Source organism: Hevea brasiliensis, chromosome 4, assembly GCF_030052815.1.
Source record: "Hevea brasiliensis isolate MT/VB/25A 57/8 chromosome 4, ASM3005281v1, whole genome shotgun sequence".
Classification (NCBI taxonomy): Eukaryota; Viridiplantae; Streptophyta; class Magnoliopsida; order Malpighiales; family Euphorbiaceae; genus Hevea; species Hevea brasiliensis.
The window spans coordinates 102,314,966-102,387,054 of record NC_079496.1 but is presented as its reverse complement, the minus strand read 5'-3'; the positions used below and the strand labels follow the sequence as shown (position 1 = coordinate 102,387,054).

Sequence of the window (72,089 nt, the reverse complement as noted above, 5' to 3'; positions counted from 1 at the left end):
TCTTCTATAAGTATAAGAAGCATGCTAAACTAAGTATAAAATTCATGAAAATCAAAAGAAAAACTTGAGAAAAGGGAGACATGAATTTTAGCAGCCATGGAACCTTGAGGTTTGATGATTTTAAATGATGAAAATGAGTTCCATGAGAATTTTTGACAAGTTGATATGTTTGGGAGTTTGATTGTGTAGTGTTTGTGCAAATTGGAACTTTGAAACTAGGGTTTGTGTACATGATTTGAGAACTTTATGTAAATGCTTGAAATTGACCTATTGAGTTGAGATTGTTGCTTATAGAAGTCTTATGCATGCCAATTGAAGTAAGGAAGATGGAGGAGATTGAATTTTGGGAGTGTCATTTTTTTGCAGGTTGGGACTTAATGAGTCCAGTGTGTTTGTTGAACCATAACTAATTGTGTGCGACTCCAATTGGTATGAGGCCAATTGGAGTTGAAACTAGACCCAAAATAACCCATTTTCCATGAAGAAACTATGCCTAAATTCTGTCCAAATCTTGACCTAAACACTGCCCAAATCCGGATGACCCTGCACAAAATCAGAAAATGACCAAATGAACAGTACATATTCATTTGATCATAACTCCCTCTATACTGGTCCAAATGACCTGAATTTGATACCATTGGAAATATTAGATATAGGGCTACAATTTTTATGAAGACCATTGAACCCAGAAATGCTAAAAACCAAACCAAATTGCTATCCCAAGTTGGGTCACAAACTGCCCAGAATTAGGTTGTCCAGAACTGCTGGACATAAACTCACCAGACCAGTTTAGGCAAAATGGCCATAACTTGGTCTACAAGAATTCAAATGTAGTGAAACTAGTGGAAAAATGTCCACAAGACATAGGTCTGTAAAATTGGTATTTTGACCAAAACCCAGAAATTAAGAGAACTAGGTCAAATAGTTAGGACAATTCACTGCATCAAAACCTAGAATCTGACCAAACTTCACTTGACCCCAGAACAGTCTTTTAGTCATAACTCCCACTAGAAAAATCCAATTGAGAAGAGCCATACCTTTCAAGAAACTTGAGAAATAGGGATACAACTTTGTTTTAGGAACCTTCCTCAAATTATGAATTTAAGAACCTCAAAAAGTGACCAGCAATCACTGTCCTGAACTGAACCCCTGTTGGCACAGGGTATATGAGCTCAGGTCAATTAATTGGCCATAATTAATTCCACAAAACTTGAAAAATTGTGGTTCAAATTTTTTAATGATCATAAGACACAGGACAACAATTTCTATGAAGATCACCCTGCCTAAAAGTGACTGCAACATGTTTCATTAATTAGGTAAACTTTAAGTTCAAAGGCTGCCTAGTTAAGGAACCATAAAATGGAAATGAGTCAGTTATGGTTATCTGACCATAACTTGAGTTCTAAAAATCAAATTGACATGATTCAAAAGGGAAAATAAAGATAAGACATAGAGGAGCAACTTCCATGAAGGAAGTGTGGCCAAACAGTGGCTACAGACTAATTATATGGATAGGCAAAAATAAGACTCAAAAATTGAAAACCAAATAAGGGTCCATGAGATAAATTATCTTATGGTAGGAAATTTAACCCTAACAAGCTATTAAACACTAAATCACATGAAAGAGGTATGTGGGACCTATTTTCCACTATAAAGTGATATGAACATTCAAATAAATATGTAAGAATATGTAATTGCCCATAGTATACCTAGACTTATTTATTTAGTTTGGATCGATTGGTATACTAATTATGGACTACAGATAGCAGTACTGCCTATCGAGAAAATCATGAACTGATAATATATGTCTGGTATGATTGTTTTATAGGCTATATGCCTACTTGCTAGCCATTGTGCCTAACTTTATTTCTGGCTTTACAAGCCTGACAGCTGGCCTCGTGCCTGACAACTGGCCTCGTGCCTGACAGATGTATACAAGGTGGATATATGGCTATCTAACCCGTATACTCCCGTGTATCCAACTTTTATAGTCTATTATAGGTTTCTTGGGCACTGATAATAATTAATTAAGACTGAATATACAATAAGTAAATAGAAAAAATTCCAACAATTTAAATTATTTCCAAAGTGAAATGAAAATGTAAAATACCTAGAAATTAGGAAATTTGCCATGTATGGAATTATTATTTAAATTGTTTAGTTATTGTTATTATAAATTATGCACCACTAAGCGTTATGCTTAACGCGTTGGTTTTCCATCGCGTAGGTATTCGAGATCAGCAGCCACTATAGCAGCAGCCACCACAGTATTGTTCTGACAGAGCTCTGACCAGATCTGCCAACTTCCAGAGCCACCTCACCAGTCTTTTGTATTTTGGTAGGGTCCATGTATAGATTAGTATTTTAGTTCATTATGTCTAATCATGATGTAATTACTAGTTTATGATGAATTTCACTTTGGACTTGTAATTAAACTTTGAGATTGTAATGAAAACTTATAATTTATTATCTATGAATTTCTATATAAATGAAATAGATGATACTTTTGAAATCTCATAAATAATTATGAATGATATAATAAAGGAGAATATAATATGGAAATGTGTGAAATGAATATGAACATGTGAACAGATGATTAGTGAAACTCGCCAGATGCTAATAAAACAGAGGAGGCTCTGTCCGGGTCTCTACAGAAATAAGTTATATATAAAAAAAATTTCTACACATGGATTACCATTTTTAAATGATATTAAAAATTCACAATGGATATGATAAGACAAGATAGGGTGCTCCGGCATCAAATATGGCACTTCTTGCTCGGCTATACAGTTGATGGGTAAGGGGCGTCACATATCAAAGAAAACCCAATAGTTAAAAGAAAAATACCATCAACTTCAAAGCTTAAAATGTTCAACAAATCAACAATGATAATAATAATAATAAATAAATAAATAACTACAAATGACTTTTACCCAAATCTATTGGAGCACAAATATGAATGAATATTCATTCCAAAAGAAATTCAGCTCTCAAGGTTGTTGAAAGGAGATGTATTGGCACTGTGAATTGAAAGAGCAAGGGATAGCGAGAAAAAGTAGAATAGGTTTATTTGCTGGGTAAATGGGTCTACATGTTGACCGAATCTATTGGTTTCAATGAAACACGCTATGATGACAGCAAGACTTGAGGAGAAGCTGGGTTTTAGGTGCAAGTCTTTCTCCAAAGAAGAGAAGAACGATGTCGGTGGTATGAAATGACTCGCGCAAAACAAGAAGGTGAATAGGTAATGGCTCTGCTATGTCATTTTGAGAACAATTAAAATTATGTTTTCATTTTTTTTTTCTTCCTTTTTTTTATATTGCACCCCCACCCCTCCCCTTTGAATAGAGAAAAAGTGGTATTTATAAAGAAGTAAAACCCTAAAAGAAAGGGTCAAGATTTAAGATGCCAAAAGAAGAGTTGAGATTTAAAAGTACCAAAATTAGTTTTTATTTATTTTTTATTATTATTTCTTTACCCTAAATCTAATGGACAAAAATTAAAGAGATAAAAAATCAAAGGTTTAAATTAGATTAGGACTATTTTATTTTTGTTTATTTTGATCCAAGGATCAAGAATTCTTCCTTACAAACTAGATCAATGGTTGAAATTAAATTGTACAAAATTTGTCTTTTCTTTTACTTTAACTAATTCTTGATCTAATAGTATAAATTAAATCTCTCAAAAAAACAAGGGCTAGGATTTAATGGTTCTAGAATTTGTCTTTATTTCTTTAACAAACTACTAATCTAATGGTCCAAAATTAACTCCTAAGAAAAATGAATGGCTAAAATCACTTTGTACGATTTTGTTATTTTCACTTTTAATCCTAAGGTCTCAATTAATTCTTACAAATATTAAGGGTCAAGATTAAAAGGTGTAAAATGTTTTAACTAATTTTTAATCTAAGGGTAGAAATTAAATCCCAAGAAAATCATATGTTAGGGTTGAAAATCAAATTTGGAATCAAAGATATGGATTAAAAGCAAGAATTTTATTCCACTTTCTTCAATCTTCTAAAAATTCTAAATCTAATGTTTGAAATTAAATTTTCATAAAATTGATGGTAAAGATTAAAATTGGTACAAAATGATTTTTTTTTTCTTTTTCTTTTTTTTATTTAAGTTAAATTAAGATAAAAAAAACAAATAAATAAACAATCTAATTAAAAATTAGAAATAGAAAGAAAATAAAATTCAAATTCAAATCTGATTTGGCTCAAAAGAAAATTAAAATTAAAGGTGGATTAAATTTTATAATTGGAATTAAAACTTCTTTTAAAATTAACAATTGAATTGCCATATCAAAAGAATCAAAAATTAATTATTATTGTTATTTTTATCATTTTTATTAAAATGTCTGGACAAAATATAGTGTTTACAGCTACCCCTCTTTACATGTTTTCAGTTGCAAGAAATGAGAAAAGGAATTTCGAGTTTCCTACAAACATGAAACATGTAAAGACATAGACTTATATTTTGGACAGGTGAAACTAAATCAAATCTCAAAACCTTCGAAATGCCAAAGTTTGCATTTTAGAGTTTAAAAAGGGAAAAACCATTTTAATGTATAAGCTTGAAAAGTTGATAAACACAGAAATAAATTATCTCGATACATAGACAGTTTTAGAATTTTAAAATCAACATGGACTTTAAGTCTAGAGGTGAAAATAAGAAATTAAGATTAACATGGGCCTAGAGTCTAGAGGTTAAAAAACATTAAAATTAAAATCAACGTGGACCTAGAGTCTAGAAACAGAAATTAAAATCAACATGGACCTAGAGTCTAGAGGTTAATAACAAGAAAATAAAATTCTAAAATTGAAATTAACATTGACCTTGAGTCCAAAGGTTAAATTCTGAAATTAAAATTAACATGGACTTTGAGTCTAGAAGTTAATAACGAGGAAATAAAATTCTAAAATTAAAATGAACATGAACCTTAAGTCTAGGTTAACAACAAGAAAATAAAATTTTGAAATTAAAATTAGCATGGACCTTGAGTTTAGAGGTGAATGATAAGAAAATTAAACTCCAAAATTAAAATTAACATGGACCTAGAGTCCAGAGGTTAATAACAAGGAAATAAAATTATGAAATTAAAATTAACATAAACCTTGACTCCATAGCTTAAACTCTGAAATTAAAATTAACATGGACTTTGAGTCCAGAGGTTAATAACAAGAAAATAAAATTTTAAAATTAAAATTAACATGGACCTTGAGTCCAGAGGTTAATAACAAGAAAATAAAATTCTGAAATTAAAATTAACATGGACCTTGAGTCTAAAGGTTAATGACAAGAAAATTAAACTCTAGAAAAAAAATTAACATGGACCTGGAGCCTCGACGTTAATAACAAGGAAATAAAATTTTGAAATTAAAATTAAAATGGACCTTGAGTCCAGAGGTTAAACTTTGAAATTAAAATGAACATGGACCTTAACTCCAAAGGTTAATAACAAGAAAATAAAATTTTGAAATTAAAATTAACATGAACCTTGAGTCTAGAGGTTAATGACAAGAAAATTAAACTCTAAAATTAAAATTAACATAGACATAGGGTCCAGAGGTTAATAACAAAGAAATAAAATTCTAAAATTAAAATTAACAGGGACCTTGAGTTAAGAGGTTAAACTTTGAAATTAAAATTAACATGGGCCTTAAGTCCAGAGGTTAATAATAAGAAAATAAAATTCTAAAATTAAAATTAATATTGTAACACCCCTTACCCGATTAACAGTGTAGTTGAGTAAGGAATGCTACATTCTGTGCCATAGCACCTCATCTTATCTTGCTTTATTCATTATTAATTTCAATTCTATTATTAATTAATTCATAATATTTAAATGGAGAAATTAACAGAATTTTCTCTGTTTTATTAACATATGACCTGTTAAAATAATCACTTGTTTAAAAATAATTTCATATCAAATCTCATATTTCCATCATCATCTCATAATTTCAAACTATAATCTCATTTCTCATCCATATCCATTTCCATAATAATTCATTTCATGAAAAATTCATTTAATTTACATTCAAGATGTACATACTTGATTTCATAAATGTACAAAGTTACTATACAAATTTATAATTTACATTATAAACTTAATAATTAATTTACAATATACAAAAGATACACTAGTATGGCTCGGTGGACCATACTAAAATGCACTGCTGAGAGGAGGTGACACAACACAACACTACTGCAGATCTAGTCTCCAAATCCCAGTCTGATGTTTATTGGGCTTTATCTTCAGTACCTATGCGAGGGAAAAATCCATCGCGCTAAGCATAATACTTAGTGGTGCAATAATAAAATAAAAATAAAATTGAACTAAACAATAAAATAATTAATTTAGGTTGAAGTCTCATGAGAGATGCATTTTCGATTAATTATGATATCTTTTCACATTTCATAAATCTTTAATATCAATTTGTTTAATTGGGATATTTTCCATTCATTTATTTAATATCGAACATCTTAACTCTTTTCGATGCCCAAATAACCTGTAACAAATTGACTAGCCTGGATATGCGAGTTTTACTAGCACTGGACACATCTGTGCCTTGAGTCATCATACCATGGGACACATAATGTCAACCAGGTATGCAACATAATGGCTAAAAAGCCATAATAGCAACAAAATGGCTAATTGACTAGTTTGGATATGCGGGTTTTATTAGCACTAGACACATCTGTGCCTCGAGTCGTCATACCATGGGACATATAATGTCAACCAGGTATGCAACAGAATGCCTAAAAAGTCATAATAGTAACAGAATGGTTAAAACCATAACCGGGCATAAAGCCATATATAACAGAATGCAACAGAATGGCTAGAAGCCATAATCATTAGAATGGCTTAAAGGCCATATGCAGTACTACTAAACTCATCCCTTCTTGGCATGCCAATCTATCCAACCCATACATAATGTTTAGGCATACATGGGCAACTAGTATCATTAAGTACTCACAATTCTCATTATTTCACTTCATGTACTTTTTATTGTTCATAGCTTTGTTATTCCATTTATGATGGGAACATAAGTCCCAATTACATATTCATATGATTTATGTGTTCATCAATCCATTTATGTTGAGTACAAGTCACATTCCAAGTCATTTTATGAAGATTTCATGAATTCCAGAATTTATGCTTTAATTTCTCCTAGTAATTTGGCCAAGATAAAGAATCCTTTTAGCCATACTTCCTTCATGGAAGTTGTTCCTTATTGTCTTAACTTTAATTTCCTTTTTGAATCAGTCAATTTGAAGTTTTGTAGCTCTAGTTATGGTCAAATTACTAAGTGCTGTTCCAGAGTACTAAACCCTGCTTTTTCCTTGTTTTCCAGAATTTCACCCAAATTTTGCAACTAATATTCGAGTACTTTAGGCTCAGAATTGGCTTTAGGTCCCTAAAATAAAGTTTTAGGCCTTTATCGTAGGTTTCCTAATCTTTTTTATTCACTTCAATTAGAGTTTTGTAGAGAACATTATGGCCTGATAACCATTCAGTGGTCATAAGGCAAAATGCTTCGGGTGTAGGAATTTCAGGTTTGGCATTATTGAATTACCCTAACAATTCTCCTACTTTGCCTAGAGAACTGGGTTCAGGTCCAAACATCAAAATTGTAGTTCTATGTCTTATGAGGATTTTGGCTTTAGAATTACTACATTTACAATTTTGTAGCTTGAGTTATGGTAATTTTGTCAAAACTAATCGAATACCTAAATGTTTAGGATTTCAGGTTTAGTCTAGAACCAGGATAGGTTTTTTGGACCAAATTTATCTAGCAATTTAGTTGAGTTAGGGTCATAATTTGGCTTTAAGTTCTCTATATAAATTATTTTTCTATGTCTCAGAATTCCATAGGTTCAAGAATCACCTAAATTGGAGTTTCCTAGAGTGAGTTATGACTAATTTACTAAGCACTATTTATTTGGTCAGTTTCCTGGATTCTAGAATTTCACTTCCAGATTCCATCCCCAATTCCAACCCCTTCCAGCCATTTCTAAGTCAAGTACCCTACATGAAAATTGTAGTATTATGTCTGTAACACCCATATTGGTATAGCCTGGTACATTTTACTGTTCCGTTGACCGGTGTCAGTCCGGACAATAAAGAGAATTAGAACCACATCTAAGACACTTAGATAAGCCCTGAACACAAATAATTAGTAATTGCCAAATAGTTAAGTATAAAGAAGAGAAACAAAGTATAAAAAGTTAAATGAGCTGGGAGTCACAGCGATGGGTAACCTTCTCGGGAAATGACTACGAGGTTAGTCTAAACTTAAATTTCGAATCGTAAAATGTGATGCCGTGGTCCTTAGGACTATTGCGAACACAGTGGAAAAGAGAAATCATAGAAAAGAGTTGTTAAGCAGGTCAAATAATTAGGTCAGGGATCCGGAAGAAATATCGAATAACTTGCAAACCGAATTGAACCAGCGAGGGGCAATTTGATCAATTCAACTCTAGAGCTGACTCCTGACCTAACTGTCCAATAAAATTAGAGAAAAGAAAATTTTGGGATCAAGAATTAAATTAAAGAACTAGTGGAAAAATAAATGCAAAAGAAAAAAAAAAGTAAGGAAAATAAAATTATTACATCATGTGATGACATCAATTATGATGTCAAAATTAATTTAATTTTTTTCTACAAATTTGGACTAAGTCAAATAGCTAATTAAAGACATAAATGATATAAAATTAAAAAGAAAATCATTTCTCTTGTAATACCCCTCACCCGTCTACAGTGTAACCGAGCGAGGTGTGCTACATTCGGTGCCGGAGCACCCTATCTTATCTTACTTTATTATTTTAGTAATTTTGAATTTGATTAATTTAATATCAATTATTTTTCTATGGAGAAACCAGCAGAGTTTCCCCTATTTTATTAAATATTGACGTGATTCACTATTCACTTGTTTGAAAATTCAACAATAATTTCACAATAAAAATATCATTCATGTTATCATATTCATCTCACATTCAATTCTTGTAATTCACATCCTCCTTTGTATATCTCAATTTCATATTTATTTCCATGCATTTCCATTCATGCACAATTTATATATATAAATTCTCAAGTTTCATTAATTTACATGATTTACAGACTGATTACATAAATTCATAATTTGCATGATCTATAAATTAATTACAGTTTCATAATCTATATTTCGACATACAATTCATAGTTTACATTATAGATAATAACTAATTATAATGTATAAAATACATAATATAATCTATATGGGTCCTATCTACATGCATTGCTGAGGAGGTGACAACCTTTGACACTTTGCAGATCTGGACTCCAAAATCTCTATTTAGTATTCGCTGGGCTTTAACTTCAGTACCTGCGCGAGGAAACAAATCCATCGCGCTAAGCATTGCTGCTTAGTGGAGCAATAATATAACAAGAAATAATGTATACAAATAAAAATAATTAGAGCATATTTTCTATATTCAAGAATTTTACTGGGTTCATATGAAATTTGCCATACAATATATCTTTCGTCATTTATGTTGCTCTCTAGAATTACTTCTTTCATAAGTTTACAATAATCATTTATATAATGTATAAATAAATCTAAAATTTAAACTTATACTTATATTCTTATGAAACTCACATTTGTAATATTATTTAAGTTATAATTCTTCTACTAGTCTTTTTATCACTTTCTTGATACTTTCTAAGTTGTTTACAATCATTTCATAATATTTAAAATTTTTAGAACTAATTTAAATTATTTCAAATCATTCTAAGGAACAAATTTTTGGAGCTAATCTAATTTATTTCAAAACTTCTTCTCATTTATTTACTTTCTAACATTTTTAATTACTAATATTCGTAACTTATTTTAATAAATTAAACTGCCCAAGTAACCTACGATAGGTCAAGCTAACCGATAACGGTCGCTACATCGACACCGCGGTGCCTCGGGCCATCATACCATGGGACGCAGAACATCAACCACGTATGCAATCAGTATGGCTAAAAAGCCATGATAACACATAATCGGGCATAAAGCCATAAATACGGGCATAAAGCCATGAGTACGGGCATAAAGCCATGAATATAGGCATAAAGCCTTTCGCAATACTGCTATAACAATACCCTATTGGCATACCAAACTATCCAATCTGACACACATGTCTAGGCAATACAATGGCACATAATATCATTAAAAATTAATATATTGTGTTTTATGACTTTATTATTTCATGATAAATTTCAATTATAATTTATACATTCATTTGATCATTTATATGATCACAATTCACATCAATTATCCTTTTATACCATTGTACTCAAAGTACTTTTCCTTCCTACAATAATGAGAACTAATGTCTCATTCATACATTAATATGGTTCATTTATTCATTCATTATGTTATTCATATTGATCATAATTTAAAACAATGGTTCACATGTACTATTGTATTCAAAATATTTTTTGTTTCTCATTTATACATTTTATGAATTCTATTTGTGATGGGCATATAAGTCCTAATTGCCTATTCACATCAATTAGGTGACTTACTTTTCATATTTCAAGCAATCCATGAACATTTCATGGATTTCAAATTTATGGCCTTAATTTCCCTTTAACAATATAGTTCTTACACTTTGTGTCTTTGTACTACTATTTATATTACTATTCACTCAAATTGTTGACTTTTTAATACATAATAAATTTATTGAACCCAAGTTCTCCAAGATACCACATTTTGCATTTTATTTTTGTTGGTATTGATTTCCAATACCATTTCAAAGCTTATCTTATGTTATTCAAAATTTTCAGATTTCATACCCTAGGTTTACTATTCCATTGGTCATTTGTACAGTAGGAATTTGACAAAATTGTCTTCATAAAAGTTGTTCCTTATTGTGTCTAGTTACATTTCTTTTTTTGAATCATTCCATTTGGAGCTTTGTAACTCAAGTTATGATCATTTTACCATAACTGGCCGGATTGACTTGTACCCAAAATTTCTGGGTAATTTGGTTCTGCCAGATTTGGTGACCTAAGTTTGGTTGGCAATTTGACTAGGTTATGTTTATAATTTGGATTTGTGTTCTTCATGAAAGTTGTAGGGCTATGTCTCAGCTTTCTGCTGGTAAAATTTTAGATCAATTGAACTTTTCTACACTGAGTTATGACCATTTGAACTAATACTATTCATTTGGTCATTTTCCAGGAACAGCATGTTGGTCACCCGGATTAGGGTAATTTTTAGGTCAACTTGGTTTGGTTTTCTGGGCAGGGTTCCTTCATCAAAGTTGTGCCATTATGTCTTATCAAACTTTTTCCATTAGTTTCATTGCATTTGGATTTTTATAGACCAAGTTACGGCCATTTTTCCAAAACTGGTCGGGTGAGCTTTAGTCCAGGAAATTCTGGGCAGAATGGTTTTGGTCAGTTTGCTAACCTCACTTGGGCCAGCAAGTTCATTTGGTTAGAGGCATTTCTGAGCTTGGTGTTCTTAATGAAAGTTGTAGCCCTATGTCTAATCTTTCCAATGACATAAAAATCAAGTCATTTGGACCTGTCTAGAAGGAGTTATGGCTAAATGAACATGTACTATTCATTTGGTCAATTTTCTGGGTTCAGTGTTTGGATTTCTAGATTGAGATAGTAAATTGGTCAAGATTTAAACAGAATTTTGGCATGTTTTGTTCATAAAAAATGGGGTATTTTGTCATAGATTTCATCTTCAATTGGCCACACACCAATTGGAGCAACACAACTCCAGTTATAGCTCAAATAATACATTGGACTCAAAGGTCCGAATTTCCTGTATAAGAATCAACACTCCCAAATTCAATTCTCCCAATTCCACAAACTTCATTTGACGTATTTAGCACTTCTAATGGTCATTAAATCATCTCAACATCATCAAATTCTAAGCAATAATACAAAAACTAAGTTAGGTCAAAACCCTAACTTATAATTTCAATCTCAATCATACATCCATGCAATTTGATTTCTAATGCCTTAAACTTCATTAATCAACTTCACTAACTAAAACAAAATCATCAAAACCATCAAATTAATTTACTCCCTAAGGCTGACACAAATTGAAACTTCAACATATTCCAAGCTTTCTTTTTTTTTTCATGCCATTTCAACTAAATCAAGCATGCTTTTCATGCTTATGAAAGAAAAAGGGCATAATTAGTGCACTAACCTCTTTAACCACTCTCTTGGCTTGTTGAAACTTAGAATTTTTTTCACTTTCTTCAAATTTCTTGGCAGCCAAACACTTCTCCTTGGTGTGGGTGTAATTTTTAGTGAAGGTGGTTAGGGCTTTTAGGGTGAGAAAGGGTGGGAATTCAAGCTTGAAAGCTTGAAAAATGGAAGAGGAATTCTTCCATGGTGGTGCGGCTAGTTTGAGGGAGAAGAAGCAGAATTGTTTTTTCAATTTTTGGTCTCATTTATCCTCTTTTATTACTTAATTAAGTGGTGCTTAATTGTGATTGGTGGATAGGTTTTTAATGACATCATATGATGTTATAATTAGGTATTTTCTTTCATTTTCTTTTCTTCTTTTCTCTACTCATTTTCAATTCAATTTTTAACAATATTTATTCATATTTTAGATCATAATAATTATTTACTTAACTGGACAAGTCGGCCAAAAATCATCTCTAAAGACAAAATGACCCAAATGCCCTCTGTTTGGCTTAACAGACTAAAATTGTCTGTACCAATTGAAAAAATTTTCTAAATCTTTTCTTTGCATTCTAATGCCATAGAAACCTCAATGACTCTTTTATGGAGTCCCAATAATTATTTCATGAATTTTCTCCTGAGTCTGAGGTTGGTAACTGTCTTTACTAATACTTCCCCGTACGGTCACCCATCGCTAGGGCACCAGCTCATTTAACTTGGTTGTATTTTATTTCTAAAATTTTTCTTCAATTTTTCTTATTATTGTTTGAGTTAATTATGGTTCCTCACTTTAGTTTAAATATTTTTCCAGACGTTCTAACTGTCCGGACCGACACCGGTCACTGGAACAGTAGAATATTTTAGTCTACTCGAGTTGGTCCATTGTGCGAGGATTACCCGAAGTGTTGTCTCCACTTCTACCTCTGCCCCTACTAACTATTAATGAGCCTCTAAAATTAGAATCTTGAACTGATTCCTCTAGTGTAGTATGTGGCATAAATCATCGTGTGCTAGTACAATCTCGAGCGAAATGTTCAATTCCACCACAATTAAAGCAGGCTCCAGTGACCCTATGGCAAATACCCCCATGAAATTTTCCATAAATGTCACAGATACGGATAGGGTAGGAACTTCTGGTTCTTTGACGAATGGTTCTTGATTGCTTCCGCCCTGAAGATCCGCCTCTGTCATACTTAGGAGCTTGGGGTCCCTCAAAATCTTTTCTCTTTCCCAAATTACTACTCAAACTTTGACCGATGGGTTTCCCACTTTTCTCTTTTTCATGCTGCTCTTGAGGGGGTTGGGTTTGTACTTGGGCCTAGGCTGACAGATTATTAGCCATTTGGTGAAAGAACATGGCCATTTGCTGGGCCGTTTGTGCAGTAATTTGTATAAGAGGGACTGGTGCAGTTGGACCTCCAACGCGCTGTGAAACTGGGGCCTCTCCTTGTACATTAGTTGTATCAGACTGCTCTACCATTTTATCCCCCTTGTCCATATCTATTCACAAGATTTTTTTTTCTATTTCCTGTACAACCAACATAAGGAGATTTCTCCCCGTTAGTTCATATTTATTATGTAAATGTACTATATGTATGAAACATTCGAGCAGTTGTACTTATCGAAAAATATTTCAAATTCACAGTTCAAAATTTACTTTAAAACCTTTGCTCTGATACCACTAAAACATGTCACACCCTACTCCCCGTAAGATGTAACATGCTCCCGTAGTACACCTAATGAATTACCGTAGTTCACCTACCGGTAACCCATTAAATATACTACAAGGGATTTTTAAACAATTTTCGTTCATTTTTAAATTGGAGGGTAAAATTTTTTTCTTTTTTTTTTCAGATTTTAAAAATCTTTATTTAAAGTCTAAACATAAATTAAATTTTTAGATATTTAAAATCTCCACAATTTTTATAAAAATTTCAGCAGAGTGCCATCTGTATTTTGATAAAACAGTTCTTCAAAACCTGAAAATAAAGACACTCCCAATATTTTTCTTAATCACAACTCCATTATTCAATCTCATTTCACAAATCAACACAAGCAACTCAATACGCAGTTTAAATTAAATCAAATATTGAAATATCTCATTAAGATAACAAAATGAATATTTACATTCATGGGAGTATTAAAAATTTAGTAGTGCAAACTTTATAAATACATAAAATCTCAAGATAACCATATAATAATTTGTATTTCATTACAATCCAAAAATATATTACAAAAAAGTTGGTACAACTGCTCAAAAGTAAATTTCATACATATAATTACAGAATTATATCAAAATCTAAAATACAAGGGTATATCTAAGATATACCCGAAGATAGTCTCACTATGCCTTTCTGTAATCTTGCTCAGCTGCTTTATATTTTCTTTCACCTATGACAGCATACAAAGTTACCGCTGAGTGGTGAACTCAATGGTGCACAAACTAATAATTTAAATCTTAATACAAGTTATGCTTGACAATTCATAAGAAATAAAAATTTAAAATTTCTAAATTCTTCAAAATTCATAACATTCAGTAATCAATATTTTTATTCGTGCAAATTATTCATTTGAATAACATTTTGATCAAATAGTAACAATTTATCCACATTTCTTTTAAATCCTGAAACAATACAAAAATATTTTGAATCACTGACAAATTATTTATTTCAACCACAATTTATCAAACTATATATAATTTAAAGGGCGTTGCCAACAATTCACACAGTTGAACCCATGACCCAAAATTCAAATAGATTGTTGTGTTGTACACCACGACATTTTACACTCTCCCAATAACCGAGGCTAAAAGGGAGGAACAAAGACTAGCTAGTACATATGAGTACTCATTCAAACTCTTCCCCAACTGGCAAGCCAGAGAGGAAGGAACTCGCCCCATCTAGTGGAGAAGATATCTCACTAGACAAGCTAATGAGAATTCACAACATATTTTTCCATGTCAACTGTGGTTTCAAATCATATTCAAAAAAATTTCTATTTACAAAGTGTTTTTAAATCATTAACATATTTAATCATCATAAATTCATGCTCAAGGTTGGCAATACATCAAACTTAAAATTTACAATCCTCAAAACCATACAATAAATCCTTAAATGCATAAGAAAATTTACATTTAATTTATACAATTTCATTCAACAAATTAAAATCCTCAATACAACAAAATTATAAATCATAAAATAAACTTGTTCAAATCAATTTAGAAGTGAAAAGTAACAAAATAGTTAGTTGTGCACAAACCTTATACAAGTCGCCTCTTGGCCTTGACTCGATGTCTCGGGTTCTTTCCCGGTATTCTTTTCCACTAAAACACACATTTTTACAGTGTTTCAGTATTATCATTTATCATAACTCCAAAAATAAATTCAAATCTACTTATGCCCAGCTTTAATATGCTAAACTTGACATTCTTTAAAATTTATATTTCGGGATTACTATTCAAGTCAATTTGTTGACTTTCTAATGCTTAATAGGTATGGGAATTCCAACTTCACCCACATACCACATTTTGGTTACTAAATTTGTTAGTTTTGGTTGTTTTCTCAAATTCTAAGTCTTTTAGGCAGATTTGCAAATTTTCAATTTTAATGTCTTATGTTACACTATTCCATTGGTCATTTTTCTGTTAGAATTTGGTAAAACGTTCTTCATAGAAAATATTCCCTATTGTTTTAACTTTATTCTCTTTTTGAATCACTCCATTTGGAGTTTTGTAGCTCAAGTTATAGCCATTTGAATCATGGCTGCCAGATTGGACTTAACCCAGATTTCTGGGCACCAAACTGATTCTGTCAGTTTTAAGTCACCAAATTTGGGTAGCCAAATGACTTGGTTAAGGGCATAATTTGGGTTTGTGTTCTTCATGAAAGTTTTAGGTCTATATCTCAGCTATCCACTGGTAAAATTTTAGGTCATTTAGACCTGCTTAGCCCAAGTTATGGGCAAATGAACAAATACTATTTATTTAGTCATTTTTGTACAAGTCAGACTGCATAAATCCGGATTTGGTTAATTTGTTCACTAGGTTTTGGTCACTTTTTGGGCATGATTCCTGAATGAAAAATGTGTCATTTTGTGTCTATTTTCATTCTCAATTGGCCTCACACCAATTGGACTTGTAAATTTTCAGTTTTTGTCCCTTAAAGAGAGCTTGGTCCTGCTGCCTGCAGCATAACCATTTTCAATCCGAATTTAAACTCACCTCTAACACTTCCAACACATCTCAATTGGTCACAAATGACCATTTTTCATCTCAAACAAGGTCAAACACACCATTTGACTAATTCTCACATTTTTTCCTCCTAAAACCCAAGGTCCAAACCCTAACTTTCATATCTAACTCATTTGTTGAATTCTAAATGCATATTTAGTACTCATACCCTCACTTACACTTAACCACTTCATTATTTACATCAAAATTACCCATTTCAACATTAGTTTGCTGCTGGCCAAAATTCCTAAGGTTCTAGATAGGCATGATTTTGCATGTTTTCATGTATTTCTAACCACTCTCATCTTACTTCTATACTTATAATTCAATCAAAATTAAGGAAGAGAGCTTACCTCAAATGGAGCTTTCCAAATTCTTGATTCTTCAAGCTTTCTTCAATTTTTTTCTTTCCAATCTTCTTAACAAGACTCAACTACAAGTTTTAACTAAGAAACTTATAAATTTTATGGCTCAAATCTTGGGTTTAAGAAGCTTTTTAGTGAGCTTCAATAGAGGAGGTTAAGAAAATGAGAGAGATGAGAGAGGAGAGGTGGACGGCAAAGGAAGATAAGTTTTCTCTTTTTGTTTTTTATTTTTTTATTTTCCATTAGTTCTTTAAATTAATTCTCGATTCTGAAATTTTCTTTTCTCCGATTTTATTTGACAGTTAGGTCAGGAGTTAGCTCTTGGGGTCAATTGACCAAATTGCCCCTCGCCGGTTCAACCCGGTTTGCAAATAATTTAATATTTCTTCTGGCTCCCTGACCTAACTATTTGACTGGCTTAACAATTCTTTTTCGTGATTTTCTCTTTTCCACTGTGTTCGCAATAGTCCTAAGGACCGCGACGTCACATTTTACGGTTTAAAATTTGAGTTTAAATCGACTTGGCAATCCTTCCCGAAAAGGTCACCCATCGCTGTGACTCTCGGCTCATTTAACTTCTTATGTTCTGTTTTTCTTATTTATACTTAACTAATTGACAATTACTAATTATTTGTATTCAGGGCTTATCTAGTTGTCTTAAGTGTGGTTCTAATCCCCTCAGTTATCCGGACCGACACAGGTCACCGGAATAGTAAAATATACCAGGCTATGCAAATAGGGGTGTTACAAATATTGTTCTAAATGGCATGATATAACTGTGTGTTTTTATGAAATCTGTTTTGAGACTGTTTTGACTAAAATTGTAAAATTGTGTTTTGTATCTATTTTTCATGCTCAGTTCAATATTTGAATAAATGTGATTTGAATTATGCATAAATTGTTATTTTAGTATGTTGTGCACCACTGAGTCATAGTACTCAGTGATGGCTATTATTACTGTCGCAGATATCGAGACTAGAGGAGGAGCAGAGTGAGCTACTGAGGATCTTGGAGCTATATCCTTAAGGTTTTGTTGGGTATAATTTTATACCATGTTTGTAATGTTTATATTTGTGTATGTAACCGTTTGTACATGTATAAACTGGTCATGAGCAGTTGTATAGAGTTTGTAATAATATTATTTTGGGAATTGCTAATGTAAAGTTTGGTTGATGAATGTAAATTGATTTTACTTTAATGAAATATGAATGAAATTATTTAGTATTATTTTTGAAAATAATTGAATTGAAATATTGATTTGAATTTTGGAGTTTGGGAAAAATTGTGTTGATTGTGTTGTAGTAGTGATGGATTTTGATGAAAAGAATTATAGGAAGTGTTTTTACAGGTTTTTGAAGAACTGTTTTCTTAAAATACAGATGGTACTCTGCCAAAATTTTTTCAAAAATTTGCGGATAAATAAAAATGGACAAAAATTTTAACTAGCTTTTAAACTTCTATTAAATGAAAGAAAATGCTCACCACTTCCAAAAAGTAAGTAAATGGTTTTAAAATCCCTTGTAGGGTACTTAATGAGTTATCGGTAGGTGAAGTTCAGTAGTTCATTAAGTATTCTATGGGATCATGTTATGCCTTACAGAGGGGTAAGGTGTGACAATGTCTTAGGTTTATTTTGCATTTGGTTTCACCTCGATTGAATTTACCTAGCTCAAGTTATAAGCAAATCAAGCTACTAGACTCAGGCTATCCATATTTTGTCTCAATGCCTTGTTTGGTCATCTTATCAATACATATCAATTATTGTGTGCCAAATTGACTAAATTTAGGCATAATTACATCAATTAGGTCATAATAATTAAAATCCCCATTTTCAGCAAACCCTAAATCAACTTGCATAAACTTTAAATTCCAAGAGAATTTTTAGCACTAACCTTATTCCTTAGCTTCAATCAAGCGCAAATCACCCTTCAATTAGCTCAAACTTCACTTCCCTTTGTTGAACCACTTCTTGGCTGAATTTCCTTGCTTTCTAAACTCTCAAATTTTTATGATTTTTTAGAAGTTTTCTTCAATTCAAGGTTGAATTTGGCGGTTTTTATTGATTCCCTAAAGAAATCATGTGAAAAACCTAGGGTTTTAAGCTTAATTTTGGGTGTTAATGGAGGAAAATGTAACAAAGAGAGAGAGAAAGAGCAATGGACGGGAATTGATGAAGATGAAGGCTGAAATTTTAGCTCAATAATTGATGGGTGTCGAATCCACCAAAAATTAAATTAACTGAAATCACCAAATATGAAATATTTTCTGCAGTATGTGGTGAATCCAGGTCGAACCCTAGAGACTGAATTATTAAATTTCGTGTGCTTGTGTAATGGAAAAGAAACAAAGGTTGTGGGGGGGGGGGTTAATTCACAATCTAAAGAAGAAATCAAAAAATCCAAAATTAAGATTAAAAATAAGAGACTCTCCAATTAAACAAACTTCAGTCCAAGGTAATTTGCATTCCAATGCATTGATTTAATCATAGAAAACAGAAATACAATTATATCTTATTGAATACTTAACTTAGATTTACCAAACAATGAGATAAACCCTTGACTTCCCTATACACATCAATTCGAGCCCAGCACCCTTATTGACTCTAATTATTAACTGAGTTGGTATTAAGCAATCCTCATCAAATTAACAACTGCTTTAAGAAAAGGAAGTAGTTAAGCTGAACAACAATTTATGAAGCATAAATCATTTAATCCACCCTATTGTTCCTTAGGTTATTATCAAAAACTTGGATCATTATCAATAAAACCTAATTGCTACTCATGTTCAATCTTACACAACAATTACGGATTATGAAGATGAACTAGCAATTGATCAAATCAAACAATTAACTAATAGGCATTTTTAGCAAATCATTCAATAGATCAAAAACAATTAAATCAGAAAACAATAGATATTAAAAAAGACATAAATTAAATTAAGAACCTAGTTTCACAAATCATACATAAGAACTTGAATCCCTTGAACTGAATTAAAAACTTAGCCACTCATGTTCATGGCTTACATAAAAAATAAAGAAAGATAAAGAAGAAATCTAAAAAGAAAGAATAGAGAACGAAGGTGTTCTATGGAGAACGAAGGTCTGAATTGGGATACTCTTAGCTGCTGCCCAAAGACGTATTTATAGTCAAAAACCTAACCCAAAGATAGGAACCAAACTAGGAAAAGTTTTGAAATTCAAAATACAACCACGTCTTTGGAATCAAGGCCAATTTTCAGTGACTTTCTTTCCAAATCTGCCTCTGCCCTCTTCAGGAAAGTTGTAGCCCTATTTCTTAGCTTTCCAACGGGTACTAATTCGCCCAAATCCGAGATCTACAGCCCAGGTTATGGCCTAAAAACCGGGACTGGTTCAGATAGATAGTCCAGCCTATAGTGACAAATTCATTGCCATTTTTCATAATTAAGATGGCATCATCTCGTGTCCAGCCCTCCATAGAAGTTGTAGAAGTGGCTCTTAAGGTTCAATTGGGCTTAGGCTTGCTTCATTTGGAATTTTGAAACTCTAGATACAAAATAAATACTAAAATTGGTCGTGACAAATTAAATCTGGGCTTTTGCAATAGATTCATAGCTTAATTTGTCAACTTTGGAGACTGATTTGGGCTTTGGTCCCTCTTTATCATTTGAAGTGCTCTATCTTAGCTTTTCACTGGATAAAACATCACTCAATTTGGGGATCCACAACTTTAGAAACACCTGAAAAATTCAGCAAAGGTTAAACGCTAAAAATTTCTCCATTTAACACAATTATTCCACAACTATCTAAAAATAATCCTAAATAATAAATATATTTTAACCAACTGAATTAAACATAAAACCATACTAAAAAAACTAAATGTGATGGGAGTAAAATTAATAAATTATGCACTTATCAAATTCCCCCACACTTATTCCATGCTTGTCCTTAAGCATGACTTCAACTCTCAATCAACTCTACTTAGAAGTTTCTTAACTTCACCCTATCACAACATTCTCTAACAAAAGATTAAAAATTTGAAAGAAGAGGCAAGTAAGGTAATAACCATCACAATAAATTCTATCAACACCATACCAATATATCAACAATTTTCCAACACAAAATAAAAGGCTTGTTTTTCTTTGCTCTTCCGTTGTCATCCACAGCATAGCTAATCTCAATCTGTCTGGCTCGATCAACCACCACATCAAAAGACTGATCAAACATCATGGCCAGGTTTGCATACCTCCTGTCAAGCCCCTTTAAGAACCTCTTCACCCTCATAGTTTCTGTAGCTACTGCTGTAGGGGCATACCTGCTCAATTCCAGAAATTCTGTAGCATATTCATCTACAGACCTGCCATTCTGTCTTAAGGCCCCAAAGGCCCACTGCTTTTGATCTCTGAAACTTTATGGTACAAACCGGTTGATGAACAGTTCCATAAACTGAGTCCACGACAAACCCTCTATCCGAGGTAATATGTAGTCATTCATCCATTGTCTAGGCATAGGCCCCATGACATGCTGCATACACTCTATAAGTCTTCTATCAGTCAACTGCAACTCTGTTCCTGCCTGTCTATAGAAATCCAAAAATTGATATGCATCGTCTGACACATCATAAGTACCAGGCACCAACTTTTTAAAATTGATGATCTGTTTGTAAGGTTCCCCTCTTGGTGCGGTGGACTGCTGCTGCTGTGGAGGGTGGACCATATACTGCGCCATCATATCGATGGTTCTCTGCAACCCGGCTAGAGTAGCTGCCATGGGGTCCATGGGACCCTGTGCCATAAAAGACTGATCCTGAACTGGTGATAGCTGCTCTTCTACTTGAGCAGCTCTAGGCCTCCTACCCCACCTCCTCAGGGCAGGTGCCTCATCTGGTTCTGGTGCAGTGGCAGCTCTCCTGCTTCTACGCATTTTCCTGAAATTCAGCAGCATTAGCCCACAAAATTCAAAACTGCACATTACACAGCTCTATAGACTCATATTTACACACAATATATGAAGCAGAGATTAGAAGCAAAGATGACAATGCAAGACAAATGTGGACCCTATTTTACGCATGTGACTCCTAGTAGACTCTTCCCAACACTTTAGACAATTATTTCCCATGAATCTGGAGCCTAAGCTCTGATACCATATTTGTCATGACCCAATCTATGGGCCTGACTGGCACTAGGACCTGAGCTGCCTAAAGCCCCCGAGACCCGTAGTAAGTCTAACTATTTCTCAACCCAACTCAAAGGCCCATTGGGCCCAATTTTAATAAATCAACCAGACAGAGTCCGGCTATAATATGGACCTTTCAACGGGGAGTTTTTGACTCACTCGACCTGTAAACACAGTATATAATCAATTGAGGAGCTCAGCTCACCCTCCACATACTCATACAACATAAAAATAAATGGGAGCTCAGCTCCGTCATCCAGTCCATCAACATGCATAAAATAATAAGTTTATAAGTCCAAAATAACAATTTATATTACAGACCCAATTCAAATAAATATTTCTAACACATGCGAAAATTCTAAGAGTTAACAGGTTTATACAAAAATTAATAAATGACCTGCGAGGGAGAAAAGCAGGTTACCTCAAAAATATCCTCCTGTGGCCTGAAAAAATATTGAACAGGAGTGAGCGTTCGACTCAGAGAATAAAATATCAATTTTAATCAAAATCTCTATAACTATCTAAAACTAATGCACCATATAGAGTGAAATGCAACATCAACAATATTTTCACATCATAACAGCAAAAAGGTAATTTGGAGCACTCACACACCCAGTAATATCAATCATAATAGATCTCTTAAATCCAACCTGTGCCAGCAAAGAATTCAAGCCGGACTTTCGCTTAATAAACCAAATCGAGGTCCCAGCGAAGATCTCAAGCCGTGTCTTACCGTCCTGTCCATAGCCAACACTACATCACACGCACGCCAACGCACGCACACTGCTCCAAATTATCACAACAACATACATGGCACTTTAACAGTTGTGAACGCAACATAAAACATGCTTAGAGTTTAACTACATAGATATATACATATAAGTGATGCATGGGCATGCTTGAACATATAATAATAGTGAAATTACAATTAAAATTAATATTTTACTCACAGACTTGACAAAGATCCTTTGTGGCGATCAAGGCGGAGGAAGAAGGTCATCCTCACCTGACAATTTTATTACAATTATTTAATAAATTTGACTCAATACAAGCTAAGAAAAGACCAAATACATCCTAAGTCAAGCCGAAATTCCGGCAGAGTCTCCCCTATACCTAGGACATACCCAACCTGCAAAAGGGCTCAAAACGCACTTCTATATTCACAAATCATACATTCACAACTCAATCACATCACACAGCCCCTCCTGGGCCCATCCAAACAGTCCTCAATCACAATATGTAAATTTATAGTTTAGTCCTTATAATTGATCATTTTTTGCAAAAACTGCCCAAATAAGCTCTAAAAATTCTAAAACTTTGCCCCACGGTCCTTAGCAATATTACTAGGCTATTGCAAAAAGAATCATAATTTTCTAAGCTACCATGAATATTTTATGGATTTTTAATCTCATTTAAGCACTAGAAAATTACGAAAAAGTAAAGTTCGGGTTTACCTATGCCAATTCCGACTTCAGAGACGCGCTCGGGGCATTTGACAATTGTGGGGTAGCCAAAACATCAATCAAATTCGGAGACTTTTTCGGTAGCCGATCTGTCTGGCCGAAAATTCACAGACCCGGACAACTGTCGAATTTCCTCGAATTGAAGATACCTACACGAAGCCCACAACACGGGGGTTAGTACATAAATTTTATGAAATTTTATAAGCTCATTTAATACTCGAAAAAATACTACGAAGTTTCGTGGGACCCACCAAAAAATGGTGTCGGAAAAATTTAAAATTTATATCGCCGCGAAACTCTCGACGAGTGGAGCGCTCTTGTACTCTCGGTTTTCTCGTGGGGTTCACAGTTTACGAGAAATCTAGCCCAAAAGTCAAAATAGGCTAAAACTTCCCGGGCAAAAATTGGACAAACCGCTAGATGGATTTCGGTGTTCTTGGTGTCTATGGAAAGCTCTCGACGAGTAGATGGGTTTAGACACAAGATCCGGCCCAATCGGTGGCCGGATCAACCGGATTTCGGCCGGGAAGACGAAGGGTCGTGCGCTGCGCGTCGTGTCGCCGTCACGGCGCTGGCGTTGGTGCGGCTTGACCAGTGGGCGCTGGGAGAGCACGTGGTGAGGTGGCTGGGAAGGCAGCTGGCCGGGGAGGGGAGGTGGGAGGAGAGAGAAAACGGGAGAGAGAGAGGAAGGAGAACGCGCGCGAAGAAAAAGGAGCCGGCCCGATTCGGCCTGTTTGATTTAGGATACAAAATTTTAAATTTTTACTCTACCTTGGGACCGAAAATGAGGTCCAAAAATTCTAAAAAAAATTCTAGAAAACTCAGAAAAATTCATAGACTCCAAATATATTTTTAGTTTTGCCACGTGGTCTTTAAATTAATTTTTAAAAATCATCAAAGTTTATATTTTCGAAAAATCGAACCCGATTTTTAAAATCCGAAAAATTTCAAATAATTTTCTAAAATTCAAATAAAATAAAATATCAATATTACCCAAAAATAATAAATTTAAAAAATTTTAGGAGTGTTACATATATATACTAATTAATAATTATTTCTAATTAAATGATAGCTCTTTTTATATAATTATTATTAGCTTGCGAAATATTATTAATATCAATCTTATATTAATTTTCATTTTTTAATAATTATTTCCATACATACACTTAAGACTATTTGGCATTGAGGTTCAGAGCCTGAAACTGTTTTTCTGAATAAAAGTATCATTTTAAATGCTGTTGAGAAAAACAGTTTGGAAAAAATTATTTTATTATTTTAGTATTTTTATGACTAAAACTAATCAAATTTAATTTTTAAATATTTTTTAACACTTTCTAAGTAGTATATTTAAAAAAGTAATTTTTTTAACAGCAGTTTCAACAGTAATGTTAAACAGACCCTTAGTGTTTAGTAGTTTATTGTAAGCAAGCAAGTGCTTTAAAAATCTAAATTCTATTTAACACACACCTCTTATTATATATAAATTTCATCTTAAAAATTTAAAAGACCTATGACTTAAAATCTCATGAGAGATTCTTAAATATATATATATATATATATATATATAGATTAAAATTTAAGATTCTACATATTGAAGCTATCTTAATTAAAACTATCAATGTTGACCCAAATTATCAATATCTTTTGTTATTTAAATCGGAGTTATCAAAATGTTCACATCACTTTTACTTATTTCATTATTTAATATTTTATCAATATTTATATTAATTTTAAATTTCTTTAAGTTTCTTTTTTAATTTTTATCCTATTATAAAAAATTCATGCATAATATATTATAAAATATTTTAAATTTAAAATTATATTATAAAAATTATAAATAAATTATGTAGTATATAAAGTAAACATGTTTTCTCGTGATACTGTCATATCGGATTACAAAATTTATGCAAGTGGTAATTTATTTAAAAAATATATTTTATTTGCGCCACAAGATTATAATGTATTTAACACTTGGTTTTTTTTTTAATTATCGGCAATAATTATAGTACCATGAAAATTTTTTCACTATTACTTGCAATTTGGAATAAAAATAATGATATAGCTAGGAGTTAAATATATTTAATTAATTTGATATATATATATATATATTTGAAATAATTATTATGATAAAATTAATTATAGATAAATGGTAGTCAATTAACTTAACTTTTAGTTTCAATAATATTAATATATATTAACACATATTCCATATGCCTAAAACTTTAGATAATACAAACATATTTTTTTTATCTTTTATTATTATTATACTTTTCATATTGTTTGTGTCTTTTTTTAGAATAATATTAATGAAGATAATTTTTAAAAAAATTTTTAATGTATTAGGATGATATAAAAAATTTTTATATCTGAAAATAATGACAATGATTATGTGATTTGGTCAATCTCAAATTATTTCATATTTTTAATATGTATTTTTATTTTCTATTATTTCTATTAAAAATATTTTTTATATTAAAAATCTTCATTAAAAAATTGTGAAGATTAATAACAATAAATTAAAATTTTATTTTATTTTTATACATTAAAAATAATAATTATTTATATATTAAAATTATTAATAGTCACCTGCAATGCACAACCAATTCCTTAATGTATATATAAAATATGCAAGTTTTTCTTTAATGTTATTATATAAAATTATGAAGTTATGTCAAACGACATTTTATTTATAAAATATAATTTATTAATTTTATTAAATTTCTCTATTTTTATTAATAAATTGTTTAATTGCTATAAATTATAATTACGTTATTATTAACTTCCAAAGTTATAAATTATTTAATAATTATCTTTTTAATGCTACAATATGTAGCCATTATTATTAGTTAAGTTATAATATATTTAGATATATTTATTCCATACATCTATAATTTTATATAGTACACACATATAATTTTATTTTTATTTTTCTTCCTTTTACAGTAACTTTATGCTTTTCAAACTATTAATATTATTTTTTATAATAATATTAATATTACTATATAAAGATAATAATTTTACTAAATAAAGATAATTATTGAATATATTATATTTATTTAATATATTAAGAAAATATAAAATATTTTGATATTTTAAAATGATGAAACTGATTATATCATTTAACCAGCCTTAAATAATTTCATATCTTTAATCAATATCTCTATTATATTTTTATATTTTTTATTATTTTATTATAAAATCTTCATGAAAAAAATTTGAGAGATCAAAAGCATTGTCTACATAAGAAGTAATAAAGATAAAATATGAAGTAATCAAAACTGATAAATTTAAAATATTATTTTATTTTTTATATATTAAAATTAAAATTAAAATTATTATTAGCCATGTGCAAAAACATGCAAAATTCCCTAATTATGAATGCAAAAATTACTCACTATCATTATTACAAATCTCAAGCTTAAGGCTTATTACAGAGAAATAACTTGCTATGAATATTTCATCCTAGAAACAACTAAAAATCTACAGCTTGTGGTAAAATGACATGTTGTTTACTGCCACAAATGACAGGACGTGCCTTTTTCATTTTCGTTTTCATTTTCCCATTAACTAAAGCCAAGGGACCAAAATTTTATGCAATAATTCCCAAACAGATCCAACAAACACCCTTCTACAATATTCTAAAGCAATCTTCTAAAAATTCTAGGATATTATTTGAGATGATATCTTATTACCATTAATAATTTCTTTAGTCATGGGAGATTGCTTTAGAATATTAATAACATTGTTATAACCTTAATTCCTAAAGTCAAGCACATCCAGACAATGAATGACCTATGTCCTATAAGGCTGTGTAATGTTCTGTATAAAATTATATCCAAAATTCTAACAGTTCATTTCAATCTTTTATGGATAATACCATTGATTTAGGGCAGAGTGCATTCATTAAGGGAAGGCTAATCTCATATAATATCTTCCTTTTTCCATGAAGTTATGCACAATCTGAAGCAAAGAAAAAGGTCTCAAAACTATGGTATGGCCATAAAATTAGACAAAAGTAAAGCTCATGAATGCATGGAATGGTCCTGTCTTTCACATATGCTAAGATGTTTTGGGTTTTGCAATCACTGGATTAGATGGATTATGCAATGTGTGATTATTGTCTCCTATTATATTCAGATTACTGGGCATAGAATGGGGTTCTTTTAACCTTCTAGAGGACTCAGACAGGGTGACCTACTGTCACCTTATCTTTTTTTATTATGTGTTGAAAGGCCTTCTCACATAATTAATTCTTCTTTTATTTAGGGGCTAACAATATCAAGAAATGGTCTTGCCATCTCTCATTTACTTTTTGCAATTGACTCAATCATATTCACTAAAGGTTCCATTCAAGATGCAAAGATGATCCAGTGAATTCTGCAAGATTATTCAGTGACTAGTGGTTAGCCAGTTAATTTGGCCAAGTCATCTCTTTTCTTTAGCAACAATACACCAGGGACTATTCACTCAAGCATCACTTCAATGTTGCAAATTTCTAATATGAATGGGCAAGGAAAATCTTGGGATTACCATCTCACATCCCCCGGTCAAAGAGCCAGACTTTTGCTCAAATCAAAGATAAAGACCTTCAACAAACTGCAGGTTAGAAGGAACAACTGCAATCAAAAGAAGTCAAGGAAGTGTTACTCAAAGTGGTCACCACAGCCATCCTAGTATATGTTATGTCATGTTTCAAGCTTTCTGCCAAGCTTTGTCACAATATTAATACTTAATAGCTTGATTTTAAATTTCTAGAGGGGTCAGCAACATGATGCAAGGAAGCTACATTTGGTCTCATGGAATAATCTTTGTGATTTTAAGCTTTATGGTGGATTAGGGTTCAGACACCAAGAGGCTTTCAATATGGCATTGATAGCTAAACAAGGATGGACAATCCTCTCTAAACCGAATTCATTATTAGCTCAAGTCCTGAAAGGTAAATATTTTCGAAACTCCTCATTTATGCAAGCAAGATTGGGGAGCCACCATTCATGGGGTTGGAGAAATATTCTTTAAGGGAGAAAGATATTAGAGAAAGGAATTACATGGTAAGTTCAGGATGGTGACACAATTTAGTGTAAAATAGATTCTTGGATTCTAAATTCCTTCCTTATCCAACCTAGGGTAAAGAATGATTATGAGTATAACATTGTTTGGATTTCACTTATGGATCCTAATTCTAATTCTTGGAACATCTATACCCTTAGAGTGAATCTTCATGATGAAGAAGTTTAGAATATCCTCCTTTTTCCAGTTCCATTAAGTCGTATAAATGATAAAATGGTTTGGCATTTTACTTCTGAAACGTTCTATAAGGTCAAATCTGACATTGGTTAGCTAAATCTATTATGAAGGAGAAATAAAATTCCTTGCTAGTTGGTCTAGGTGCTTTCTCTAATTGGAATTTGGATTGTTGTCTCTACTCTTTATTGATAGGGCTTGGAATTGGAATGAATAAATGAAAAGTATTGGCCAAAGGCTCAAATAAGCCCTAAAAGTGTTCTCCAGTAGTCAATTAAGTCTTTAAATAAAGTTTGGGATCAATTGGGTCCTTTAAATTTTTAAAATTAACAAATAACAACCAAAAATATTAAAAATCAAACAATTTAGACCAAATTTAATGACGTGCTCACATGACCCAAACCCCATTTTACTTCTGCTAAGTAAGAGCCTCTTAAAATCTTCCAACAACTGGAAAGAAGATCACAAAGTGGAAGCTATCCAACATGTCTATGATTGCAACTAGCACCTTCACAAAACCATCCTTAAAGGAAGCTTGTCACCTTCTTTCTAAGATTTCAAGCCCATCAATTCATCCTAAGATTACTCAAGTGATATTTGGAAGGGAAGGACCAAAAATGGTCTTGCAGTGGTCTGGGCATGATGGATTATAGATGGTTTCACTTCATGAGGTTATCACTACAGTTCAGGTGAGGGTTGAGGGTGGACTTTTAATTGAGACTTTTATGCATTAGAGGATGCTCTGCACTAAAGTCAGGGAAAAGAAGTTGAAAGATGAACTACTCGAGGATGCTTCCAATTCTCATTTCAGGTTTTACAGGATTGAAATGTACCTCTCGCTGCATTTTCCCCATTCGTAATACACTTATTCTCTTTTATCTATCAGAGGATGCCATCACCTAGACCCTTTAGTCCCATTTGTTATATTTACGCTCTTATAAAAGGACTTATTGAAGACAAAAGGTTGATAACCCCACATGGCTAATAAATTTCCATGCATTTACTATAGCTTCCCATAAGTGGAAACTTTCTTCTTTTCCTTTATCTGCTTTGCCCCTCCTCCCTCTTCTTCTTCTTCTTCTTTTCCTTTATTTGCTTTGCCCGTTCTTCTTCTTCTTCTTCTTCTTCTTCTTCTTCTTCTTCTTCTTTTCTGCACCTCTTTATACACACACACATTTGCCCCTCCTCCCTCTTCTTCTTCTTCTTCTTCTTTTCTGCACCTCTTTATACACACACACACACACTTACCTTATATACCTCGAGTAAACTTATGTAACAATTAATTCAATTAATAGAAAATATTTGAAGTTCCTACATGATTTTAGACTTCTAAATAATAATTAAATTATACCACAGTCAATTTTCTCTCATCCTTTGCCTCTTCTTCTACCACCCAACATGCCTTGTGCATCAAGCTAACACCTATAAATTACCTAGCTATTGAAATTCAATTTCTTCTTATTCTATAAATTGGAGCATAATTTGGGGAGAGCTGTTAAAGTAGCATTTTATACATCTTTTCACTTGTAAACTTTACTTTTTATTACCTAACTCTATCATTTTATTTGTCTACCATTAAGGGTCTTGGCTTTTTGTTGATGACTAGTAACACTGATATATTAGGCTAGGCTCACAAATACCAAGTTTGCCATACTGTACCAATAGATGTAATTAAGAGTTATAAATTCAAAATGAAAATAAATAGATAGAGCAAGCTCCAAACAGAGCTCAATGTAGCATTTATCAGGGTATCACAAAGAAAATTTTTAGAAAGCTGAGAAGCACAAGCAAGTATTATCTTCACACTTCACATTTGTACTTTTATTGTCTCCTCAATTCATATTTTCCATTGATGTAACAAATACCCATCTAGGATAAATATGAAGCTACCAACAACTATATTATTTCTAAGTTCTATCAACAAATGATATATATAACAGCTAAGACAATGGGATAGCTCCAAGAAAAAGTAGAGGCATCATTGGCATCAAATCTAGAGGAGTAGAACTCCACACCAGCAAGCAGAACACACTACCAATGCAGAGGGGAAAAAATCATGTCAAGAACTTGAAAATTACTTGGGATAAAAAAAAAAAAGGAACAAAAATAAAGAGAAGAAAAGAGACATATGGTGGGGAGTTGAGGAGGAGAAGGATGTAGAGAATGATTATCATGAGGGTATTGATCGAACAGAGAAGGCAGGTACATCATTCTCGTTCCATGGCACCCTTCTCCCCATCTAGGACTCGGTTCTTTCACACTCCCTAGCCTTCTGCCCTCCTTATCTTTTTTCTTCTCCTTTCTTTTTTTTCTTTCATTATGTTGTCTCTTTTTTCTTTTCCTTTCTTCTTTTCTTTCGTTTGTTGTGTCTTTCTTCTTCCCCCTTCTGGATGTAAGTTTCTGTTTTACGTGCTCTTTAGTTTGTTTTAGGGATTTTTTTTTTTTTTTTTTTTTTGAGAATTAAATATTGGTTAGTGGGCTAGGTTAATGGAAATGTAACTTCTGTTAATTTTGAGCCTATTTAGCCCATATAAAAATTTAAAGGACTCAATTTTATATATATATAAAAGGAGAAATTACAAAAAAGAAAAATCCTAAACTTTACACACTTTTATGATTGTACTTTGAAGTTTTTTTTTAATGATTGCATCGTAAACTATCAACAATTGTATAATTATATTCTGCCGTTAATCACACATTTAGAAAATAATAGAATTATTACTTTAATAATTCCTTAGTTTATTAAAAATTTACTAAAATATCATCGTTGTATCGTAATTAAGATGACAATTCTGTTAATTTTTAACAACTCAACTCAACTAAGCTTTTATCCTAAAAATTTGGGGTCGGCTATATGTATTCGCTTTCTCCACTCTAAACGATTTTGGGTTAAATCCTCAGAAATGTGTAATGCTTCTAGGTCATGTTGTACTACTCTCCTCCAAGTCAATTAAGGTCTACCATTTTTTTCTTTCTATCCTCTAACCTAATTTGCTCTGCTTGTCTAACTGGAGTCTCTGTATGTCTACGCTTCACATTACCAAACCACCTCAATCTCCCTTCTCTCAACTTATCTTTAATTGGCACCACTCATACCTATTCTCTAATACTCTCATTACGGACTTTATCTAGTCTAGTATGGCCACTCATCTACCTTAACATTCTCATCTCTGCAACTCTTATCTTAGATGCATACGACTCTTTCAGTGCCCAACACTCACTACCATAAAACATAGCCGGTCGTATGGTCAGATAAAGAAAATTTTCCTTTCAATTTATTGGGAATCTTACGATCACATAAAACTCTCGTGGCACGTCTCCACTTCAACCATCCGGCTTTAATCCTATGACTAACATCCTCCTCACATCCCCCATCTACTTGAAGGATTGAGCCTAGATATTTAAAGTGATTACTTTGGGGCAGTATCACTCCATTCAAACTAACTCCTTCCCTATCACCAGTTTGGCCTTCACTGAACTTGCAATGCATGTATTCTGTCTTCGTTCTACTTAAATTAAAACCCTTTGACTCTAGAGTACTTCTTCAAAGTTCTAGCTTTCTATTGACTTCTTCTCGTGTCTCATCTATCAGAACAATATCATCCGCAAACATCATGTACCAAGGAATACTCTCTTGTATATGTTTCGTCAGTTCATCTGAAACTAATGTAAAAAGGTAAGGGCTCCTTGGTGTAATCCAATTGAGATCGGAAAATCTCTTGTGTCCCCTCCCACTGTAAGCACAATAGTAGTTGCTCCTTCATACATATCTTTCAATACTTGTATGTACCTAATAGATACCCTCTTTTGTTCTAACACATTCCATAAGACCTCTCTTGGAACACTATCATAAGCCTTCTCCAAATCAATAAAAACTATGTGTAGATCTTTCTTCACATCTCTATATTTCTCCATCAAGCTTCTAATGAGAAAGATCGCTTCCATAGTTGAACGACCGGGCATGAAACCAAATTGATTGAGAGAGATAGAAGTATCATGACGTAGTCGATGCTCCACAACTCTCTCCCACAACTTTATAGTATGGCTCATGAGTTTAATTCTTCTATAGTTTGAGCAACTCTGTATGTCTCCCTTATTTTTAAAAATAGGTACTAAAATACTCTTCCTCCATTCATCAGTCATTTTCTTTGAGTTTAGAATCTTTTTAAATAATTTAGTTAACCATGCCACTCCCATATCTCCCAAATACTTCCACACTTCAATTAGTATTTCATTGGGTCCACAGGCTTTACCCACTTTCATTCTCTTAAGTGCTTCCTTTACTTCTAAAGATCTAATCCTTCTAGTATAATTCACATTCTTTTCTATTATTCTATAATATATATTCACGCTATTACCATTTTGACTATTATTAAAGAGATCATTAAAATAATTTCTCCATCTTTCTTTAATGTCCTCATCTTTCACCAACACTTTTCCTTCTTTATCCTTAATGCACCTAACTTGATTGAGATCTTGACATTTCCTTTCTCTTCTCCTTGCTAATAAATAAATGTCACACCTTACCCCCATAACATGATCAATGAACTAACGAACTTCACATAACGATAACACATTAAGTTCCCTACTATGGATTTTATAACGATTTTCTTACATTTTTGAAGTGTTTAGCATTTTGATAATAATTTAATATCTTTTATTAAAGTTTTAATACTAAATAAAATTTTTGTCCATTTTAGTTTAAATTTTATAAAAATTTGCACTTCCAAAAATATTTCAACTCCCAACCTTTCATAAAACTCAAATCAACCAAATTCAAGTCTCTTCAAAGCAAATTCCACAATTTAATCAAAATTTGTCACCACAAAATATTTAATACTCCATTTAACTTTTATTGATACATACAACATTCCTATATTTACATCAAAATCATTTAAAATGTTGTAAATAAATCATTCATTGCCAAAAATACTAATCATATTTCACAAGTATCAAAGTTCATAATAACACCATTTTGTCAAATAATCTATTAGTGCCAAAGTCATACACAACTTAAGTCATGACACAAAATTTTTGATCCACAAAAGCACAATCAACCCCCATTAATTCGAAATCAATGAGGAGGTGGCTAGCTAGCTAATGAGTATTCATGTGAATCAAAATCCATTTCAAACACTTTATTCAAATATTGCATACAAAGATCAAATCAATTTCCAAAGTTACAATTTAATCACAAGATGGCAACACAAAGTTCTTAAATTCATATTGCGTACTAAATCAATTTTATATTCTTTTCACTGAAACACAAAATTTTACAATGTTTTATTTAAGTCAAATAGTTGACTTTCTAAGGCTTAATAGGTATGGGAACTCCAACTTCACCCACATACCACATTTTGGTCACTAAACTTGTTGGTTTTGGGTCGTTCTCAAAGCTTAGGTCGTTTAGGCAAAATTGCACTATTCCATTGGTCAATCTACTGTTGGAATTTGGAAAACTTCCTTCATAGAAAATGTTCCTTATTGTCTTAAGTATATTCTCATTTTTGGATCACCTCAATCGGAGTTTTGTAGCGATTTTTAATCCAAATTTGGTCTAACTTTCTTCAGATGAAATGTTCTATTATGTCTTAGGTTTCTTTGGTAACTCAAGTTTGCTCAATAATTTGAATGGGTTAATGGCATAATTTGGGGTGATGTTCTCCATGAAAGTTTTAGATCTATATCTCCTCTAACCCTGGCCAAATTTCAGGTCAATTTGACCTGTCTAACATTGTTCCTTAATGAAAATTGTGCTATTTTATGTCTATTTTCATCCCCAATTAGTGGCATATCAATTAGTCTTGTAAAATTTGAGTTTACAACCTATTTGTTTATAATTGACCATTAATTCATTTCACAATATGTCACACATGCCATTTATGCATTTCTCCAAATTTTTGTTCATAAACCCTAGCATTGAAAATCCTAACTCATCATTTTCATGCCTTTAACTAATGGTTTAAATGTTACTCATTTAACTATGTAAAGTTTCTAAACTCATTCAATTGCATCATATTCATGCAAACCATACTCCTCCCAACCAGGCCAAATTTTAGCAATGGTCATTCTCCCATGTTTGTTTCATTTAATCAAGTTCTAAGCTCACTTTCAACCATCACATGTGCATTTGAATGGATAAATGAAGAGATTAGCATACTAACCTCAATTTAATTTTCAATTGTTCTCTATCTTTCCTCTTTCTTTCTTGTTGTAATTCTTCTAGGTTTTTAGGAGAGTTATGTTGATTAGGTGAAGGAAATTAAGCTTAAATGAATAAATTCTCATGGGAGATGTGAGGAAGATGGGGCGGCAACAATGGTGAAGAAGAGTGTTTTTTTCTTTTTTTTTTTTTTGTTTTCTTTTCTTCAACTTTATCCCTTTTTGAAGATCAAAATTCCCAAATTAATAAAATAAATCAATTAAGCCTTTATGACATCATACATGATGTCATCACTTTGACTTTTCCATCTTCTTTCTCTCTTTTTTTTTCTATTTATTTTTTTCTATTAGTTCTTTAATTTAATTCTCGATTCAAATTGTCTTTTCTCCGATTTTATTGGCAAATAATCCGATATTTCTATTTTCTAAATTTGAGTTTTTAACTTCTTATGTACTTTTTTCTTATTTATAGTCAACTAATTAAACATTACTAATTATTTGTGTTTATGGCTCTTAAGTTGTCTTAAGTGTGGTCCTAATCGGTGTTACAATAAATATCTTTCTCCCCTTCTTTAGTTCTAAGTTTCTCATATAACTTTTCAAAGGCCTGTGCTCTTGCTTGACTAACTACCTTTTTTGCCTCTTTCTTTGCTATCTTGTACTGTTCATATGCCTCATTATTATCACATTTAGGTAATTTATTATACCATTCCCTTTTTCTCTTCACTGCCTTTTGTACTTCCTCATTCCACCGCCATCTCTCTTTTGAGGGTGGTCCATGTCCTTTAGAATGCAATTAAAAAAAAAATTCAGAGTGCAACTATAAAATTAGCAATTTTGAGATTTTTATGCCATTATCCCATATATGGAAACAAAACTTACAATCAATTAATTCTTAACTTGAAAAAGGTGGAGTTGTGAAAAGAACCAAAGCAACAGAAATTGATGCTGCCTTTGTATTAAATATATTTTTGAGAGAAATGCTCTTTGTAGAAGTCGAGCTCTAATATTTCCAGGACTAACGGGCTATCCAGCTATTAAAGAAGGAGCAAAAGCATTATTCTATCAGAGGAGTAACACCTGACAATCATTACGTTTATCCCATAAGAATATATGGTCATTGTCACTGGGGTCTCTCAAGATCTGACATGTGTAACCTAGATTGTGACTATTGTAACAATTGTTGAAAAAACAAATATGACCCTCCAAACAAAAATTGAAAGAAACTGACCAAGCACTCTAGAACTTCTTACAAATCTCCTCAAATTCTCAGAGAAGATTATCTCGACAATAATCCATGAATAAGCATCTATGAAGAAACAAAGCAAAAGAAACATCTTCTGATTAACTTCTAATAAAAAAAAATTAAATTTTACACTCATTAAATTATTTCACTTTTTTAATCTACCAAATTACAACCAATCAAATTATCACACTTTTTCGGCTCCCATATCCATACTGTAAGAGTTTGATTGATCACCTGTGATTTCCATCATGCGAAATAAAATTGATAATCTATTTCCACAAGTTATCTGCTGATTAACTTTATCTACCCCCAAGTCCATAAAGTCAATAATCACAAACTCTAATTAAAACTTACGCGTTAGTCCATTCTCATATGAAATTTAGGTGTGACCATATTGTTAAACAACAAGAACGCAGCCATCCAAGCATCAGGTTACATGATGGAATTGGAATATACTTTGCCCGTAAAATTTTCAATTTGGCAAGTACTCAGTATGTGCAAATCAACCGAGAAAGTAGAACTTCACACAATGTTCCCAGCAAATTAGCTGGAAAAACTCCAATAGTTAACGCTTATACCAAAACACTGCATTGCAGGAGACAAAACTCTGGATTTGTGAGATTTTCTACACACCAAATCAATCACCAAATTGCAGCGTCAGGGATTTAAAGCTCGGTGGAGAATAAATCGAATATGCTCAGTTCATGCAATATTTTATCAGAAATTTCAAGTTTTATTGATACAAGGAACAATAAAGTTTTGTTTCAATACCACTATCATGGTATAACCTTTAAAAGGTTTGGAAACAATTGTATCCGCCACAGTTTAGACACTGACAAATGAAGGATTCCTTTTAATAATCCGAAATTTAAGTTGGTTTGTTAGCTCCATGCTTGCATGGAATTTGTTGGTTTTGGTTCTTCAACTCATCTCCAGCCACTAGAAAGAATGCAGTGTGCCTGAGAAACACAAAGATGTGCCCAATTTCTCGTTAATTTAGAAACACAAAGACATAAATTCATGGATTGAGGATGTAATTCAATGAAATTCATGCCTGAAAAAGTTCATCATTTTGATTTTTGAGTCTTCATCAATATCTTGGGTACTATCCAATGCCTTCTGCATGTGATGCAACCACCTCTCTGCAGCTTGGTGTGTGACAGGAAATGGTCTGTGACGTCCGATTAGTGCAGGATGGCCTACCAAGAGTCACAGGGGACAAATGATTACTAGACCCTGGTTTTACATGTTATAAAGCAAGTGGGGAGTGGTACCAGAACATTCAAATTAAATGAACATAAACTGTAATCTGTTGTTCATTATTGAGAGGAAGAAACTGATGAAATGAAGCATCAAACATGCATTAGGCCATTACAAAGGTTATCTAAGCTAACAATGTCATACTATTATTAGCATATAAAAATTTAGAAAACATCAATCAACTTAGATAAAATAAGTTTGCAGCTAATCCATATACACTGAATAACCAAAGTAATTCTGATTACAAATTCACACATCAGCTTCCATTACAGGACCAGAAAAATTGCTGCTATTTTATTATTTATAGCAATAGATATATTCCCTTCTATTATTACATTCCAGATAATCAATCCTTGGCTTGGAAGTGAGAACTAATTTTACCAAGTATAAGAAGCTAAATATGAATTCATCCACCAATTAAATCATGGAAGTGTTTTTGTTTCAGGAACCACATATGCATGAAGTTTGATTTGAGCCCATTTATAAGTGCTGCTGGTGCACTAGTGTCAGCAAACAAAATTGAATGAAAGCTAGAAAATTGGCATGGTAGGGAAGATTGCTAACCTTTCCTCTGAGAATAAAGAGGTGGTCCTCCCATTCTCTGAACAAAGAACTCATATTGATTCTGGATCGCTTCTTCTTTCTTCGAGTTTGCGAAAATCGACTTAAACCACTCTTCCTCATCATCATATACCCTAAATTCCAAAAAAAGGAAAAGAAAAAAAAAACCATACTCAATACCTCAAATTCAGCTCCAATCTCAATCAAAAGATAATAAAACATTAATAATATTTTTATGACCTGTTGTAGAAATTGGTAGATAGATTGATGAAGGTTTGGAGGCCGAGTTTCTGAAACAAATTGGTGGTGTCAATGGCGAAGGCGTCGGCCTGGTCAACTCCGCTCCACTGTGAGGCCTTTTCTTGCAGAGACTGCATATTTGGAAATGGGTAGGAGGTGGAACGTAGTGGAAGACTGGCCCTGCAGGCTATAATTAGTACGCGCAGGGATTCGATTTGATTGGCGTTTAGAGGTTGGAAAAACTGTGGGCTTTTGCTGGGGGCGGAAAGCTCTTGATGGAATCATGGTGACGATATAATGTTGTTAGGATTTTACATTTTCAACGAGGGTCAACATTATTCGATTCTAATGGAATCGAATTTGCTTCTTTTTTTTTTTTACATTAATAAAAGTATGTAGTTTTAAAAAGTTTAATTTTCAATTATCGATTTAATTTTTTTTAATTTGATAATCGAATTGATAATCAATTAGTAAATTAATTAGAATAATCAATTAGTAAATTAATTATAATTTTATTAATAGTGTATTATTTATAAATATTTTTATAATTTTATTTATAAAATTTATTTTATAATTATTTTTACTAAAATAAATTATATTTATTACTTTACAAAAAATATTATAAATATATTTTTACTAATATTTTATTAATTAATAATATAAAATGTATGTTATAATTTTTCAATTAATTCAATTATAATCAATAAATGATAGAGTTTTTTTATTATAATTAAATTCAGTTTTTTTTTTAATTTTGATTTGATTTAATTTGATTAATATTTTAAAATTGAAAAAAAAAATTAGTTAATCAAAATTTTGATTCAATTAACTGAATTCACGCCCTTACTTTTAATTTTAATACCCCATACAAATATCAGGCTCCATTCAGTATTATTTTTTAAAAATCATCTATTACAAAAATTGTTTAATTATTTGGCATGACTTGCAACCTTCATTTTATATAAAAATAAATTTAATATTACTTAGATTAAATATTTATATTAAGATTTATATACTCATTATTTTAATTATATATACATCTTAATTAATTTTATATAAATTTTAATATAAATATTTAATTTAACAATGATTAAATTCTTTTTTTATATATATATAATATTGAACTCATAAATTTTTATAGCTAAAACATATTAAAGTTATCTTTAAATCAATTTTAATACCTTTAATTAACATTTTTAAGTTTTTTTTTTAAGCTAAGAATGGTAGCGAATGGGTGGATTGGGGGCAGAAATCGTTCCCCCTCTCCACCCATGAAAGATCAGAGCCGGGACGGGTTTTCTTATGGGGATTTTTCTTTTTCCTTTTCTTTTTAATATATTATTATAAAATATATATTTATTCATTAAGAAAGAAAATTATAAATTTAAAATATAAATTTGAGATATAATTTTAATAATATATTTTTTTGTTAAAATTATAATATTTAAATAAAATTTTTAAAAATAAATTATTTTAAACAAACGAAAGATATTATTTTATTATTGGGGCAAGTTACAAGAACTCGAGGTGAGGAGAAAATGTCTTCTTGTTCCCACCCCATGCAATATCAGTGTTGAGATAGGGTTGGAGAATATTAATTGAGTGCTAAGGGGGTCGGAGCGAGATCGGGAACTTTTGTCATCTCTAAGTAATACTAAGCAAACTCTCATTCCTTCATTTGCAAATTATAAAAATAAATAGGAATAACTTTAATGAAATTATAGGAAAAATAGAGAAAAGGGGAAGAAAGAGACCTAAAAATGACATAGAGGGAGCTAAGATAGCATAGAGGAAAGTGATATTAAAGTATTTACAAGTTTTGAGTATTAATAACTTGGTGTCTAACAAAGTTAAATAACAAAAAAAAAAATCATATAATTGACCCTAATTAGTTTGGAATTGATTAGATATAATTATTATTGTTAATTAAAATTAGTTTTTATGTATTTGTATTTCATTAACTAAAAAATTCGTTCTTTAAAATTTAAATATTGTTTTTTTAACTAATAGAGTTTTAACTAGTTAAATGGTAAGAATGTCGTAAAGTATTATTCGCGATCATTTAAGGCGGGTAAATTATACCAATCGTTGCTCAACTATAAGTATTATTTTACTTCAGTCACTAAATTTTAATTTAAAATATTAAAATAGTATCACTTCACTTTAATAGTAGAAAAAGCCCCTCGCATTCCTATGTAACATTTCTTCTGATTATACTCTTCTATTCTCTCTTCTCTATCCCTTTCACCTTTCTCTTTTCTTCTTTATTCTTATTTGAGCGAAAATAAAGTTAGAAATTAGAAAATCATAGTAGCAAAGGTTATAGAAACATGAAAGAGATAGAAAAGAGAAGGAAACAAAATCACCCACAAAGTTAAAATCGATAAATGGTAAAATAAAGAATAAAGAATAAAGGTTGATAGGTTATGGAATCTAAAAGATCACTGTGACACCCTTCACCCGTCTACATTGTAGCCGAGCAAGGCATGTCACACAGTGTGCCGGAGTACCTTATCTTATCTTATTTTAATTTTTAGTTCTTAATTTATTTATTAAAAGCCTCTAAGTGAAGTTTATGTCATTTATGCCATTTATTGAAATTTTGAATTAATTTGGGATTTCTGAAAATTTTATAGAAAATCCGGCAAGGTGCCTGCTAAAAATTGAGAAAACAGTTCTTTGAAACCTGTTAAAAACACTCCCAATATATTATTCATATCATCAAGTCTAATAATCATCAACACAAGTTCACAATTTCTCAATATTTTAAACTCAATTTCACAAAGAAATACTCAAATTTTATTTATTAACAAAATTTACAGCTAAATACATTAGTCCACAAATATATGAGTTTATAGTTTACAAGACAAAAACTAACGTCTATTACAAAATGCAAAATACAAAATACAAAATATAAAATACAAAAGGAAGCCTAATGGTCCTACTCAAAATGCACTGTAGTGGAGGTGACATGGGACTCAATGTGGATCTAGACTCTCACTCAGTTTGAGGTCTGCTAGGCTCTCTATCAGTTTTTTAGTACCTACGCATGGCAAACAGCGACGCGCTAAGCAATATAGCTTAGTGGTGCCAATATAAAATGAAATAAACTAAATAAATAAATATGTAAAAATTATGTTGTTATTGTTAGTAGTATGCCCTAGAGCATATCATTTAGTATGTATCTTGTACATATTTTTATTAATAAAAGGCATTTCCACTTTTCCGTTTACATAATATATTTATGTGTAATAGAAAAGGTCCATTGATATTTTGTTAGAAATATTATTCTTAAGTTGTTAAGAATATGAGTGACAATATTTCTAGCACAAAGTATCATAAATAGGTTCACAATCGAGGATACTTCATAATAAGGACATGACTTATCCAGAAAGATTGTATTCATGTTTGTTCCCAAGTTATTTATATGAGATATGAATAAGATGGAATGGTGAGTCTCATGCCATATAACAAACATGATAGGCACTTATAAATGATAAGTAGGCCGAACCAGTGACACTTATGACAAGCACATGGAGTTTACTCTTGTCAATGTTTTGTCATAAATCATATCAGTGCATATAATCTTTAGACCTGAGATAGCACAGTTATCGTGTATATAGGTAGTTTGAGTTTGATACTGCTTTCATACTTGTACTATGTATGGGTATATGGGCATGTGTTGGCTCCTACTAGTTATATATGGAGGTAGGTGTTGATCAAGATGGAATCTGTTCCTCTAAGTAAATAGAGATAAAATCCTATGTTCATTTAATTGTTCTTGATGTTTCAAGTTCCTGGCCAGGACAGATAGATTTGTTCAGAAAAGAGTTTCTGATGAGAAAATCTTTTTAATCAAGAACTTGAATTAAAAGAGAACATAATATTCATAGCAAATGGAGTTTGACATAAACCATGACTCCAGCTTGAGTTGGGATTTTGTAACAGAGAGATTCTAATGCATGGTAACATATGATTATAGGTTCATTTAAGGTAAACCTTATTACTAATTGGGTGGCCATGGCATGCTATGCTAGGTGTTAACCATGGTCTATGAAATTCATAAAATGATTTAGAGAAATCATTTATGGTAAGAAAGAGTTCTGATGATATTAAGAGTTGATATCATATCTCATTGCTAATTAGTGATGAGCCTGGTAAGTCACACACATACACAAGTTATCACCTATTTAAATATGATTTAATTAATTAATTAAAGAGTTTAATTGATTAATTAAATAGGTTTGGTTTGCAATTAAATTGCAAAATCCCTAGCATGACTTGAAACCAAATCTAGATTATTGGATGTATAGTATAAGTTAAATTTATATTTAAAGTGTTTAAATATGAATTTAATTAATGAGAAATTAATTAATAGAGATTAATTAATTAATTTATATTTGATATAAATTAATTAGAAGAAGAGAAATAATTATTTTGGGTTGAGAACTCAAAATTAAGACACATGGGCATTTTGGTCATTTTACAGTGTGACATGTGGCACCATGAGATGGTGACACATGGGATTACACATAAGCTTGCCAAATGTTTTTAATCATGTAAGATGATTAAAATCAAGATTAAATATAAGTTTGACACTTGGCACAATGTGATTGGGTCACTTAAACCTAGAGCTAATCAAAGGGTGACATGTGGCAAGGGTTTAATGTGTTAACCTAGCTATTTAAGTGTTGTTATGAAAAAGAAAAGCATCCAGCGGCCACTCCTCTCATTTGTCACGCCACTTTGAGGATTTTCATCTATTCTTCTTCATCTCTCATCAATTCAAAGAGATTAGCCATCAATCTCTTGAATTAAGAACGCTATAAATTGTTTCTAGTGTCCTGTTTACATCTCTAATCTCTTAAAAGGCAGAACTTGAATTTCTAATTAACAGAAAAAGCTTTAGAAGCTGTTCAAGGGCTGCCATAGGTGTTCTTGGTGTGGACAAGCTAGAGGGACAATATCTGGTGTCCTGAAGACGAATCTCAAAGGCGCAGACACGCTGCAGTGCATCAAGAGGTTAGTGTAATCGTTCTTGATTTAATCTAGGGTTCTAAAATTAATCTGCTTAATTTTAAAATATTAAATGGCAAATACAGATCCAAAAACATATTAAAAGAGTTTTAATATGTTGTTTATCATTGAAATCAAATAGATAAAAATAAATCTTGCATGATGCATGTGACCCTAGGTGAAAATTTTTGAATTCAATGGTATAAACTTGTGTTTTTCACGCTTCCGTTCCTTCAATTGGTATCAGAGCCACTATATTTGCCATTTAGATTGTTGATTATATGATTTAATTGTGTGATTTGATCATGAGATGATTGATCCATTACTGGTTGCAATGGATGTGTGGCGGCACACAAGGTGAAGCCACCATAGGTGGCGGCAACAATGCTTCTTCAAGGTGGCGCAAGGTTTGCTTTTTAATTTACAATTGTTGTATGATCTAAAAGCTTATCTTATGTCTAATTAAATTGTTTAATTAGAATTTTAATTACACAATTAAATTATGATTCAAATCAGAATTTTAAAAATTGTTTGAATGTGATTCAAATCTGAATTTTTAAAGTTGTTTGAATGTGATTCAAATCTGAATTTTTAAAGTTGTTTGAATCATATTTAAATCTGATTTTTTAAAATTGATTCAATAAAATTCAGATCTGATTTTTTAAAAAATATTTGAATGTGATTCAAATCTGATTTTTTAAAAAATGCTTGAATGTGATTCAAATCTGAATTTTTAAAGTTGTTTGAATGTGATTCAAATCTGAATTTTTAAATTTATTTGAATGAGATTCAAATCTGAATTTTTAAATTTATTTGAATCATATTCAAATCTGGATTTTTAAGTTGAATATGAGATATTCAATTTAATTTAAGTATGTATGTTTTATTTAATTGTTAAATAGTGATATGCATGATGGATGATCATGGACTATAAAAGACCAATGTGATTGGATTTATTTCTTTTATGTTTCTTTGGGATTGTAAATTAATTAATTTATTTTAATTTATTTTGGGCATGTATTATTAAGTTTGTAATAATTTTTGGGTTGTAATTTCATTTATTTAAGTTCTTATAAATTCGCCTTGGTATGCCAAGGATTACTATGTAATATTGGATTGCAAGAAGTTCAAGGAGGTCAAGAGCATTGGTGGGACCAGTGGAAGGAATTCAAGATTAAGTGTTGATTATGTACTCCTTCAGCAACTCTTGTAAAATGAATGAATGAAATGCACCTAGGAATGCCCTGATTCAATTCTTGGTGGCTCAGAATTGAATCCCTTAGAAAGTCCATGATCATACCATATTTACTGCTTGTCCATGAATGCATGAGATGTATGGGAACGTATGCAATTATATGATATATGCATGCTAAATGGATAATGTGCAAAGTGAGACCTTAATAGTAATTAGAATGACCATAAAATCTTCCAAACAAATGATTAAGTTGGAAATGCTATAATTAAAGTAATTATAACATAGGCCCTCCATTGGAGCAATTATTTTAAGAAATTTTAAATAGTTGCATGAGATGCAATTAATTTAAGAGATTTTCTTAAGAATAATTGTTAAGCATGAGATGTTGTAAATATGTAAATGGTTTGGTGGCCAATATTGGATGTACCTAAGGACATTAAAATTATTTACATAATTACTGGCTCAATGGGATCAACTTAACTAATGCAAGATAAGTCAATAATGGATGTACCTGAGATTTTGAGCATTAGGGGCTAGGTAAAGGATTGAACCTCACATGAGATGTGATGGGCAAGGAGTTGCTCACTTATAGTTTATTGTAAGTCTAATAATGGATGTACCTGAGGATGATCAATAGAATTATAAGCATTCAATCACCCACTAGAAATCCATCCAACTAGGATTTCCGTTTTCTACTTTGGAAGTGTAGGATTCGCTAAGTTAGTGGGAGGACCAATTTGATTAAAAGACTATAATCATTTTGGTTAATTACATGATACATTTACTAATTAATCTGGTTATTTTCTGCAGTTAATTTTCTGATAAAAATGAGCACAAAACAACCACCACCATCCAATATTCTTGCAAGCATACTTGATCACAATAGGTTGACAGGACCTAATCTGTCTGATTGGCTAAGAAATTTGAAACTTGTCCTGAACCTTGAACATATAGGATATGTTCTAGATTCAAATGTTCCTGGTCCCTTACCTCCAGAGGCCACACAAGAGGAACATGAAACTTTGGACAAGTGGAAGGAGCATGATATGAGAGCTAAGTGTTACATGCTTGCTTCCATGAGTAATGAGTTACAGAAGCAACATGAGAACATGCAGAGTGCGAGTGAGATCCTCCTTCACCTACAAGAGTTGTATGGTGAGCACAGTAGGAATGCTAGGTATGAGATATCTAGGCAGTTGTTCCGCATGAGGATGTTAGAGGGACAGAATGTTGGGGATCATGTCCACAAGATGATTCGGCTGATTGAGCAATTGGAACATCTTGACTTCAACATGGATTTCCAACTACAGACGGATTTGATGCTTCAGTCCCTTCCTGAGTCTTTTGGGAATTTTGTGACAAATTTCCATATGACTAAACAGGAATGCACCTTAGCTGGTTTACTCAACATGCTGCTTATTGCCCAAAAGAATATGCCAGGCAATAAAGGAAAAGAGGTAGCTTTGGTTGCATCTTCTTCTACTGGAAAGTCCAACAAGAAGAAGGACAATAAGAAAAAGAAACCTCAGATTCCTGATCCTTCTAAGAAAATAGCTAAACAGAAAAGGAAGACTAAAGCTGATGGAGGCAAAGGAAAGTGTTTCCACTGCCAAAAGGATGGGCACTGGAAAAGGAACTGCTCAGAGTATCTTGCTTCTCTGAAGGACAAGAAGGATACACCTTCGGAAGGTATGTCCATATCTTGTTATTTAGATTCTGATGATACTCATAGTTCATCTACAGCTTGGGTTTTAGATATTGGTGTCAGTTCTCACATTTCTAATGATATGCAGGAACTAGCAAATAGTAGCAGCTTGCATTCTCAAGATATTAGAGTCCGGATTGGCAATGGCTCAACTGTTAAAGCTTTAGCCATAGGATCTAAATCTTTTTACATGTTTGGACATGTTTTGTATTTGGATAATATTTTATATGTACCTGATGCTTTTAAGAACATCATTTCTATATCTAGTTTGACTAGAAATGGCTATGAATTTCAGTTCACAGATGATGTTTGTAATATTTATTTTAGAAATAAATATGTTGGTTCGGGTTATATGAATGATGGTCTTTATTATTTGGATAATAATGACAAACACAAATTGAATGCAAGTGATCTAAAAGGATGCAATGCCATGGTGAAAACCAACTCAAGTTCAAAATATATTTGGCACTTAAGGTTATTTCATGTTGCAGAAGATAGGATTGCAAAACTGGAGAAAATGGGGATTCTATCCTCATTGGGCTCTGAGCCTACTCCAACTTCTGAATCTTGCCTTCAGGGCAAAATGACTAGATTACCCTTTGTTGGACAAGGGCTAAGAGCTGAAAATATTTTGGAGCTAATACATAGTGATGTATGTGGTCCATTTAAAGAAATGGCTAGAGGGGGCTTTCATTATTTTATTACCTTTACTGATGATAAATCAAGATTTGGATATTTGTATTTGACGAAATACAAACATGAATCTTTTGAAAAATTCAAAGAATTTAAATCTGAAGTAGAAAATCAAATAGGAAAGAGTATTAAAGCTCTTCGATCAGATCGTGGAGGTGAATATTTAAGTACTGAATTTGATGAATACTTGAGAGAGCATGGCATTGTTTCTCACCGACTCTCCAGAACGCCACAATTGAATGGTGTATCCGAAGGAGAAATCGTACCCTATTGGATATGGTACGTAGTATGATGAGCTATACTGATATGCCAATCTTCTTTTGGGGATTTGCATTAGAATCAGCTTTGTATATTCTGAATAGGATTCCATCAAAATTAGTTTCTTCCACACCTTATGAGATATGGCATAGAAGAAAACTAAGTCTTAAGCATATTAAGATTTGGGATTGTCCACATATCAAAAGTCAACACTGATAAATTGGAGACCAGATCAGAAAAAGGTCGATTTGTTGGATATCCAAAAGATAGTTTTGGATATTATTTTTATTTGCCTACTTTACAAAAGGTTGTGATAAGTAGAGATGCCACATTTCTTGAACAACAATTTGTTCAAGAAGGAGGCAAAGGAAGGCAAATAGAGTTAGAATTGGAGAATTCTGACCAACCAACAGATCAGATGGATATAGATCCATCTAGTCAACCTATACCCGTTGATGAAACATCTATAGCTGTTCCTCGTAGAACAACCAGGTATCTCACCCAACAGTGAGATATGGTTTTCTTCATGAAGAAGAACAAGAGTTGTCTACTCATGAAGAAGTAGATCATGGAGATGATCCACTTACCTATGAAGAAGCTATATCAGATATAGACTCTTCAAAATGGATTGATGCTATGAAATCCGAGATTGATTCCATATATAAGAATCAAGTTTGGGATCTTGTTGACCCACCTGAAGGTATTGTACCTATAGGGAACAAATGGGTTTTCAAAAAGAAAATTGGTTCTGATGGAAAGGTAGAGACCTATAAGGCAAGGCTAGTAGCGAAAGGATTTCGCCAAAGGCAAGGAATCGACTATGAGGAGACTTTCTCGCCTGTTGCCATGCTTAAATCAATTAGGATTTTATTAGCAATAGCTGCATACTATGATTATGAGATTTGGCAGATGGATGTCAAAACAGCTTTTCTCAATGGATACATTGAAGAAAACATTTTCATGGAACAACCAAGGGGATTTGAATCTCAAGATGGTTCCAAGGTATGCAAGCTAAAGTGATCCATTTATGGGTTGAAACAAGCTTCGAGGAGTTGGAATATCCGTTTTGATGAAGCCATTAAATCCTTTGGTTTTATCAAAAATGAGGATGAGCCATGTGTATATAAGAAGGTTAGTGACAGTGCTATCACTTTCCTTGTCTTATATGTGGATGACATACTGTTGATGGGTAATGACACAGGTATATTGACGACTATAAAGGTATGGTTGTCAAATACATGGTTGTCAAATACATTCTCCATGAAAGACTTAGGGGAGGCACCTATATTCTTGGGATTCGCATCTATAGAGATAGAGCGAAAAGAATAATTGGTTTATCCCAAAGTCTATACTTGGAAAAGGTGTTAAAGAGGTTTAACATGCTTGATTCCAAGAGAGGATTGTTACCAGTGAGACATGGTATCCATCTTTCTAAAGAGATGTCTCCAAAGACACCTGAAGAAAGAGATAAGATGGCTAGGATTCCATATGCTTCGGCTATTGGAAGTTTAATGTATGCAATGTTGTGTACTAGGCCGGATATCGCATATGCTGTTAGTTTGACTAGCAGGTATCAATCCAATCCAGGTTTGGAACACTGGATAGCTGTTAAGAATATCCTTAAGTACTTGAGAAGAACTAAGGATTTATTATTGATTTATGGGGGTGGAGACTTGTAATTGGATGGTTATACTGATTCTGACTTCCAATCAGATATCGATGATAGAAAGTCTACCTCTGGATATGTGTTCATTTGTAATGGAGGTGCAGTCAGTTGGAAGAGTTCCAAACAGAGCACGACTGCAGATTCCACTACAGAGGCTGAGTATATTGCTGTATCAAATGCTGCAAAGGAAGCTGTTTGGATAAAGAAGTTCATGACAGAACTTATAGTAGTTCCTTCCATTAAGTCAGCAGTTCCATTACACTGTGACAACAATGGAGCAGTCATACAGGCTAAGGAATCAAGGTCTCACCAGAAATCCAAACACATAGAAAGGCGCTACCACATTATCAGAGAAATAGTTGGGCGAGGCGATGTAGCCATGCAGAAAATAGCATCAACTCAAAATCCAGCTAATCCATTCATTAAGCCTATGTCACAGACTCAGTTAGACCGACATCTTGAGAAGATAGGTCTAAGATATTGTAATGAATGGCTCTAGTGCTAGTGGGAGATTGTTAGTAGTATGCCCTAGAGCATATCATTTAGTATGTATCTTGTACATATTTTTATTAATAAAAGGCATTTCCACTTTTCCGTTTACATAATATATTTATGTGTAATAGAAAAGTTCCATTGATATTTTATTAGAAATATTATTCTTAAGTTGTTAAGAATATGAGTGACAATATTTCTAGCACAAAGTATCATAAATAGGTTCACAATCGAGGATACTTCATAATAAGGACATGACTTATCCAGAAAGATTGTATTCATGTTTGTTCCCAAGTTATTTATATGAGATATGAATAAGATGGAATGGTGAGTCTCATGCCATATAACAAACATGATAGGCACTTATAAATGATAAGTAGGCCGAACCAGTGACACTTATGACAAGCACATGGAGTTTACTCTTGTCAATGTTTTGTCATAAATCATATCAGTGCATATAATCTTTAGACATGAGATAGCACAGTTATCTTGTATATAGGTAGTTTGAGTTTGATACTGCTTTCATACTTGTACTATGTATGGGTATATGGGCATGTGTTGGCTCCTACTAGTTATATATGGAGGTAGGTGTTGATCAAGATGGAATCTGTTCCTCTAAGTAAATAGAGATAAAATCCTATGTTCATTTAATTGTTCTTGATGTTTCAAGTTCCTGGCCAGGACAGATAGATTTATTCAGAAAAGAGTTTCTGATGAAAAAATCTTTTTAATCAAGAACTGGAATTAAAAGAGAACATAATGTTCATAGCAAATGGAGTTTGACATAAACCATGACTCCAGCTTGAGTTGGGATTTTATAACAGAGAGATTCTAGTGCATGGTAACATATGATTATAGGTTCATTTAAGGTAAACCTTATTACTAATTGGGTGGCCATGGCATGCTATGCTAGGTGTTAACCATGGTCTATGAAATTCATAAAATGATTTAGAGAAATCATTTATGGTAAGAAAGAGTTCTGATGATATTAAGAGTTGATATCATATCTCATTGCCAATTAGTGATGAGCCTAGTAAGTCACACACATACACAAGTTATCACCTATTTAAATATGATTTAATTAATTAATTAAAGAGTTTAATTGATTAATTAAATAGGTTTGGTTTGCAATTAAATTGCAAAGTCCCTAGCATGACTTGAAACCAAATCTAGATTATTGGATGTATAGTATAAGTTAAATTTATATTTAAAGTGTTTAAATATGAATTTAATTAATGAGAAATTAATTAATAGAGATTAATTAATTAATTTATATTTGATATAAATTAATTAGAAGAAGAGAAATAATTATTTTGGGTTGAGAACTCAAAATTAAGACACAGGGGCATTTTGGTCATTTCACAGTGTGACACGTGGCACCATGAGATGGTGACACATGGGATTACACATAAGCTTGCCAAATGTTTTTAATCATGTAAGATGATTAAAATCAAGATTAAATATAGGTTTGACACTTGGCACAATGTGATTGGGTCACTTAAACCTAGAGCTAATAAAAAATTATAAGGCTCAATAACTCTTTACTGGAGTCTCAAAAATTATTTCACAGAGTTCCTCACAGGTCTAGCATTGCTAACTATCTTTACAGCTATTTCCTGTTAGGGTTACCCATTGCTGTAGCTACGGCTCATTTAACTTCATTGCATTTTATTTCTAAAATTTTTTCTTAATTTTTTTAATTATTATTTAGTTTATTTATGACTTCTCACTCTAGTTTAAATATAGTTCCAGACATTCTGATCGTCTGGACTGAAATTAGTCACTGGAATAGTAGAATGTACTAACTAGCTAAAGTGAGGTTGTTAAAATCACAACCAAAGTTTTGGGTTTCAATTGTTTTTGGATTCTCTGCTTTAGCAACCCCACCCTTAACTATTGAATGCTTCTTCCAATCTATCTACCTTATTATTTTTTTTTTTTAAGAAAAAGCAGCAAATACCATTGATCAACACAAAAATATGGACATGATATGCATCCTTGGATGGTAAAAGAGCCAAATGTGATAAAGATATAAGCAAGGCAGCAAGTCAGCTAAAGATGGATTACTTGCAAGTCAGCTGAAGATTGATTGCTTGCTAATTTATACAGGGGAGCAACCCAAAGTTGTGAGACTTAGCAAAAACGATGCACAACATTTTTTAGTAAAATGGTGTGCAACATGGACGAATAAACTGGTGTGTTGCAATAACACTTAGAATGCATCGAGAGCAATATAAAAGCGAAATTAGTTAGGCTGCGGTAGTTTATTACTGTTTGTTGGGTTTGGTGGAAAGCTTCTCTCCAACTGTACGAGTTAGTTAAGCTTCTCTCCAGCTATACCAGTTAGTTAGATAGTTTCTAGAATCTCTGTTCTACTTATATATAAGAACATTATGTATAGCATGTTAAATACAATGAGAAATGAATAAATTTCTTTTCTCCCAAATTAAGTTCTTTAGTATTTTTTTCAAGATTTGATCACGGTATCAGAGCCATTGATCGCTTCTTTATAGCATTATCTGATAAGCGTGTTTTTCTGTTCATCAATTTAATTGATCTTTGTTGATTGTTACAATGGCTAGATCAACTAGTCAGGAAGGAGGAAGAGATCAAGATCAAATGCATCTGTAGAATTCGAATCATCCTAGCACGTCTCTAATAAGTGTGCTTCTTATTGGCTATAGCTACCTAACCTAGAGTAGATCTATGTTGATTTCACTAAGAGCCAAAGATAAACTTGGTTTCATTAATGGCAAATGCAAGAAACCTGATAATGATTCTGAAGAGCTTGAAAAATGGCTAAAAGTGGATAGTATGGTCACAACTTGGATTCTTAATTCCATCTCTAAAGAGATAGTTGAGGCTATCCTTTATGTGACTTCTGCTAAGAATATTTGGGATGAATTAGCCCAAAGATTCGGAGGAAGCAATGGCCCTTAACTGTATCAGTTGAATAGAGAAATCTATTCTCTTAGTCAGGGAAACATGCCTATTATGGTTTATTTTACCAAAATGAAGAAATTATGGATGAAATGGCATGTCTCAAACCATTCCCAATCATGAATGTGGTGCTTCTAAAGCAATTGCTCACATTGATAATGATGCAAAGCTTATGCAATTTCTTATGGGCCTTAATAGCTCCTATGATCATGTTAGGAATTAAGTACTAGTAATAGATCCTTTTCCATTAGTAAATAAGGCTTACTCCATGACCTTGAGTGCAGAAAAGCAAATAAAGATTCAGGAGTTGTAAATGTCTCCTTCACAATATCATGAGCTAAAGTATTTGCTGCTCAAGGAGAGTAAAGAAAAAAATGATGAGAAGAAAAAATTGTATGCAAAGCCAAAACATCTTAATTTCACATACAATATGATACATTTGAAAGTTAAAACTAGAATAATTTGACTTAAATAATTTAAGCACAAGAAAATAATTAAATAGAGACTTGTTTTATGATCAAGCATGCCAAGGTACCCAACACCTCCCTAATCTATAAGTAGCTTTTTTATTATGTTTCTAAATGATATTAGTGGTTAGGTTCTCCATGTGGGAAAATTTTATTCGATTAAATTGATAAATATATATAACGATTTTATTGTAACCATTGAGACTTATGTGAAACCCACTATAATCAATGGTTATAATGAAACTATTGTACACATATCGATTTCATTGTATAATTTTTCACAGGCATAGATTCAAGAACTTACTCCCAAAATCAACTAGTAGTTTTGTCTGCTCCTTGCGCGAATTAATTTTTATTTTATTTTAATATCATAATTTAATATTTATTTTATAATTTTAAAATTATACTAAATATTTTAATTCTATATTTTAATTAATTATATTAAATACAATTTAAATTTGTATTAAAATTTTAAATAATTATTTGCCTATCGAAATAAAATTTAATTTTCATTTTTTAAATGACTATTAACTATTTATTTCTAAATATTTTTTTATAAAAATATAATAATTAATATAGTACTTTTCATATAACTTTTTAATACAAATAGCTCCCAATTAGGATTCAGACTCGAGACCTCTTGGGTTTGAAAACGACTCTAGTTACATTGAGCTAAAAGCTTAAAGGTCATTGGTATAATATTTTATATTTTTAATAGCAACTAATATAACTTTATATTTGATAAATGGTATAAAGATTTGTGCTATTTAATTTTAAAATAAATGAATAAGTTAATTAATATATTATTTTTATTATATTTTAAATTATATTAAGTGAAATTTTCTAAAATGCTACTTGATGATTATATATATATATATATATATATATTATGTTTGATAAATGATATAAAAATATACATAATTTAATTTTAAATTTTGAAAAAAACTAATCAATAAATTATTTTATTATTTTTAAAATTATATTAATTTAATTCTTTTAATGTGCTTTAATCTTTTAAAATGTTATTTGTCGATTTCTAAGATTTAGCTTTCATATATAGGCAGATGTCTTATTGTTCCTTGAATGACAAAATTTTTAACTAGTCTTTGTGACTAATACAATATTATTAAAATTTTGAGCCCACAAAAATAACGCGGCCACATTCTCACAACCATATAGACTTTTGTTAATATAACTAACATTAGTTTAAAAAAAATCTCTCTATACCGTATGTAAGGGAAAATATATATATATATATATATATATATATATATATTAACATAATAAAATATTATTTTAAATTAATAATAATGAATGGTATTTTTATATTTTTTATTATTAAATATAATAATGTAATTCATTATTAATTTAAAATACATATTTTATTATATGTTTTATAAAAAAATAAATATTAATTTATATAAATAGGTAAAATAAAATAATAAAAATTTAGTAAATTCAAATTTTATATTAAATAAATAAAATAATATTATTTTACTTTTGATAAAATAATTTTAAAATCTTTTATAATTACTCATTGTATTTTGAATTATTAAATTAAATCTTATTCATTAATGTTAAATACAGTTATTATTAAAAAAAATTATAAAAAAATTTGAATTATGGTCTCTTGAGGAAATTCAAATAGTTTTTTAGAAATATTTTTTTTAAAAACTGAAAAATATTTAAATATTAATTAAGATTGGGAATTTCATCATTTTCTTTTATAACAAGAGTCTTATTTCAAAAATAATAACTTTATATAATTAAAATTATATTATAATATTTTCTAATTAAAAAATATTTATTTAAGAAATAATTTATTTACAATAATAATAGGTATTAAATTAAAAAAAATTAATTATATTTTATTATAATTTATTTTCTAATCATAAAATTATAAATAATATTTTAAAATTTTAAATTAGAAAGTTATTTTATTATTGATAAATTAATTAGTTTTTCTCATTTTATTTTTATTTTTATAAAAAATGAAATATTTTTAAAATCAGAAGTAAAAAATAATTTTCATAATTAGCATCCATCATTTTAAAGCAATTGTCATTCATTTCGATTAAAAAAAAATGGCGATTGTCATTCTTGGTCGAGCATGGATCTCTTAGATATTTGAATTTATTTTATATTAATTAAATATATTTATTAATTAATTTATATATTTGTTAATCATAATTTTTAATTTTATAATTAAAAATAATTCAAAACTAAGAATAAATAAATTTTAATTAAAATCATATAAACATAAATTATATAAAATTTAATTAAATTTTATTTTTTAAAATAAATTTATATTTGAAAAAAAAGCACTTCGCTCTATTATTGAAAATAATTTTATATTTAAATTGTTAAAAATTAATTATTTAATTTTTAAATTTTATATTATATTATATTTTAATTTTATAATTTTAATATATATAATAATTTATTTTTTATTAAATTATTATATATATTAAAATTACAAAATTAAATATTTTTTAGAATTTAAAAATTAAAATGTAATGTAATATGAATTTTATGAATTAAATAATTAATTTTTTAAAATTTATGAATTAAAATATAATATTAGGTAAAATTTGTAAATTAAAGAAAAAAATAATAATAATAAAAGCCTCCTGAAGATACGATGCTAATGCTATTTTAGGAACATTAACTATTCTTTTCTCGACCCTTACCTCCAAAGTCTGTCTCAACAGCAAAACCCTAATTTTCTTCAATGTCTTAGAAATTTGTGTTGCAGATGTCTTTGTAGCTCGAACAGTGAGATCATTTGCTTGCTTGCTTGGTTGAGTATGGTGACGGAAGTTGAGAAAATGAAAAAGGAGCGAATCAGGAAACGGCCTCGCCTCGCCTGGGACGTGGGCCCATCTGAACTAGAGGTGGGTTAGTTTGCGGGTCTTCAATTAGGGCTAGGGTTAGGGTTTTCTTAGAGAGGGTTCACGAGTCTCGAACTGCGAGCGGGCACAAAGGATTGTGCTATAGTTTTAGGGTTTTTGGATGGATAAGAATTAATCAATGTTCGGGCTATCTAACTTAGCTGGGCGTGGTTTTGTTTGCTGGATGTCTGTAGGCGCAAAGAGCTCTGGTGGTGACTGGAAACGAAAGGGCCTCAAGGCATGCCTCACCACCGAAAAGGGACGACGATCGTGAGGGGCATTACGTGTTTAATCTTGGGGAGAATCTAACTCCACGATGTATGTTTTAATTTCACTCATTTTACTTGTTCTTTTGGTACTTTATAAGATTCCCATTTTGGTATGCAGCGAACTTTAGCTTAGTATTGAGAAATTGGCTGGGAAATCAAATTTTTGAAAATTTGGAGTTAAAATTGGGTTATTATCTAAATTTTAGTGCAATATATATATATATATATATATATATATATATATATATATATATATATATATATATATATATATATATTCTGTTCTCATTTCTGACGAAGAACTTCATTTCATCTCATCAATATTCCGTAACAGATAAAATACTCAGCAAGATGGGTGAAGGTTAGCAGCCAAGTGCTAATGCTATATACAAGATCGTAAATTTTTGTGACTCTGCTTGTACTACTCAGCAAATTGCTAGTGTTGTAGGCACTTTTGGCCGAGTTTTGGAATGTTGGGATCGTCAAACACGGGAGTATGTGGCTATCAAAGTAGTTCGTAGCATAAGTAAATATCGTGATGCAGCCATGATTGAAGTTGACATACTTCATCATCTTGCTAAAAATGATAAAGCTAGTGGCTCACGGTACATATTTTCTGGATTTCAGTTGACAACATAGTTGCTTGTTCATATCTTCACTCATATTTTCTGGGTTTCAGTTGATAGAATAGTTGCTTCTGCATATCTTCACTCAACCTGCCACATTTTCTCATTGTCCTGCATGTTATTTCCCTCATACAGCTGCGTGCAGATTCAAAACTGGTTTGATTACCGCAATCACATTTGTATTGTAAGTATTCCAATGGCGCCTGTCATTTTGTTCTAATTTCTTTTATTATTGCCAGTCTTTTTCTTAGGAATATTGTAATGGATTCAGTAGTCGGTTTTGCTTTTAATGCCTAAGAAGGTGCTGGATTCTAATTGATCTCCACTTTAACAACTATCCCTACTATCATTTTTGGAGTAAATTTTGTCTCATTTCTCTGTGGTTGCTCTTGTTAATTATTGTAATATATGCCTAAATGTGCATGGCCCTCTTTTCTTTTTGACTTTTTTTTTTTTTTTCTCTTCTAGAGCTTTTACTGGATTGGTTCGTTAAGATAATGTAAGATGTAATATATTTGTTTAATCAGTAGGGTTAGTTTAAATGTGATTTGTTGACATTGACTTCATTCAGCAAGCTGATAACTAAACAGAAACCTTCCTTTGAATGCATTTTAATGATGTTACCAGGTATTTGAGAAGCTTGGACCAAGTTTATTTGATTTTCTAAAGAGAAATAAATACTGCCCATTCCCTGTGGATCTTGTTCGGGAATTTGGACGTCAGCTATTGGAATCTGTAGCATGTGTGTGGATTGTTCTTGCATACTGTTTTATTACATTCTCATCTATCCTGATCAATCTCTCCATTCTGTTTCTTGGCCTGTATTCTTTATCCAGGGGCAGGATTGCTTTTGATATTTCATCCCCATTGTGTAACATCTTTTATATGATTTATCATATCTGGCAGATATGCATGATTTACGCCTAATTCATACTGACCTGAAGCCAGAAAATATACTTCTTGTGTCTTCTGAATATATGAAGGTCCCGGGCTGCAAGGTATTTGGCCTTTCTCAATCGAAAAATATTATCATTATAGATTTGGATATAGACATGGTTATAACGATAAAAAATGCTTGAAATGGTGCAGAAAAATTCTTCAGATGAAACGCATTTCAGGTGCTTGCCAAAGTCAAGTGCCATTAAGCTGATTGATTTTGGTAGTACTGCATTTGATAATCAAAACCATAGCTCCATTGTTTCCACAAGACATTACCGAGCCCCTGAGGTTATTCTAGGTAACAAGTTACTGTGCTGGCAATGAAAATGGACTTTTGCCTTTGTTTCCTTTTTATTCATGTTGTGTTCTTGTGCCAAGCACACAAAGCTTGTTGATTGGTAGAGGGTTATGGGAAATTAGATATGCCAACTTATTCTGCACCTTGTACCCAACCCCAATTTGATGTATTAAGGCCGCTCATCACAGACTATCTACAGGGTTAGTTTTAGGGAATTTTGAGGGTTGAATTTTGTAAAAGGTATGGATTTTTCATGTATCTTCTGAGCTTCACCACCCCCCCATACCAAAAAAAAAAACCCAATAGGATAGAAACTAATAGCAAATGTTTGATTGCACTGGAACGAGTCCCTTCTTTTTGTGAAGATTTGCCCTTTAAATAGTCCTTTCAAACTTGATCACTGGAAATTTTTATCTGGCAACTTATTCTGCGACTTGTACCCAACCCCAATGTGATGTGTTAAGACTACTCATCACAGACTATCTACATGGTTATGTTTAGGGAATTTTGAGGGTTGACTCTTGTAAAAAAGTTATGGACTTTGCATCTATCGTCTGATATATATATATTTTTTTCCCTTTCATTTCTGGATATAAAGTAAGAACAATTGTTTGATTGCACTGGAATAATACCTTCTTTTTGTGAGGATTTGAATCTCACATCCCTTTCAACCTTGATCATTGTAAATTTTTTATCTGGCAACTTGTTCTGCACCTTTTACCCAACCCCAGTGTGATGTATTAAGAGCACTCATCACAGACTATCTTCATGGTTATATTTAGGAAATTTTGAGGGTTGAATTTTGCAACTATCTTTTGAGTGTTTCTTTTCATTTTAGGATAGAACATAGTTGCCTCCTTAACCCCCTGGGTTCCGCGACCCAAATCGCGTGTTCCAAAACAAGAGACATTTGCATCCCAAATTGCTTGAAATGCGTTTTGGGTCCCTAAATCAAGCGATTCCATTTCACCATGCTTAATGCAAAATCAAAGGAAAGAAAAAGAAGTTCCTGTTCATTTCTTCTTATTTTTCCTAATCTTTCTTTTTAATAAAATAAGGGAACCTAGGATGTTAGTATACAAAGAAGAAAAAAAGAGAAAGAGAAGAAGTAAGAACAAAGAACAATAAGCAGCAACAGCAGCGAAGCCTTAAGAAGAGGAAGAAAGAGTAACTTTCTAGAAGAAGTCTCATATCTCTCATTCTCTCTGATAGAAAGTAAGAGCTAAACTTTGAATTTAATAGTTCTTTTTATCAACATTTATACCAGCTGTATCTCAGTTATGAATGGTCCAAGTTTTGTATTATAAATCGTGTCTCCTGTGAATAGAAAAATGCCAAGTTGATGAATGAGGCATGTGCATTGAGTCATAACAAATATAAATATGTTGGCTAAATGAAATTGATGGTGTGATCTCTGCTTGGGATAGATTCAAGGTTTACATAGTTGACTGTTATTACTGGCCTCAATTGATACCACTGCTTGATGTCTTTTATCATGAAACAAATCAGTCTTGAAATTGTTTTTTACTCCTATTAGCTTGGTGTCCTTCATACCTGGTTTTGCTTTTGTACTAGAATATAGGATTTCCTTGGGGTCAAGTGCTGATTAATTGCACCATTCTGTACTCAAATCTTGTTTTCTGACTTGGGCTATACCCTTTTGTTCCAGGTCTAGGTTGGACTTATCCATGCGACTTATGGAGTGTTGGTTGTATACTTGTAGAGTTATGCTTGGTTCGTCCTGTATTTCTGTATATTTATATGATCCTGATTCTAATTTGGAATTTCTCATTAGAGACTAAAGCTTCAGGAATTTTTGTGTTAGGGTGAAGCACTATTCCGGACACATGAGAACTTGGAACATTTGGCAATGATGGAGAGGGTATTGGGGCCTCTGCCAGAGCACATGATTCAAAAGGCTAAGTAAGTTCCTTCTGAAATTTAAGGGAGAAACTTGGTATTTGTTCGATGATGTTGGCATGCTTAAATTGATTTATTGTGCAAAGCCGTCATAATGTTTGTGTCTTCCCATTCATTGTTCTTGCTAGCTGTTAAAAGATTAGTCAAACTGTTAATGGATGAAGAAATAAATTTTATATATTTTACTGACTTTTTGCTTTCATTGGTTACATGCAGCCGGGGGGCTGAAAAATATTTCAAAAGGGGATCAAGACTGAATTGGCCTGAAGGAGCAGTTTCTAGGGAGAGCATCAGAGCTGTGAGGAAGCTTGATCATCTCAAGGTTCTTCTTCTTTGTTTTGGAATCTGTTTCTTTCTGTATATATTAAGTCAGTGAGATTTCATTGTTGTTGATGCAGGATATGTTATCTCAACATGTAGAGAGCTCTAGGTCCTCGCTCATAGGTCTGTTGCATGGTTTATTGGAGTATGAGCCATCTGAACGTCTAACAGCTAACCAAGCTCTTAATCATCAGTTTTTTAAGATTCCAACTTAAGGAAACCTCACCATGAGCCATGAGGACATCAATTGTTTACTCTTGCTCAGACCATGGGTCGTGCAGATCACTTGTATTTGTACAAATATGAATTTAATGTAAGTATTCCTTTTATGCGAGAGGAGTTTTTCCTTGGCCAAGTTGAAACAGGTCCATGACATTGCTACCTTTGTGCAATAGTAATAAATCTTATTATATTTCAACAGCTAGTTAGGAGTATAATGGAAAAACGCTTTTGTTTCTTCATAATTGAATCATTGTTCATTTACAACAGCTTCTGAAATTTTCTATCTTATTCTAAAGATATATTCACAAAATAACCAGGATAGGCAATTTGAGATATAACATGAAGTTTAACTGGCAATTTTTTTTATTAACAGAAATCAAACTTGTTTTCAATCATTTTTGGCTGCACTTCTTTGAGAGGAAACTGATTTGCATACTGTTACTATTCATTAATTGTAAATGACTAAGCTGAAATTCGTCAGAAATTCCATTTGATGAGAAATCACTAATGATCTCTGCAAGAACAGAGTCCATTCTCAAACCTATGAAATCTATTAGCATCTCTCACCACAAACACAACTTTCAGGATTTTCGATAAACCCTCGATGAACTGGTGACAAATGACACAAACTCTCAAGCTTTTGAAGACACGAATCACCCTTCCCCTCTCTTTCCAGCCACCACAAACCAATGCCAACCCAATTGCCAACTTTTCACTGTGCACTCTTAAGCTCTCCTCCTTTGATTCCTCTTCAACATCACGCAATGCATATTTCACCCCTTACACATAAACCAACTCTTTCTTTCATCTTCTTCTCCATTTCTTTCAAGATTTCATGTATTTTCTCTATGAGTGGGTGTGTGTCATCTCCACTATAGAAGAAGTGTCCTTGTCAATCTCTACCCAGCTTTGCCTTCACTAATTCTCTTATTCTCTCGCACTCATTTCAGTAACCAGCATCAGCATAAATATTTGACAGCATCATATAGTTGACAGGATTATCACCATCTAATCTCAGGAGAATCTCGCCCACTTCTCTCCCCAGTTCCAAGTCTCCACGCATTCTGCAAGCACTGAACAATGCCTGCCATATCCCTATATTTGGCTTTAGAGGCATGCTGTCTATAATATCCTTAGCTCCTTTTAATCGCCCCGCTCGGCCAAGGAGATCAACCATGCAAGCATAATGCTCTACTCTAGCTTTCATCCTATGATCGTTACACAACCCATAGAAGTATTCTTGACCTTCTTCAATTAGTCCAGAATGGCTACATGCTGAAAGTACAGCCAAGTAACATCATCAGGCTCAATATTATCGGATTGCATTCTGTTGAAGAGACAGATAGCCTCATTACCAAGCAATAGCCAGTGATCATAATCGTCCAAGAAATCACATTTCTCGTTGACATTTCGGCAAAAAATCTCTCTGTCTCATCCATTGCTCCACATATGAGATACATATCCATGATTGAATTGCATACTGATATGTCTAAACCAGATGGGACTTTAATGGTGCAGGCATGCATTTGCTTGCCTTGCTCCACGAGTGCAAAATCAGCAAACACACCTATCATGCTTGACAGAACAAATCCATCTGCTTGGATGTCGCTCTCTCTAAGCTGCCTAAACAAGTCCATGGCTTCTGCTAGGTTACCTTCTTGAGCATAACCAAGAATTATTGCACTCCATGATATCACATGCTTCTGTTCAACCTCACCAAACACTCTGCGAGCTTCACAAAACTTCCCACATTTCACATAATGATCAATAAGAGACCCGCAATACTAGTTGTAATCAAATATGGAAAACCAGTAATGATCAAGAAAGCATGAATTTGGGATCCTTCCCTCATTGCACCAAGATCAGTAAAAGCCTTCAGTGTGCTTGTAAATGTAAACTCGTCTGGGGCTTGCCTATTTTCCAGTATTTTTTGAAACAAAACTACAGCTTTCTTACCAAATCCTGCAATAGTGTATCCTGCTATCATTGAATTCCAACTAATAATATTTCTAACTGGCATAAAATAAAACATGTGGGCAGCTTAATTGATACTTCCACACTTTCTCAACAGAAAACTGAAGAGTAACGGCAGTGAGTGATTGAGAAGACAAAATTGTTTCGAGCACATATCAACGATAGAATTGCCCACCACAATCATCATGTCAAATCCAGTTTTCACACAAATATCATGAATCTGTATCCCAATGTCAGAAAGATTCAACATACCACACGCTTTAAGATTCATTGAAAATGTAAACTCGTTCGATTTTACACCAGATAATCCCATTTGAGAGAATAGAAATAATGACTCTTCAGCATTGCCATTCTGTATGTGTCCATACATAAGAGCTGTCCATACATAAGAGCTGTCCAAGAAACCACGTTTCTTTCAAGCATTCTGTCAAACACAGCACAAGCAGCGTCCATTCTAACACATTTCCCATACACGTCTATAAGATCATTGTTCAGCATCAAATGAAATCCGAGTCCTTGTTTTGCTACGGCTCCATGCACTTGCACTCCTTGATGAAGTAACATTTTTTTCGAACAGCGCCGCAACAGCTCTGCAAGTCTCTGCCTTTCTTTCAACCTGAGAATGAACAACAGTTCATCGTTTATCGAAGACCAAAACTCTCTACGTTGCAGTCACTAATGGCAAAAGGAATCGGTGCCTTGAAAATCAGAGAACTGGAAAATCTCTTTGTACCCATTTTGCGGAATTGCAAGAACATGGAAAAACTGAAGAAATACCATGCTCTTATTATCAAGTACTCACTGTCACAAAGCAGCTTCCTAGTAACAAAAATGGTAGATGTTTGTGATTATTGCGAGGATATGAATTATGTAGGCTTGCTTTTTAAGCAAGTCATAGAACCAAACGCCTTTTTGTACAATGCAATGATAAGAGCCTATACACACAACTCTATCTATGACCTAGCAATCACTTTTTACAAGCAAATGCTGAGGCAAAATTCCCAAAGAAGTAAAAATCCAATTTTTCCTGACGAATTCACATTCCCTTTTGTGGTAAAATCTTGTGCAAGGCTTGTGTTCCATAATCTAGGTAAGCAAGTTCATTCCCATGTCTTCAAATTTGGGCCGAAGTCCCATCCTATCACAGAGAATGCACTGATTGATATGTATGCGAAGTGTGATAATTTGTTAGATGCACATAAATTGTTTGATGGAATGGATGAAAGAGATGCAATTTCATGGAATAGTATTATTTCTGGGCATGTTAGATTGGGTCAAATGAGAAAGGCAAGAGCTGTTTTTGATGCAATGCCTAATAGGACTATAGTATCTTGGACGGCGATGATTTCTGGGTATGCTCGTATTGGGTCGTATGCGGAGGCATTAGATATGTTTCGGAGGATGCAAGTTGTTGGTATTGAGCCTGATGAAGCAAGTATTGTTTCTGTCTTGCCAGCATGTGCTCAGCTGGGAGCTCTTGATGTTGGAAAATGGATACACATGTACTGTGGTAGAAATGGGCTATTGAGGAGAACCAATATCTGCAACGCTCTTATTGAAATGTATACAAAATGTGGTTGCGTTGATCCAGCTTGCCAGTTGTTCGATCATATGCGTGAAAGGGATGTGATTTCTTGGAGTACAATGATCGCAGGGATGGCAAATCACGGCAAAGCTCGTGAAGCAATTGCAATGTTTGAAATAATGAAGAAAACAAAAATAAAACCTAATGGCATTACGTTTCTGGGTCTTTTATCAGCTTGTGCCCATGCTGGTTTTTGGCAGGAGGGGTTAATGTATTTTGATACCATGAGAAAGGATTTTCGTATAGAGCCAGAAATTGAGCATTATGGCAGTTTGGTTGATATTCTTGGACGTGCAGGATGCCTCGTTCAGGCTCTCGACATTATAGAGAAGATGCCTGTGAAGCCAGATTCCAAGATATGGGGTTCTTTATTAAGTTCTTGCAAGACTTACTGCAATATTGAAATTGCTGTCATTGCAATGGAGCAACTAGAAAAATTCGAACCGGATGATACAGGGAATTATGTGTTGCTTTCCAATATATATGCAGATCTTGGCAAATGGGAGGATGTGTCAAGGATGCGGAAACTTATAAGAAGTAAGAGCATGAAGAAAACTCCTGGGTGTAGTTTGATTGAGGTCAACAATGTTGTTCAAGAATTTGTATCAGGAGATCATTCAAAACCATTTTCAAAAGACATCATCTGGCTGCTGGAGCTGCTGGCTTTCAATCAGGATATTGCCCAATATATAATTGAAATAATGCCAGAGGATGGATGTGAATGATTAAGTTGAGGCTAAGAACCTCAGGTCGCAAAAGTTGTAGCTGCGAACTTGAAGATTTTCTTCAATCTTTTTATATGGATCGACCATTTTTCAAAGGAAAGCATCTGTTGTTTTTTCTAAACATCATCCATTGAGTCTTTGGTTACTTCTTTAACCACAAGTCCTTTCATATACACTGAAGGGAGTTCAGCGTCAGCAGGATTTGCTTGGAAGCTGTTCAAGTGTTCCACTGTTCATGGAACAGTAACCATCTCTAGGCAAATTAGAAGCTCTCAATCTCATACTTAAACCACATATCTCATTTAAAAAAAAGGCTCTCTCTCCATCCCCCTCAGACTACCAGACTTCAATGCACAGTATTGAATGGCTTAATCAAGTACACTGCACTATTCAACTGCTGAAAGAGAGCTCTTATGTAAACTGATACTTATATTCCTTAAATGACACAAATTATATGTTAAAGGCTCGTACTAGAAACAATCATAAATTTATCTAGCAACGAAAAAGACATTAACATGTGCTGTTCAAGGCAGAATTAATAGGTTCACCCGGATCCCATCCAACATCGATATAAATTAGTACATGTTGCAATTACAAAATCAAGTAGTTGAAGTTGAGTCACTTTACAAAAGTAAAGCCAGCAATTACAATTAGTACGTATACACTGCAATCCATGAATACTGCCTCAATTGCCTTCTGCATCACCAAACCTACTTCCAAAGCCTTGCCTGCTTGCTCGGCCCAGTCGTATTTGCTTGTTGAAGGCATATTATGTTCTCCTCCAACAGCCCTTTCAAAACCTCTCTGATTATTGAATAAAAGCCGTGCAAGCACAAGTGTCAGACTTGTCAGCAAAACAAGATAAAGAGGCCTATAACTTATGATGCTCCTTATTATGTTGCTGCCTAGCAGTGGGAATCCCAAATTCGATAAGACAACAAAAAGGGCTATAGCTACAGAAGAAAAAAGGCGGGAGCTCTCAGATGCAGAAATGGCAGAGCTTATTTGTCTCGGAGTCACAAAACTATTTGGGCCTGTTAGGTGTTGCACTGTGCTTGATGTAGGCAAAGTTGACTTCTGATCTGTTGATGAGACTATAGATGATTGTCCATTGCTGCCTCCATAAGCAGGAGCTACTGAGGTTTCAGTAATCGCAGCATGTGTGCTCAAGGGAGGTTCTATATGGCTTCCAATGTGGCCAGCATCAATAGTGGAATCATTATTTGGTGACATAGGAACAAATCCCGCATTGTCACCACTACGAGAAGCTGTACATGATCAGAACCCATGAGCAAGAAGTAACATTAAAATTTTAGTTGCCATCAGATGCATCATGAGAATGTGTAAGTTAATTTAAAAAAAAAATAGAGATCAGGAAACCCTCTCTATCTCGCTCTCTCAATTTACACCTAATGCATCTTAATTATCCCCATTACAGCCCACCCCAAAGGACAACTCCCCAATCCCCAAAACAAATATATAGGTACAATTTTAATGAAACCAGTTTTCAATGACCGGAATCACCATAAGCATACTAAGTTAGCTACTCACCATTCCAAAATCCACAGTAATTTAACTCCAAACATACACTTGGAGATAGAGAGGGATGCTCTGGAACAAATACAGTACAAAACTACAATCATTGAAGAACATGTAAATCAGGCAAAGCAAGACTTTCAACTTCCAAAAGCAGACAATTCAACCTATTGATTTTATTTTCTTGAACAGTACTTTTGTAAATCTCATCTGTGACTACCATGGATTGAGCTAAATTGAATGGCAATCATTTTTCCTCTACTGGCTTATCAGAAAAAAGTTCCTGTAATGGGGTGTGTTTCTGTAAACCGGCAAAAACCCTTCAGAAAATATGCAATCCTGACCAAGAACTTTGGTTGTGAAGTGAGCTCCAGGCGACACAAGGGATTATAAACTTTGCAATTTGTACTGCATCAATATCACAAATATAGATGCATATCCATAATAGCTATCACACATCAAAATCTGATAACCAAAACACAACGCACAGCTCAGGTAAGTTTCCCCAAAATGCACAAAAGAATGGACATTTCAATCTTGAAGAGTATCAACAACCACCTCAATCACCGTTAAGCAATTACACAAAACACAAAATTGACAATAACAGATGGGAGAGAGAGAGAGAGAGAGAGAGGCAGACGTTTACCGGTGATTCGATCGGAGAGATCAGGTGGCGAGTCCTGATGGGAATTGAATTGCTGAGATGAGTCGGGATGTGGCTTATCGTCGGATTCTGATGGAAGGGTTTGGGTCCGATCAGTGATAAGAGCTAATCGATCGGCGCCTCTCTCGAGGATCTTCCTCCTCCTAGATTCTCTGGTAGCGGCGGTGTTCGTTGCCATATCCGCTTTGGTGTACAACGTAGAAGAAGACCGTTACCGTCAGTCACACAATATTACCAATATACCATTATATGGAGAAATCAAGCATCCAATAGCCACTATTGCCTCTTTTCTCTGCTGAAAAAAATTCTCACGGGTAGATTTTTTGCAGAACCCTTTTTTTTTTCTCAATTTAATATTATATATATATATATTTATTAAAAAATAAATTTAAATTACAAATTTAAATTATATATATTAAAATTATAATATTGAAGTATTTTTTAAGAGAAAATAATAATAATAATAATAATAATAATAATAATAATAATAATAATAATAATAAAATGTTAAACGGAAAGACCTTCTTTCTGTTTTCATCCCATACAATATAAGATTTAGCAGGAGGAATAGGATCGAGTTCGGGAAAAATTATCCTCCCTAAATAAATATTGAATTTTTAAATTTTTTAAGTATATTTTGGCTCTTGAAATTTAGCTTTTTTTTTTTTCTATTAAGTTCACAAATATTTATTTATTCACTTAAAACTTTTGAATGATTATTTTTATTTGGCAAAAGGCATATTTTGAATTTAAATAAGCTTATTAAATTAAAAATAATAATAAACTTTTAATGAATAAATGAGTTTTTAATAAATAAATAAGTTTTTTAAATTTAAAAAAAATTAAATAAGCCTTTTAATTTTTTAAAAATAAATTAAAAGAGAGTGGACTATCAATTATCTTAAATTTAAATCTTCCCAAAACATTCATAAAGGATAGTCACTGTACATTAAAATATCTTCTTTGTACATGATCCTAGTTAAATTTAAATTTAAAAATTTATATAACTATCAGGCAAAATTTATAGTGCTTTTTGCCTTTTTATTTATACTAGTTTTTTTAGATTTGAATAAGACTTTTTTTCAAGTTGAGATGGCCTTGTAGACTTATAATTTAAAAAAGAAAAAAAAAAGGCTTTTAATTTTTTTGGACTGTTGATTTTTTTATTCATGTTACGATAGCATCCTGAAAATAGATAACAACGCTCCACTCATAATAATAATAATAATAACTAGTTCACGTGATGTTGTTTATTAGTTAAGAACAAGCCTTTAAAAAGTCGTGCTATGCAGCATATGTGAATTATATATATATATATATATATATATATATATATATATATATATATATATATATATATATATATATAATTAATAAAAAAATATTTTTTTTAAAAAAATACATGTAATTTTATTTTAAAAATATATAAAAATTTTAATCATTCATTATATTATATTAGTTATGTGTATATAGTTTAGTTTTAAATAAATTAATATTAATAATATTATATTTATTATTTATTTATTATAATACATAGAATAAACATATAATCTCAAAAAAAAATCATTGTAGAATAAAAGAAAATAATAGTAATGATTGTTTAAAAAAGTAATAAAAAAAATATATCTAATATTATTCTTAAGGTAATAGGTTTAGTATATAAAAATAATGTGTATGCATATTGTTTTAAAATATTTTTAATTATTAAAAAATAAATTGAATATAAGCAAAGTAAATTTAATTATTTATTATTTATAATTATACATTTAATAGACTAACAACTCTAAATAGATATTATAAAAAGTTTATAAATATTTTAAAAGATAATAATAATAATAATAATAATAATAATAATAATAATAATAATAATTATTATTATTATTATTATTATTATTATAACAAAAAATAATAATTTTAATCAAAATTTTACCATTTTAAAGTAGTATTTATAAGAAAAAAAATAAAGCTCAAATAAATTAATAAAATAAATTTTATTTTATCATAAAATAATATAATCTTAAAACTGATTTGAGAAAAACAATTATAATGAATGCAAACTAAACAATTAAATTGAAAATAAAAAAGTAAAATTTATGCAAAAATCATTTTATTTCTTAACATATAATGGTTTTAAATATTAAAATAAATAAATAAATAATTAATTAATTAAAAATTCAATTAATAAATTTTAATATCTATATAAAAATTTAAAAATAATTTAAGTATTTATTTTAATTCAAAAAATTCAATTAATTAAAAAAAATATTGTAGCTGATTAGAGATTGAAGATATCTCATGTAAAAATTAAAAAGAAAATATTAATTTTTAATAATAAAATAAAAATTAAAAAAAAGACACTAAAAATAAAAAAATGTAATAGGAAAAATTATCACAACATTGTTATTAATCAATAAATTTCAAAATTATTTCAATAATAATAATAACTAAATAATTTGAAAGCAATTAAAATTAAAATATAAATTGAAATGAGAAAAAATAATTTGAATTGATATATATATTAAAATTATTATATTGTTTGGCTATTAAAAAAGTAAAAATTATTAGGATTTAGAAATTATTTTTTTATAAATTTTATTTAAAAAAGGATTATTTGATGTGTGAACAATGACTATCATCTGGTAATTATAATTAAAAATTATATAAATAATAAAACTCTTAGCTCATCATCTCTTCATAATTAAGACTATAACAGAAAAAAAAAAAAAAAAAAAAAAAAAAAAAAAAGCAAGGTTGACTGGTAGAGAGGATTTTTTACTTTGCTTTCCTTTAATAATAATAATAATAATAATAAATAAATAAATAAATAAATAAGATAAAATTATATTTTATTGTTTCTCATAAACAGTAAAAAGTTGTTTGTTTTAGTATAATACAAATTCTAAAAGTTGCCACGGTGTTGTGGATATTATTATTATTTATTTATTTTTAATATGATTTATAAATAAAAAAATATTTATGCTAAAAATATATTCAATTTTATTTCATAACAATAATATAACTATTATACTTACAAATTACAAATAAAATTATTTTTTTAATAATTATTAAAATCATTTAATCAATTTAAAAGTAAATAAAATTCAATTATTAGTTACTTTATAAACTAAATTTGCATATTTAGTTAGGAGTGAATAATATTCGATTTAAATCGAATAAATCGAACTAAATCGCCTTAATTTAGTAATGTTGTCCCTTGTAGCAACCCAAGAAGGGGGTGAATTGGGTTCTAATTACAAAATTAAAGACTAAAAGAAATTTAAACACAAAGAATAGTAAAGGAAGAATGATAATACAAGAGATTTATAGAGGTTCGACTATCTCAAGCTTACGTCCTCTCTTCAAGGCCCTCTTTGAGAGTTAACTCTACTAAAATTTTTCTTTGGGTGAAGAATAAACCCCTTATAATCACCACAAGAGTAAACTCTTACTCTTTTACAAATCCCTTTACACTCAAGAGCTATTTAAAGCTCTACCACACTCAAAATTATAATAAGTGTTTACATCAACCTTAAATGAACTCTCAAAACAATGAATTTACAACTCAAATATCAAGTTCTCAACATTAACTATGGTAGCTCAAGTTCTAGAGAGAGAATAAAGAAAATCTTTAGAGCACGATAAATTTCCAAAAGATTGTTGTTCTCAAAACTTATTTTCCAGTCATAAATGGTGCCTATTTATAGTTTTTGTAAGAAAATAGCCATTGGGGGTGTATTAAATGTAAAACTAGTCGTTCAACCATCAAAAGCTCTGTTTTATCGAGTTGCAGAAACTCAAGTTCGGCTGTCGGAGTTATTTACTTCAGTTGCCGAAGGTTGAAACGCCAAAAAATAGCTTTTGAAAAGTCACTTTCGGCTGTCAAAGTTTCCACTTTCGGCTGCCTGAGTACTCTGTAGACAAAATGACTTTTTATGCTCAAAAACCATGATTTAAAGAGTAAACTTAGACTGTCGAACTTTTCACATTTGGCTGCCGAAGTGCTCTCTGAAGAGAAAGTGTCAAATGGGCATTTAGGCTTCTGAAACACATAACTTTTTAATCTGAATTCGGATTTTTGATCCGTTTGAACAGCTAGATAGCTACTTTGATAAACTTTTCAATGAAAACACTTTCAAAAACAAATTTGCATTTTCTCAAATGTGAAATTTTCATTTTACTTTCCATTGGTCAAGAAAAAGTTACAAGTAAAGACACTAAGAAATTAAGAGTTTAAAAACTCATAACTTCTTGATCCGAACTCAGATTTTTGATCCATTTGAACCATTGGAAAGCTAATTCAATGTATTTTGCAACTAAAGTACTTTTCAAAATTAATTTTATATTTTTGAAAAATTTATTTAATTTTCTCTTGATAAAGAATTAGGTGAAAACTAAGTTTAACTAGATATTTTTAGTACTACCTAGACTTGAGCCAACATAATTAATAAAATAAGATTTACAATATATAAAATAAATAAAAGTTACATTGTAGGTTCCTATAAATATTTGCTTCCTTATATTGCTCTTCCTTAACCTTAATTTGAAGCAATTTAGCAATTTTGAATCTAGGCCCTACAAACTCAACACAAACACTTATAAAATATATTAGTAGCACACTAATTGTTTATTATCATCAAAAAATGGGTTAAGACACCTAGGTCCAACAATCTCCCCCTTTTTGATGATAACAAACAATTAGTAGATGAGAAAAATTAAGCACAAGTGAAGTGTGTGTTTTTCAAAAATTCTCCCCCTTAATGTACTCCCCCATTCAAAAATAATTTGTGCCTTAATAAATAGAATTTGGAGAGCACATAAGAGAGGCTTTGACTCAATGAATGTAATACCATGAGTCCTAGGAGAATGATGATGCAAAGTTGTTTTTATATCAAAAACAATTCAGAATATGTATTAAATGATTACCAAGAAGTATCACATAAGTATACCCAAAATATGTATCCCACTAAATCATTATGTATATATCATGTTTAAAGCTTAAAATTTGGAATTATTCATCCACTTAGCTAATTCATCCACATGTATGCCACTAAATCATCATTTATATATCATGTTTAAAGCTTAAAATTTGGAATTATTCATCCACGTAGCTAATTAATCCACTAGCTATATATCTCTCTCTTTTGGCATCATCAAAATGCACTCTAGAAAGAAAAACATACAAAAATTATGACATCATTGAAAGGTGCACTACCGCGTCAAAAGCTTAAGCTTTTAGTATCATTATCAATTCAGTAAGCATTTCAAGGATAACTTCCAGTTAGAAGGTTTATATTTGAGCACAGAAAGTGATACCATTAAGGTGGTTATATGGTAGCTAAGCAAATGTGCATAATTAACTTGATCTGAAACTGAACATGAGTATAATTATGTCATTGAGATACTTAGAATACATGTATAGTATATGCTCAATCTAGAGGCAACATAAACAGCTATTCTCAAGAATAGCTTACAAAGAGCCAAGAAAACTTCAATACAAATACACTAATTTCATTTGCATAGGACTTGTAAAACCATCAAGGAGTCTATTCAAATCAACAATAGAATTTTGACAAATAACCTTCA

The 72,089-nt window shown here is 31.7% G+C and overlaps 4 protein-coding genes and 1 pseudogene across 7 annotated transcripts; 2 read left to right on the top strand and 3 right to left on the bottom strand.

The window, feature by feature from the left end:
* Positions 1-36,726: 36,726 nt before the first annotated feature.
* Positions 36,727-38,369, bottom strand: LOC110663376 (two-on-two hemoglobin-3). The gene is made up of 4 exons (XM_021822653.2): positions 38,105-38,369; positions 37,868-37,998; positions 37,098-37,242; positions 36,727-37,002 (listed from the first exon to the last, which is right to left on the bottom strand). The coding sequence occupies exons 1-4, from the start codon at positions 38,239-38,241 to the stop codon at positions 36,912-36,914; spliced, it is 504 nt and encodes a 167-aa protein (XP_021678345.2). The 5' UTR covers positions 38,242-38,369; the 3' UTR covers positions 36,727-36,911.
* Positions 38,370-55,174: 16,805 nt separating this feature from the next.
* On the top strand, positions 55,175-60,224 carry LOC110663378 (serine/threonine-protein kinase AFC3). 3 transcript variants are annotated; one of them, XM_021822656.2, is made up of 12 exons: positions 55,175-55,430; positions 55,622-55,745; positions 56,031-56,057; positions 56,145-56,301; positions 56,458-56,506; positions 56,950-57,064; positions 57,229-57,320; positions 57,412-57,559; positions 59,229-59,293; positions 59,385-59,482; positions 59,696-59,801; positions 59,878-60,224. In XM_021822656.2, the coding sequence occupies exons 1-12, from the start codon at positions 55,344-55,346 to the stop codon at positions 60,013-60,015; spliced, it is 1,206 nt and encodes a 401-aa protein (XP_021678348.2). In that variant the 5' UTR covers positions 55,175-55,343; the 3' UTR covers positions 60,016-60,224. The 3 variants fall into 3 exon arrangements, with proteins under 3 accessions (XP_021678348.2, XP_021678347.2, XP_058001750.1); XM_021822655.2 differs by lacking the exon at positions 56,031-56,057; XM_058145767.1 differs by lacking the exons at positions 55,175-55,430; positions 56,950-57,064 and having other exon boundaries at positions 56,031-56,301.
* Positions 60,225-60,495: 271 nt separating this feature from the next.
* On the bottom strand, positions 60,496-62,560 carry LOC110663342 (putative pentatricopeptide repeat-containing protein At3g15130; annotated as a pseudogene).
* A 114-nt stretch (positions 62,561-62,674) lies between these two features.
* Positions 62,675-64,427, top strand: LOC110663377 (pentatricopeptide repeat-containing protein At2g20540). The gene has a single exon (XM_021822654.2). It carries the CDS (start codon positions 62,675-62,677, stop codon positions 64,304-64,306), a length of 1,632 nt encoding a protein of 543 aa, XP_021678346.2. The 3' UTR covers positions 64,307-64,427.
* Positions 64,428-64,774: 347 nt separating this feature from the next.
* Positions 64,775-66,840, bottom strand: LOC110663380 (uncharacterized). Of its 2 annotated transcripts, none has more exons than XM_021822657.2 (2): positions 66,483-66,840; positions 64,775-65,574 (listed from the first exon to the last, which is right to left on the bottom strand). In XM_021822657.2, the coding sequence occupies exons 1-2, from the start codon at positions 66,682-66,684 to the stop codon at positions 64,925-64,927; spliced, it is 852 nt and encodes a 283-aa protein (XP_021678349.2). In that variant the 5' UTR covers positions 66,685-66,840; the 3' UTR covers positions 64,775-64,924. The 2 variants fall into 2 exon arrangements, with proteins under 2 accessions (XP_021678349.2, XP_021678350.2); XM_021822658.2 differs by having other exon boundaries at positions 66,489-66,840.
* Between the last annotated feature and the right edge of the window lie 5,249 nt (positions 66,841-72,089).

Bases quoted from the DNA above. Each gene is read 5' to 3' on its own strand.
- LOC110663377 (XM_021822654.2), top strand. From the start codon at position 62,675: ATGGCAAAAGGAATCGGTGCCTTGAAAATCAGAGAACTGGAAAATCTC.
- LOC110663376 (XM_021822653.2), bottom strand. From the start codon at position 38,241: ATGCAGTCTCTGCAAGAAAAGGCCTCACAGTGGAGCGGAGTTGACCAG. The intron at 37,999-38,104 runs GTCATAAAAATA...TTTGGAATTTAG, and splicing joins TCTACCAATTTCTACAACAG to GGTATATGATGATGAGGAAG. The intron at 37,003-37,097 runs GCATGAATTTCA...TGTGTTTCTCAG, and splicing joins AAAATGATGAACTTTTTCAG to GCACACTGCATTCTTTCTAG.
- LOC110663380 (XM_021822657.2), bottom strand. From the start codon at position 66,684: ATGGCAACGAACACCGCCGCTACCAGAGAATCTAGGAGGAGGAAGATC. The intron at 65,575-66,482 runs GTCTGCCTCTCT...GATCATGTACAG, and splicing joins CGATCGAATCACCGGTAAAC to CTTCTCGTAGTGGTGACAAT.
- LOC110663378 (XM_021822656.2), top strand. From the start codon at position 55,344: ATGGTGACGGAAGTTGAGAAAATGAAAAAGGAGCGAATCAGGAAACGG. The intron at 55,431-55,621 runs GTGGGTTAGTTT...GGATGTCTGTAG, and splicing joins TGGGCCCATCTGAACTAGAG to GCGCAAAGAGCTCTGGTGGT. The intron at 56,302-56,457 runs GTACATATTTTC...TCCCTCATACAG, and splicing joins GATAAAGCTAGTGGCTCACG to CTGCGTGCAGATTCAAAACT.